General features: G+C 43.0%; 1 protein-coding gene and 1 non-coding gene across 3 annotated transcripts; one reads left to right on the top strand and one right to left on the bottom strand.

Moving 5' to 3' along the window:
* Nucleotides 1–28070: 28070 nt before the first annotated feature.
* Nucleotides 28071–28142, top strand: TRNAA-UGC. Its single transcript has one exon. It is a non-coding gene; the product is annotated as a tRNA-Ala (tRNA).
* A 15507-nt stretch (nt 28143–43649) lies between these two features.
* On the bottom strand, nt 43650–54610 carry SOWAHB (sosondowah ankyrin repeat domain family member B). Of its 2 annotated transcripts, XR_006341749.1 has the most exons (3): nt 51041–54610; nt 49732–49835; nt 43650–44786 (listed from the first exon to the last, which is right to left on the bottom strand). XR_006341749.1 is itself a non-coding variant. In XM_043906410.1 (1 exon), exon 1 carries the CDS (start codon nt 53975–53977, stop codon nt 51680–51682), a length of 2298 nt encoding a protein of 765 aa, XP_043762345.1. In that variant the 5' UTR covers nt 53978–54610; the 3' UTR covers nt 50421–51679. The 2 variants fall into 2 exon arrangements, 1 of the variants encoding a protein (XP_043762345.1); XM_043906410.1 differs by lacking the exons at nt 43650–44786; nt 49732–49835 and having other exon boundaries at nt 50421–54610.
* Between the last annotated feature and the right edge of the window lie 17479 nt (nt 54611–72089).

Below are 72089 nucleotides of genomic sequence, written 5' to 3'. Positions count from 1 at the left end.
CTTGCCTAGGTCCCAGTACAGACCTCAGCAACCCACACACTGGCTGCAGGGTCCCTACAGCAGAGCAGTAACCAGCTACCCTACCAGGCTAACCCCCCCTAGCAGTCCCCAGAGGCCACCACTGAGGGCCAAGGGAAAGGAAAGCTTCCAGACCAGCCAGGGAAAAGGAGCTGAAGAGACAAAGGTACCAGTGGACTCAGCAGATGAGATGGAGCTGCTCGAGTCATGTGGCCTACTCACAATGTTGTCGCTGTTTAGTTGCTTAGTCGTGTCCAGCTCTTTGGGACCCTATGGACTGTAGCCTGCCATGGAATTCTCCAGGCAAGAATACTAGAGTGGGTAGCCATTTCCTTCTCCAGGGGATCTTCCCAACCCAGGGGTCAAACCTCATCTCCTGCGTTGTCAAGTAGGTTCATTACTGCTGAGCCTTCTTAGCAATTACAGCTTTTTTTTAAGGGTACTATTTCTAATAGGTGGCTCAGATGGTAAAGTGTCTGCTTACAATGCAGGAGACCCGGGTTCAATCCCTGGGTCGGGAAGATCCCCTGGAGAAGGAAATGGCAACCCACTCCAGTATTCTTGCCTGGAAAATCCCATGGATGGAGGAGCCTGGTGGGCTCCAGTCCATGGCGTCGCAAATAGTCGGACACAACTGAGTGACTTCACTTTAAGGGTACAGTTCAGCGGCCTTAATGCAGTCACATACCTGTGCCACCAGCACCACCATCCATCCCCAGAACTTTTCAATCTTCCCAAACTGAAACCACATGCCTGTTAAGCATTAGTTCCCCGTTCTCTCTCCCCCAGCCCCTAGCAACCAATTCTACTCTGTCTCTATGAATCTGAATACTCATAGAAGTGGAGTACATCATAGAAGTGGAATCCTGTGTGTCCTCTTCTTTTGACCTCATTTCACCAAGAATAATGCCTTCCAGATTCATCCATGTATCAGAATGTCCTCCCTTTTTAAGGTTGAACAGTATTTCATTGTATTTATATACCACATTTTATTTGTTTTTATTTATTTGGCTGCTTGGGGTCTTAGTTGCGGCATATGGCATCTTTCCTTGCAGTGCATGGGCTCTAGTTGCAGAGTTCGGGCTTAGTTGTTCCTTGGCTTGTGGGACTTAGCTCCCCAACCGGGGATGGAACCTGTGCGCCCTGCATTGCAAGGTGGATTCTTAACAACCGGATGACCAGGAAAGTCCCTGTATATACCACATTTTGTCTATCCATTCATCCATCAGTGGACACTTGGGTTGTTTATACACTTTGGCTATTGTGAGTAATGCTGCTATGAATGTGGGTGTACAGATTACCTGTTCAAGTCTGTGCTTTCAACTCTTTGGGGTATATACTCAGAAATACAATTGTTGACTCACGCGGTTTAATTGTCTTTTAACTTATCTCCCCACAAAGACTGTCAACTCTTAAGAGACAAAGACTGGTTCTTGATACAAATATTTGTTGAATAACTGATCATTAACCCAAGTGAAAAGGATTTTGTAAGAGACCAAAGTTACAAAGGATGGGAAGGGCAGGAGGGGTTGGGACCTTCAAAAGGTTCAGATCCTGGTGAAATTGACAAACCTTTGACCAAGATCTTAAACAGATTAGAAGAGGGGTGGGAGCTGCCTGGGAGGCCTTATCACTTGTGGCTAAGCTCCATAAGCAGATCTTGGAGCCAGACCACCAGCCCCTTGCTCTACACCCAGAGGGAGAAAAGAGCATAGACGCAGTTTCCAAAAGTGTTTCTTGGCCTGGTGTATCTTTCATCATTTTCTTTTAGACATAGGTTGGAAGCCACAGGACTAACAACATTATTAGTCTGTATACTAGCAGAAAAATAAATAAATAAAAATTAAAAAACATTGTTTCCCAGGCACCTATTAGGAAAGAAGCTAACTATATAAACTGAATCATTCTAGCTCCGTTGAGTAAACAGTGATATGAATAAAATATTATTCCTAAAACTCAAAAGAAATGTTAATAAATGAGTGCAATTCTTTTAGCTTTCCTCCATACCTGATTTTCCCCTGGGAAAATAAATGTAATTTTTTTTTTGTGAGCCTATTGTTAAAGGCCACCCTGTAACTATTTGTTTGTTAATGTATTCACTATTTATTCAGAATATATAGTTACTCATGCTTTCATTCAACAACTCTTGTCAGTATTTCAGTAGTCATTCATTCTTTCAACAACCCTTGTTAATATTTCAATAGTCATTCTTTCATTCAACAACTCTTGTTAGTATTAAGAAAAAGTTAAAAAAAGAAAACCAAAAACACTTACATAAGACTCCTTTGTGCATCATGCTAGACACTTGAGGAATAAAAATGCAGCAAGCTCAGCCCCTGACAGTCCAGAGAAATGTTTGTTGAGAAGGGAAAAATAAGACAACAAGAAGGAACCAGAGCTTATCAAAAGCGGCTGAGACTTTCCTGCCAAGAACTGCTCAAATACGGGGCAGAGTTTACATATGTAAATGTAAAGTCTCCATTAAAATACATTAAGTAGCTGCAAATGGGGAGAAAAAAAGGAGGGCCAGTGGGCTGGGCTAGAGGAACAGGCCTCCTCAAACTCACCTTCAAAATGCCCATCTCATTTGTGAAAATTCTCCGCATTTTAACATCTCTGTCTTCAAGGGTCTCCCCTCCAGGACGCCTGCTCCTACCTCCTCCTCCACAATACTAAACCACTTAGTATTTTGATCCTATAGCATAAAGTTAGGTGTGCAGGGGAAGGGTTGATTAAATAACTTCGAAAATCCCCAAAAGTTTAATGATCTAAAATTCACAAGAGGGAATTCCCTGGCAGTCCAGTGGCTGGGCCCCTGTGCTTTTGATGCGGGGGCCCAGGTTCAACCCCTGATCAAAAAACTAAGTTCTGGCAGCATAGCCGAAAGTAAATAAATAAATAAAATTCACAAGAATAATTATCATTTATCTGAGCACTTACTAATATGCCAGGTATTTTACACTCATTGTCTCGTTTGACTCTTACAATGACTGTAAGAAATACATACTTTTTTAACGTCCATTATATAAAGAAATGGAGCCGTGGGAACTTTCCTGGTGGTCCAGTGGCTAAGACTCTGAGCTCCCAGTGCAATGGGCCTGAGTTCAATCCCTGGTCAGGGAACTAGATCCTACATGCCACAGGTAAGACCCAGCACAGCCAAATAAATCAATACATTAAAAAAAAAAAAAATGGACCCATGGAGAGTTCAATGTCATGGCCAAGTTTACACAGAAATGGCAAAACCCAGGACGGTCAGACTATAAAGCCCATATTCTAGGTCCTTAAAAGTTAAGTAAGATCTCCAGTGGCCTTGACCTCCAAAGGCTTGGAACGGGGCTTTCACTCCCAGCCAGAGGTTGAGGCCAAGTCACAGCGGTGAGAGCACCAGATCCTAGCCCCTACACCAGTGGTCAGTGGTCCTTTGGTTTTGCAGAAGAGAATTCCCACAAAGACGGAAAGAAGTGAAGCTAGTGAAGTATTTATTAGAAGGGAAAAGAGTACAGTCCATGTGGGCAGACTCAGGGAGAGAGAGGGCCACTGAGTCACGCCCTCATGGCTGTTTGAATCACTTTTATGGGGTATTTCTTCCGGGTTTCCTTTGGCCAATCACTGTGATTTGCCTGGTTCACAGTCCATAGTTGGTAGATCTCAAGATGCTCCTGCATGTGCGCACTCATCTCTTAGCCAAGATGGATTTTACTGAAAAGGCATCTGGGTAGAACATCCCTTGCCAATACTCCCCTTTGGCCTGCAAGGAGCCTTTTCTGGTTATGTGTGAGAGAGAAGTATCCTGACTTCAGGGAGAATATGTGGTCTGGGCAGGGCCCAGTCTCCTCCCTTAATTGTCCTATATTGTCTTGACGGTTCATGAATCTGTAATTGCTTTACCCTCTGGGGGGTGGCATCTGCCTCCTGCCTCAAGTACAGATGGGACTCCCTCTCTCTCTCTTCCACCTCTGTCTCATAGCATTGGCAGCCCCTATACCACATTTATCTGTCCTCCTTGTTGTATAACCATTTATATAAATATCTTTTCAAATTATGAGTTCCTTAGGAGTGGGAACATGACCATCTTTGTAACACTCTCTTCTCAGAACACGGGAACTGGCACACAGGTGCTCAGATGATATCAGTCACCAGAAACTTTACAACGGTAAGAACACTTCATTCTTACCAAGTATTCATGAAGATCTTGTAGCTTTCTCCTGCCCTGTTGTGTTGTTATTGGAGACTATGTCTCTGAACATAGCATTAGCTCTTTTCCATATTTACTGAGCATTTCTTGAAAGCCAAATACTCTGCTACATCCTTTAAAGGATACTGTCCTTCTGGAGCCTATAGGTTATAAGACAAGACAGACACATAAGTAACTGTTAGTTAGTCACTCAGTTGTGTCTGACTATGCGACCCCATGGACTATAGTCCACCAGTCTCCTCTGTCCATGGACCTCTCCAGGTAAGAATACTGGAGTGGGTTGCCATTCCCTTCTTCGGGGGATCTTCCTGACCCAGGGATTGAAACTGGGTCTCCTGCATTACAGGCAGATTCTTTACCATCTGAGCCCCCAGGGAAGCTCATAAACAAGTGAAATCACTGTAAAGCAGATTGTGATAGGTAGTAAGCCAGAGATGTAAAACATTTCATTGAATTTGATGCCCTTGATTAGAAGGTGCATCCTTATTTTAGATATTACTAGGAGAGAAAGACTGCTGCTAATTACCCTACACACAGCCTTGATGTGAAGACGAACCCTTATTTCAGAGATGTTAGAATGTCTTTGAAATATGCCTCTTGGGTGAAGTAGTGCTCATACAAGTGACAACGTGGATGAACCTTGAAAACACTATTCTAATTAAAAGAAGTCAGTTCCAAAACACCACATGCAATATGATTCTATTTATATTAAATGTCCTGATAGGCAACTCTATGGAGACAGAAAGTAGACCATGGTTGCTTAGGGCTGGAGAAGATTTGGGAAAGGTTTAGGGGAGTGGATTGGTGAGTGACAGTTAAAGTGTGAAATGGAGGTGGGTGATGAAAATACTCAAGAATTGATGATGGAGTTGGTGGCACAATTCTGTGGCTATGCTAAAAACCATTGAACTGTATGCTTTAAGTGGATGGTATGTGAATTATATCTCAATAGCTGTATCGAGAAAGCTATAACTCAAAATAACACAATAGAAGGGCAGAGGTTTTGGGGAGAGAATAAGTCAGATGGGAAGGGATCAAGGAAAACTTTTAGGCATGGGCATTAATACTTACAATATAGTCAAGGAACTTTCCTGGTGGTCCAGTGGCTAAGAGTCCAAACTCCAAACGCAGGGGACCAGGGTTCGATCCCTGGGCAGGGAACTAAATCCCCCATGCTCCAACTAAAACCTGGTACAACTACATAAATAGATATTTTTTAAAAAGAAAAGAAAATAGTAGAAATTGTGCCATGCAGAAATAGAAGATGGAGTGGGGGAAGGTGATCCAGGCAGAGGTAAGAGCTTAAGCAAAGTCCAGGAAGCCAGGGTCCTGGATAAAAGTTCAAGTATTAGCTGAAGGAAGGGAGGGTGGACTGGAGGAAAGGCTTGCAGACAGACTGGCCCTCATGTGGGAAGGCATCGAACGTTGGGCTACAGGCTGTGGTTTTTTGTTCAGTTTGTAAGGAGACGTCTTAAAATTTTCCCAAGTGCCAGCCTTTAAGATTTTGGCAACCCCGTATCCAAGGAAGATGTACTTAAGGCTTTTCTTCCAGCCACAGGGCATGGTTTCTGACCTGACAGGCAGTAAAATCCCCTTTGGAATTTGGAGCCAGATGACAAAAAGGTTAGAAAGGCAAAGGGCATTGCCACCGGAAGCGTGGTGTTTAAACAGATGCTGGGAAGAAGGGAGGTCTGTGGCAGGGAGCCATGAAATTCCAAAGGTCACTGCTGCAGAGCCAGGAAGCTGAAAGCAAGAAGCCATCCGTGTACTAGGCGTCGCACAAGAGGAATTAGAATCGCACTTCTCTTCCAAAGAGAGTGAAACTGAGAACTGAATGAAATGGGGAGGAGGAAGTGTGCAGAGTTACGGGAAAGAAAACAGTGAGCATCTCAAGCCCAGGAGAGTCAGTGCATTGAAGCAGGAGCTCCTGGGCTCAAATATTGTTGTCGGGGAGCCAAAGCCTGAATTTGCCTTCCCTGAGCTAAGTGGCAAGAACCTGGGGCCGGGGAGGACACCGGGATATAGAGGAAGCCCAGGTCAGAGTTTGAAAGGCACTCTCGTTGGGTGATTCCCCTGCAGGTAGGAAGCAGTCCTGGGTGCCCCCTTCCTGCCCCTGTTCCTGGGAAGGGGACTCCAGGCAGCTCTCCTAATTTAGCCCAACTCTGAAGAGGGAGGAAAAGGAGTGAGGAGAGGAGTGTGCAGAGGTGGGAGGACTGCAGAAGGTGGAGCAGCAGGGAAACCACGTGGGAAAGCATTGCACTAATAGGCAGAGAAAAAAATGGAGAGGCTCACGGGGGTTTGTCTGCCCTTTAGCTCCATCTCTTCCGCTTCCGGGAGAGCTTTTGGAAGGGAGCTAGTCACTCAATTTAAATAATATAAACAGCACAGTCCACTGTTTTTTTTTTTTTTTGGCCACACTGGGCAGCTTGTGGGATCTTAGTTTGCTGACCAGTGATCCAAACCAGCCAGTGAACATGCCAAATGCTAACCACTGGATTGCCAGGGAATTCCCCACCGTCCACTCTTATTCTAACCCCAAATGCTGACACAGTTCCCAAGATGGACAGAAGGGGAGCGGGAACTCAGAAAAGCTGCTATAGAGGGCCACGGGTGTGCCCAGACCTCCTTCTCCAGGGGAAACAGCCTTTGATTTAGAACAATCATGCTCAAGCTAACCAGTGCAGAGTGGGGTGGCAGGCAAAAATAATAGCTAAGGGCAAAGTGTGCTAAATAGAAGTGTGTTTTTTACCTGGAATGTAAACCTACCTACTAGTAGGAGGCCGTGGAATTGCAGTTTGTGCCTGTCAGGACTCCCTGCCCGCAGAGATTAAGTGCTGACAGAGGTCACGCAGTCCGGGTTTTTTCAAGAAAAATCTGAAATCCTTTCCTCTTGGGCTGTACCCACACCCCCAGGAAGAACCACTTGGCCAGTCCTGTAGATCAGATAAGGCTCTTGTTTTCTTCCTTAAGGTCGAGAGAGGCCTGTACCCTGCCCTCTTCCTGGATCCAACTCAGCTGCCCTCTTCAGCCCAGAGGTTGTGACACCCGAGCTCTGGTTCCAGCCAAAGCCATAAATGTAGGGCAGGGCAGGGCAGGGCAGAGAAATCAGTCTGGAAGGGCTATAGACTTTTTGTTTGTTTGTTTTGGCTTTACCCGGTCTTGGTTGCAGCACAAAGGCTTTCTCTAGTTGTGGTGCTTGGGCTTAGTTGCACTAAGGCATGTGGGATCTTAGTTCCCCAACCAGGCACAGAACCCAAGTCCCCTGCGTCAGAGCTGGATTCTTAATGACTGGATCATCAGGGAAGTCCCAGGGTTACGGGTTTTAAAGTGTAACTTGAAGTGGGTATTTCTGTCAAAACTGTGTTAATCACTCAGTCCGGTCCGACTCTTTGCGACCCTATGGACTGTGGCCCGCCAGGCTCCTCTGTCCATGGAATTCTCTAGGAAAGAAAACTGGAGTGGGTTGCCATTTCCTTCTCCAGGGGATCTTCCCGATTCAGGGATCAAAATGAACTGGCTGAACGTGGGCTTGGAGGATGTCCTGAAATTCACATGAGCTCAGCCCCAGATATAAAACATTCCAACCTGCTCCCTCAGAGACTTCAAGTACTTCCGGCAGATCTACACCTGTTGTGGATGAGGCAATCACAGCCTCTAGTTCAAATTGCAATATTCAACAAGTAACTTTGGGATGATAACTTCCCTCTGAAATAGTGCCCAGGGGGAAAATGCATTTATCCCAACAAAATTAAAGCTGCACAATGATTTGAGATCTCACCGTAAGCAAATACATTACCTTTCTGGTTTTATACATCAGGCTCCCTAAGCATGATTAATTTGAGCTTTCCTCTTGTGCTTCGAGGACAAAAATTTCTGGCTCAGGAAACTGATGGTCAGTTCTCAAAGGATGTTGAGATCATCCTATGAGTCCTCTTTGCCCCAGGTGTTCTAGCGTCCGTAATTTATTCTAAAGCATTTAAGTGTTTACAGGGCTTCCCAAGTGGCCCTAGTGGTTAAAACCAAAAAAAACAAAAACCCACCTGCCAATGCAGGAGATGTGGATTTGATCCCTGGGTCAGGAAGATCACCTGGAGGAGGGCATGCCAACCCACTCCAGTGTTCTTGCCTGGGAAATCCCAAGGACAGAGGGGCCTCTTGAGCTACAGTCCATAAGTCTGCAGAGTCGGACACAATGAAAGTGACTTAGCACCCGTGCAAGCATTTACAACGTGATATTACATGTGTGTTTCTTAAGCCAAAATCCTTGGACTAACCAAGAAAGTGCAGTGAAGCGGCAGGCAGCTGGCATTTCATCCAAGTGCCCTTCTCTAGAGCCAGTCTCTGCGTTATCATACTTCAATCAACAACCAATTATTTTCCAAAAGTTATACTCAGGGTCAGAAATGGATTTTTATTAGGAAGGTAGTGACTTTCTTTTTTTTTTTTTGGCCATGCCATGTGGCATGCAGGATCTTAGTTCCCCAATCAGGGATGGAACGTGTGTCCCCTGCAGTGGAAGCACGGAGTCTTAACCACTGGGCCACCAGGAAAGTCCTAGTAATGATATTTTAATGCACATAACTGATGTTAGAAATGGTCTTTCAGTGGTGAAATTAAAGGAATTCTAAGTAGATAGAGTGGCTAGAAAATAATAAAAGTAATCCCTATCCTTCCACGAATAAAGTGTAGAAATCTGGCGAGGCCTGTGCCCAGATCTTTACTGAGGGTATCTGAGGCTAACCAGTTCCATGATAAGCCACTGATTTGTGAGAATTTCTGATTGTCTGATGCCCATTAGAAGCCATGGATGCCTTCCTGGAACAAACCTTTCACGTGCAACCAGTGGAAACACCAAGGGCTGAGATCTTGGACTTAAACTCCCGAGAACGTTTAGATGAACTGTTGTGTGTGTTGACTAGCAAATATTTATCTAATTATGTCAGTATATGTGGCACGACTTAGTCTGAAACTTGCTTTCATTATAACCTTGTAGTGAAATAGAGTTAAGTAGCCAATCTTTAAAAAAAAAATATTTTTTTTTATTTGGTTGTACCTCGTCTTAGTTGCGGCATACAGGATCTTTAGTTATAGCAGGAGAACTCTTAGTTGCAGCATATGAGATCTAGCTCCCTAATCAAGGATGGAACCTGGGCCCCAGGAATTAGGAGTGTGGCATCCTAACCACTGGATTGCCAGGGAAGTCCCAGAAGTAGCCAGCTTTTACCCTCCTCAAAACTTATTTGGGGGCTACCACTCTCTCTCAACAAGAACAAGTTTGCTGACCAAAGTGTCTCATTTCAGATCTCACCACCATGCTCTAATTCCCATTCCATACCCTGACAGCAACACCCCAGGCCTTTCATATTGCAAGTTAATGGCTGTTGCCTAGAAAATCCCTTAGCAAACACTGGTTAACACATTTGATGGGTAAATAAATGACTAGATGATTTAAGTGAACGAATGGATGGAATTGGAAAGCTGTAGAATGGTCATTTCGGTTACTGAGGCCCTACTCTCCAGTTTCCTTCCTAAAACTTTCCCCTCCTAATCGACTTCCCACCGTTATAAACTAGTGAATATGACCCTTTGTGTTAGATCATCTTAAATCTCCTAGGATATAAATTCTTTCAAGGCAGAATTACATACTTCTTTTTTTTAAACATTTATTTTTATTCATTTGGCTGCATAGAGTCTTAGTTGTGGCATGTGGGATCTAGTTCCCTGACCAGGGATCGAACCCAGCCCCCCTGTACAGGAGCGCAGAGTCTTAGCCACTGGACCACCAGGGAATTCCCAGAATTACATATTTCTATGTTATGTAGAAAACCCAACATGCATTTTAATATTCTATTGGAGAATATTTCTGTAATATTATATACAGTTGTCCCTGATATGGATAATTGCTTCCAGGGCCTCCTTAGATACCAAAATCTACAGATGCTTAAGTTTCTGATATAAAATAGTATAGTATTTGCATGTAACACATATCCTTCTGTGTACTTTAGATCATCCCTAGATTATTTATAATACCTAATACAATGTGAATGTTATGTAAATAGTTGTAAATACAATGTAAATGTTATGTGAATAGTTGCCAACTAACAGACATTTAAGTTTCGGTTTTTGGAACTTTCTGGAATTTTTTTTCAAGTTGTTCTCCCGCCCCAACTCCCCAAACCATGTGGCATGCAGGATTTTAGCTCCCTGACCAGAAATTAAATTTGTGTCTCCTGCAGTAGAAGCACAGAGTCTTAACCACTGGACCTCCAGGGAGGTCCCTTTTCCAAGTATTTTTGATCTGCCATGAGTTTTGCAGAAGACTGACTATATCAGTATATTTCTATAGTATTCTGTAAAAATGGAGAAACAGTGGTAACAGTGTCAAATTTTATTTTTGGGGGCTCCAAAATCACTGCAGATGGCGACTGAAGCCATGAAATTAAAAGACGCTTACTCCTTGGAAGGAAAGTTATGACCAACCTAGACAGCATATTAAAAAGCAGAGACATTATTTCGTCAACAAAGGTCCGTCTAGTCAAGGGTATGATTTTCCCAGTGGTCATGTATGGATGTGAGAGTTGGACTGTGAAGAAAGCTGAGTGCCGAAGAATTGATGCTTTTGAACTATGGTGTTGGAGAAGACTCTTGAGAGTCCCTTGGACAACAAGGAGATCCAACCAGACCATCCTAAAGGAGATCAGTTCTGGGTGTTCATTGGAAGGACTGATGTTGAAGCTGAAACTCCGATACTTTGGCCACCTCATGCGAAGAGTTGACTCATTGGAAAAGACCCTGATGCTGGGAAAGATTGAGGGCAGAAGGAGAAGAGGACGACAGAGGATGAGATGGTTGGATGGCATCACCGACTCAATGGACATGGGTTTGGGGGGACTCCGGGAGTTGGTGATGGACAGGGAGGCCTGGCGTGCAGTGGTTCATGGGGTCGCAAAGAGTTGGACACGACTGAGCAACTGAAGTTTTAAGTTTAGTCACTCAGTTGTGTCCGACTCTTTGTGACCCCATGGACTATAGCCTACCAAGATCCTCCATTCACGGGATTTTCCAGGCAAGAATACTGGAGCGGGTTGCCATTTCCTTCTCCAGAGGATCTTCCTGACCCAGGGATCGAACCCGGATCTCCCACATTGTAGGCAGACGCTTTACTGTCTGAGCCACCAGGAAAGTCCTAAACTGAACTGTAAAAATGAAGGTGCCAAACAGGATGTGTTTCATGAGGATTAACTGTTGATGATGTAAACCTAATAATGATAATAATAAAAATAGCTGATAATACTAAGCATCTACTCAACACCAGGCTATCTAAATGCTTTGTTAAGTGCTAGGTCGTTATTTCACACAATATCCCCATAAATTAGCATTATTATTTCCGTTTGACCATTAAAAATTCCTTAAAGTTATATTACTTGCCCAAGGTCACATGGCTCGTAAATTCCAGGGCCTGTGTAACCCCACGCCAGTGCCCTGGTCATTATGACTGTGGAATCTCTGGCCATGGGATGTTCACCAGGTCAGCAGGTCCAGACTCTAGACTGACTGCTATACTCTGCCTTAAGGAGTTAGTCCCTGCCCCAGCTCTCTGAGGATTTAAAGTGCCTGCCTATTTCTCTCCCTTCCCTGGAAAAGTTCAGCAGGCTTCTCATGAAGAGTGACATTCACAGACCCTGCCAGGACAACTGTCTGCGTGATCCCCTTTTTTTTTTGAAGTCGTTCGGTCATGTCCGACTCTGCGACCCCATAGACTGTATAGTCCATGGAATTCTCCAGGCCAGAATACTGGAGTGGGTAGCCTTTCCCTTCTCCAGGGGATCTTCCCAACCCAGGGACTGAACCCAGGTCTCCCACGTTGCCGGTGGATTCTTTACCAGCTGAGCCATCAACAATCTTGGGATCCCTTAGGACCCCAAGGTTCAAAGAGAAGTCCTGTTGTCCTCTCGGAGAAGACCCAGCCTTACTGCAAAGACTAAGGTCTTTTATTTTTCCCCTCCTGGATTGCCGGGAACTGATTTGGAAAGCCAACAATGCCATGCTTTCTGAAGGGCGTTACATAGGAAACAGATGTTCAAATTCAGCTTGGGTTCATGTTCCTTTGCGGCAGATAATTCCTTGGCTCGCCTCTCTGCCTGAGGCGCTGCCACCCACCTGATGGTTGGTGGAGACTGAGTCCCCACAGAGCAAAGGAGGGGGACCACAGCCTGCTGAGCAGGGCAGCGAGGAGACCACCTCTGGCTCCTCAGGCAGCAGGCAGAGGCTCTCAGGAGCAGCCGGCCTCAGCCATCGGCGTGTCGTTGGCTGCCAGTCCTGCTGGCAGAGAGCCCCGGGCCTCTCGCCAGGGCTTTCAGCATGATGGATGGGGGCAGGCTGGCAGGCCCACTGCACAGCCGTGACCTGAGACTGTGCACGGCCTGGCTCAGACTCTGGGGCTCATCGGAAGCAGGAAATTGGATGGGCAAAACGTTTCCAGTATTTCAGAACTAGGATGAGAAGCTCTCTTCCTAATTGATTGGAAACTGTAGAAGATAAGCTGTATTTCCTTCCATCTGCCAGCTGACCCAGGAAGCCCTCCAGTTTCCAACAGCCACTTTTAGCTGCACTTTGACTGCTGAACATACATCTCTCTCCCCACACAGCATGAGGTCAACCCTTTCGCTTTTAAGAATTATGTGGGGAAGGGAGTGATGTCAGGGGCTAGGGGGATCATGGCAAAGGGGACTATGTTACATCAGGATTTGTTTCTTTGCTTTTCTTTTTCTTTTTGAAGTTGATTGATTTCCTATGTTGAGGTTAGACTGCCAATAGACTTTTGAACTCCATATATGAATTTTCTAGCTGTATTCGTTAATAGTCCATTTTATTGACCAAAAAAAGCTCTAGCACTACCCCCAAATCTCCAATTCTCACTCAAACCATCAGAACCAGTTATAAGTCTCAATCCAGAAAAGCCATTTAAGATTTAAGAAACGATCAAAGCTAACACTTACCTAGTGCTATGCACAGAACTTTACAAAATAACTCATTTAACCTTTACAAAAACCCTATTATCCTGATTTTACAGAGGAAGAAACCGAGGCAAAGAAAAATTAAGGGATTTGCCCAAATTCACGTAGCTGATAAGTGGAAGAGTAGAGTTGCAAATCCTCGTAATCAGACTCTAAAACATCCCATTTCTTGTTATGTTTCAGTTTTTTGCATTTTATTTTATTTTTAGTCTCACTGGGGTATAGTTGTTTTACAACATTGTTAGTTTCTGATTTACAATGAACGGAATCAGCTATCTGTATACATATATCCCCTCTTTATTGGATTTCCTTTCCATTTAGGTCACCGCAGAGCATTGAGGAAGGTTCCCTGTGCTACACAGTAGGTTCTCATTATCTGTTTTATACATAGAAATGTGTATATATCAATCCCAATCTTCAAATTCATCCCACTCCACCTCTCCCCCTTGGTGTCCATATGTTTGTTCTCTACGCCTGTGTCTCTATTTCTGCTTTGCGAATAGTTTCATCTGTACCATATTTCTAGATTCCATATATAGGCATTAATATATATGATATTTGTTTTTCTCTTTCTGACTTACTTCCCTCTGTATAGCAGTCTCTATATTTATATTTTAAAGAACTTCTCAATTTCATCTTAATTGTCAAATGTGCTGGCATAAGTGCTCTAAGTCTGAAGTGAAATCCCCTCCTTCATTTTTGATACTGGTAACTTGTGTTCTCTCCTTAGTCCAGCTAGAGGTTTATCAACTGTATTGATCCTTAAAATAAACCAACATTTGTCTCACTTGATTTTTCTATTTTTGCCCAATTTTCATTTCCTTGATCTCTGCTCTTTTTATTTCCTATCTTCTAACTTAACTTTGAGTTTAATTTGATCTTCTTTGTTGCTTTCTTAAGTGGAATTCTTAGATATTGATTTTAGAATTTTTCTTTGGGTCTAATATAAGCATTTAACAGTATGAGTTTTCCTCTAAGCACTGCTTTAAATGAATCCCACAAATTCTAATATTTTGTACTTTCATCATCATTCAACTTGAGATATTTCCTAGCTTCTTTTATAATTTCTTCTTTGACCCATGGGTTGCTTAGAAATGTATTCTTTAATTTCCAAATATTTGGAGATTTTACAAGTATACTTTTCTCATTTAATTACATTATCATTAAAAATATACTCATTTTTAAATTACTGAGACATTTTACAACCTAGCATATGGTCTCAGTGAGTATTCTATGTGTACTTAAAAAGAATATGTATCCTGCCACCATTGGGTATAGCATTTCATCTATGCCAATTAAGTCATCTTGATAGTGTTTTCAAATCAATTATATATGCTTACCCATTGTTTATCTACTTATTTTATCAATTGTATCGAGATGAGTATTAGAATCTCTAAATACAGTTGTGGATTTGTCTGTTTCTTCTTTAAATCCTATCAGTTTTCACCTCATGCATTTTTTTTTTTTTTTTCTTTTTGGCCTGGGCAGTGTGCCATGCAGGATCTTAGTTCCCCTACCAGGAATGGAACCCAGGCCCCTGATTTGGGAGCGTGAAGTCTTACCCACTGGACTACCAGTGCCATGTGCCAAGTCACTTCATTCATGTCCGAATCTTTGCCACCCTACGGTCTATAACCCGCCAGGATCCTCTGTCCATGGGATTGTCCAGGCAAGAAAACTGGAATGGGTTCCTGTGCCCTCCTTCGGGTGATCCTCCCAACCCAGGGATCAAACCCAAGTCTCTTATGTCTCCTGCATTAGCAGGCGGGTTCTTTACCACTAGCACCACCTGGGAAGCCCAGGACTATCAGGTAAGTCCCTAATTCACATATTTTGAAGCTCTTATTGCTAAGTGAATAAACATTTAGAACTGTTATGTCTTTGTAATGAAATTACCATTTTATCATTATAAAATGTCCCTCTGTCATTGATAAGGGTCCCTGTCCTGAAGTTCAAATATAGCCCTTAATATAGCCTTATTTTGATTAATATTTTGCAAGGTATATTTTACTTCATTCTTTTATTTTTAAACTCTGTCCTTATATTTAGAGGGTGTTTCTTTTAGACAACCTATGTGAATCTTGTCCTCTTCCAGTATAACAATTTCTGCTTTTAGTTGATATATTTAGTCCATTTATATATATTTTTTGTTTAAAAAAAATACTCAAAAAAAACCATACTCTTATTTATTTATTTTTGGCTGTATTGGGTCTTTGTTGCTACAAGGGCTTTTCTCTGCCTGTGGTGAGTGGGAGCTACTCCATAGTTGTGGTGTGAGGACTTCTTGTTGTGATGGTTCTCTAGGGCACGTGGGCTTCAGTGGTTGTGGCTCCCAGGCTCTAGAACACAGGCTCAATAGTTGTGGTGCATGGGCTTATTTGCTCCGCAAGATGTGGGATCTTCCCAGGTCAGGGATTGAACCTGTGTCTCCTACATAAGCAGGCAGATTCTTTACCACTGAGCAACCAGAGAAGCCCCTTAGTCCATTTGTATTTAATGCAAATGTTGATGATGTTGCATTTTTTAAAAGAACCATCTTGCTATTTGTTTTCTGATAGTCCCATCTCTTCTTTGTTCTTTTTCATTCATGTTTCCTGCCTTCTTTTAAACTGAGTGTTTTTAATATGTCATTTAATCTTCTCTTTTAGTTTGTACACCTTTTAAAAATTTTATAATGGTTGCTGTAGTGTTTGCAGTCTGCATCTTGACCTTATCACAGTTTACCATCAAAGAAAATTGAACTGCTCCATAAAGTTATTGATCCCAAATATATTGATATTACTTTTGCTTTAAATACTCAATTATTTTTATAGAAAAATTTAATGAAAAAATTTACCCACATATTTACGATTTTCAGTGACCGTCATTCCTTTGTGTAGAGCTGGTATTTTTTCCTTATACACTAAAGAGCTTCCTTTTCTATCTCTTGTATTATAGGTAATAATTATTTTCTAATAATTAGCTTTTTATTTTAATCATTAGCTATTATAATGCAAGCAAGAACTACTATGAATTAGCTTTTATTTGTCTAGAAACATCTTTGTTTCATCTGCATTTTTAAAAGTTATGTTCATTGCATACTAGAGTTCTCAGATAATTTTTTCTCTTTTTCTATGCTACTCTGTGTCTTTTGGCTTACATTATTTTTGATATAAAGTCAGTGGAAAATCTTATCCTTGTTCTCCTGAATGTAATGTGTCTTTCTTTCTCTGGCTGCTTTTAATACAGGTACTTTACCATTGGTTTTCAGAATATTGATTAAAATATATCAAGATGTGGTTCTTTGTACCTATTTATTCTGTTTGGAGTTTGCGGACCTTATTGTGTCTCTTGGCAAGTATATATTTTTACAATCAAATCTGGAATTCCAGTTATTATTCTTTAGATATCTCTTCCATACTCAATTTACATGTGTTAGATTGCTTGATGTTGATCCACAGGTCACTGGAGTTCTGTTTCTGTATGTATGTTAGTATGCACACACGTATTTTCTTTCTCCTTTTCTTTCTGAGCTTTAGTTCCAACTTTTGGGGGGCCTGTATCTTCAAGTCCTTTTTGTTCTTCTGTCCTGTGCAATCATCTGCTAAGCCCATCTAGTGAATTACGCATCTCTGATTTTTAGGTCTAGAAGTTACATTTGTTTCTTTCATTATAATTTTCCATGTTTCTCATTGTGTTTCTCAAGCTTCCTAGGTGGCTCAGCGGTAAAGAATTCACCTGCCAATGCAGGAGATGCAAATTTGATCCCTGGATGGGGAAGATTCCCTGGAGAAGAGAATGGCAACCACTCCAGTATTCTTGACTGGAAAATTCCACGGGGTTGCAAAGAGTCAGACATGACTAAATGCTCACACACACTTGCTCATTGTGTTCGTTGAGCTTTTCTTTAGATCCTTAAACATATTTACAATAGCTCTCTTTAAGTCCTTGTCTGCTAATTTCATCATTTCTGTCATTTATGTATCTGTTTCGACTGACTTGTTTTTCCTGGCTAAGGATCATATTTTCATGTTTTCCCACATATCTGGTAATCTTTTTACCAGATTCTGGATTTTGTGTCGTGTTATTGAGTGTCTGATTTTTGCTGCTTTCCCTTAAAAAGTGCTGAGCTTTATTCTTGGAGGCAGTTAATTTGGTTGGGGATCAGCTTGGTCTTTTTGAGGTTTATCTTCAAACTCTTCTTAGGAGGATCTAAAGTCCCCTTCATTTTAAGACTACTCTAGCCTTGCTCCTAAGGTATGGCATCTCTGGAGTCTACTGAGTTCTAACCAACTGGAACTAGAATGTCTCTCAACGCTCTTCAAGCTTCAGTTATTGCTTATTTTGCAAGTTCTTGGTAATTTTTATTTTTCCAGTAATTATTCTATGTGCCCAGATTATGGAGTCTCAGCTTACACGTGTACAGCCTAATATTTGGGCAAAGGCTTAAGGGGATCCTATGAATACTTATGGGCTTCCCTGGTGGCTCAGCAATAAAAAATCCACCTGCCAATGCAGGAGACTCGAGTTCCATCCCTGAGTCAGGAAGATCCCTTAGAAGAGGGCATAGCAACCCACTCCAGTATTCTTGCCTGGAGAATCCCATGGACAGAGGAGGATGGCAGGCTACAGTCCATGGGGTCACAAAGAGTTGGACATGACTTAGGAACTAAACGACAACAACAAATGAATATACTTAAAAATTCCTTTTTCTCTAAACCTTCTTTTGCTCTGCAAACTTGCCCTCCAAATTCCTGTTGCCTCAACCTGCACAACTCTGATCTGTTTATATATCCATCTCCTCATCTCAGTGAGGCTGCTAAGTTCGGCTTGCAACTTGTTTCTCTGTACTATTGTCCAGATAGCCTGGGAAATCAGAGGGCTCACCAAATGTGTTTTATTTTTCTCAGGAATCAGAGTTCTGAGTGCCTGTTGTTCAATGTCTGAGGACAGTTGTTTTACACATTTTGTCCAGTTTTCTAGTTATTTACTGCAGGGAGGCTAACCAATACCAGTTATACTATCATGACCATAGCAGAAGTCAAACAGGTTTTATTAAAATAACATTTACCAAGCCTCACTTTATTAGATATCACATAAAAGCTTTATCTGCATTGTTTTATATAATCTTCATATAAACCCCATAAAGTAGGCAACTTTTTTCCTTATTACAGACATAAAACTGAGGCTTAGGAAGTCAAAGAAACTTGCCCCAGTTTATGTAGCCAGTAAGTTATGAAACAGTACTCAGAAACCTGTCGGACTCTCTGCTCCTCTTCTTTTAAAAGGCTCTCCTCCCTTTTAATTTTTTTTTTTTGTATAAAAAAGTGTTACATGCTTTTTAAATAGACATTTCAAAATATAAATAAATGTGAGAGAAAAAATCTGCAGGTCCTATATTTGCACCATCCATTGACAGCCACTGTTAACATTTTATATATATATATATATTTACAATATATAAAATGAACAGAAAGATTAATTTGTTTTACAAAACTAAAATCCTATGAATCCTACTATGTCTCAATACATACTGCTTGATAATTTGTCTTTTCCACTCAATAATACCTTATAAGCATTTTCTATTAGATGTAAGGGTTTCCCAGATGGCACTAGTGGTAAAGAATCTGCCTGCCAATGCAGGAGATATAAGAGATGCAGGTTTGATCCCTGGGTTGGGAAGATCCCCTGGAGGAGGAAATTAGATGTAAACATTCTTTGAGAACAAGAATTTTTAGTTTCTATTATCACAAATTTCCATCATACCCCCAAGGAATACAGAATACTATAGTTAATCCTCCTGTACACATAACCCTCACTTAATTTTAAAATGAACATTTTTCAACCTTTGAATATAATTTTTAACAGCTCATATTCTAACACATAGATTAGCATTTTTAATTTAACCGATTCTGTTGTTGAACCTTGTGTTGTTTCTCACTATTGTAAATAACACTGCAAAGATCTTTCTGAGTAAGTCTTGGCACAAATATAAGATTATTTCCTCAGGATAAATTCCTGAAAATAAAATTACTTGATTAAAGAGGATAAATATTTTAAGGCTTTTGAAACATGTTCACAAAATGCATATTAGAAAGTTTGTGTTAATTTACCTTATTTCCTCCCAATAACAGTTTCTGAGTGCTATTTCACCACATTCTCAAGTAACTAAGCATTAATCTTTATACAAGGGGCTTCCCAGGTGGCGCAGTGGTAAAGAACCCACCTTCCAAGGTAGGAGACACGGGTTCGATCCCTGGGTCAGGGAAGACCTCCTGGAGAAGGAAATGGCAACCCACTCCAGTATTCTTGGCTGGAAAATCCCATGGACAGAGGAGCCTGGCGGGCTACAGTCCATGGGGCCACAAAGAGTCAGATACAACTGAGCGACTGAGCATGCACACATGAATCTTTAAACATGCATTTGCCTACTGGAAGGTTGATTGACACACAGTCATTCTCTCTGTACAGTCACCATCCCCCACCCTTCAGTTAGCTACGGAGAGACTGGCTCTCATCAGATTTACTTGGAGCTGAACATCAAATTAAGACTAGAGAACAACACCATTCTTTGTTCTACATATTTCTCCTAAAGAAAATACACCCTACTTATCCCACATCTGTGGTCCTGCTGCCTAGAATTTGTACCCACTTAGAAAGGCAAGAACCCCTTATTTTGGCAGCAATGGAGGACAGCTGATGAGCCACAGATACTGGCAAAAGTGGCACCAGCCGCCTGTCTGATACTAGACCAAAGCTAACGCTGTGCCCAGATTTGCATGTGCCTTCCTGTTCTTTCGGCTTGTATCCAGACTACAAAAAAGGTCTCCACAAGCTGGCTCCAACACAGCTTACAAGCATGTTTCAGTGGGCAAAGAGAAGCTAGGACACAAGGGTGGCTTATGAGAGAGAAACTTTCTGCGTGAACTGAGAGCTCTTCAAATCATTTCACCCTCTCCTCTCTGTCCTTGGCAGTCAAGTAGAAGACCTGAAAGGATGCCAGGATAGTCCCAGCACTAGAAACTGGCTCTGGACAATAAAGAGACATGAAAAGCTACAGAAACTAGTCTACAACCTGCAACTAGGGCACGTGGATTTCAACACAGAAACTTACATTCTCATTAGAGAGTAAGCTTCCCAAGGACTGAATGTTGTCTTTTTGGTTCACAGATTTATCCCAGAGGTAAGAAAAAATGTTTGACACAATGTAGGCACTCAATAATTATTTGTTGAATGGATTCATTAAATGAAAAAGAAAGTATTGGGGAAACTATATTCAACAATCACAATTAAGGACTTAAAATATGTGCTTAATATATATTGACACAGGAAGAAGGCTGGGCATAACCTTTAAAAGAATGACAGCCATTGAGGGCAGGACATAAACTGGTTAGAACTAACTAGGTCCAAGATGGCAGACAAGTCAACTTCCACTAGACCGCGAGCCTCAGTATGAGCTCATCGTAACATATTAGCTAAATCATACCCTCAGGTGCCTTCACAGTTCAGAGGTTGATGATTTAAAGGTCAAAAAAGGGACAGAGACCCAATTCCAGGAAATCTCCGCCCCTTCCCCAAATTCAGGGCTTTCCTGGTGGCTCACAGGGTAAAGTGTCTGCCTGCAATGCGGGAGGCCTGGGTTTGATCCCTGGATCAGGAAGATCCTCTGAGAAGGAAATGGCAACCCACTCCAGTACTCTTGCCTGGAAAATCCCATGGACAGAGGAGCCTGGTAGGCTACAGTCCATGGGGTTGCAAAGAGTCATACAGAACTGAGCAACTTCACTTTCATGCCCCCAAATAGTTGGAATAAACCTCCTACTCATTAGCTTGTGAAATTGCCCAGCCCATAAAAACAAACCAGCCCATATTTCGGGCTTCCCAGCTATGCTGGTGGTGAAGAACCCGCCTGCCACTGCAGGTTAAACATAAGACATGCCGGTTCTTTCCCTGGGTCGGGAAGATCCCCTGGAGAAGGGAATGGCAATCTACTCCAGTATTCTTGCCTGGAGAATCCCATGGACACAGGAGCCTGGAGGGCTACAGTTCACAGGATCTCACAGAGTTGGACACGACTGAGGTGACTTAGCACGACAAGGCCGTATTTCAGGTCCACCCTCACTTTCTGAGACGGTGCACACCTCTGTCTGTGGAGTGTGTATCTTCTCGAATAAACACATGCTTTCACTCTATGTCGGCTCGCTGTGGAATTCCTTCCTGCATGAAGCCAAGGACCCTCACTTGGCAGCCATCCCAGGAACTCGCCTGAGACCTGGGCCATGACCATTCTCTTGCTCTCCACTTTTCCTGCAACAACATCACTGAGTTAGGAGATAACCAGAGACTCAAGGAAGGGTTAAAAACCAAACTTGCCCTCTGAAGAAGCTAACACACACACAACAAAACCCTGAGTCCTCAGGAATGGTGCAGACAGCAAGGATTCTTGGGGTTCGGAGGAGGGAGAAATACTTACATCTTAAATGACGAGGGAAGGCCATAGAAAGGAGGTCAATTTGGGGCCAGGTCTTGAAGGCTAGTATATTAGTTCTTTAGGGCTGCTGTAACAAAGTACCACATGCTGGGAGATGTGAAAGAACAGAAATTTCTCTCACCATTCTGGAGTCCGGAAGTCTGAAGGAGAATCCTTCCATGCCCCTGCCTGCTACTGGTGGCTCCACGGCAGTGGCAGCCAACTCTCATCTCTGTCCCCGTCTTTGCATGTCCGTCTTTTCTTTCCTGTGTTGTGTGCTAAGTAGATTTAGTCATGTCCAACTCTTTTGTGACCCCACGGACCATAGCCCACAAGGCTCTTCAGTCCATGGGATTTTCCAGGCAAGAAGACTGGAGTGGGTGGCCCTGCCCTCCTCCCGGGGATCTTCCCAACCTAGGGATTGAACTGGCATCTCTTACGTCTCCTGCATTGGCAGGCAGGTCCTTTACCACTAGAGCCACTGAGGAAGCTCTCTTCCCTACGTTCAGCTCAGGTCAGTCACTCAGTTGTGTCCAACTCTTTGTATCCCCATGGACTGCAGCACACCAGGCTTCCCTGTCCATCAGCAACTCCTGGAGCTTGCTCAAACTCATGTCCATTGAGTTGGTGATGCCATCCAACCATCTCATCCTCTGTTGTCCCCTTCTCCTCCTGCCTTCAATCTTTCCCAGCATCAGGGTCTTTTCTAATGAGTCAGTTCTTCACATCAGGTGGTGAAATTATTGGAGCTTCAGCATCAGTCCTTCCAAAGAATATTCAGGACTGATTTCTTTTAGGATTGAATGGTTTGATCTCCTCGCTGTCCAAGGAACTCTCAAGAGCTTTTTCCAATATGACAGTTCAAAAGCATCAGTTCTTCAGTGCTCAGCTTTCTTTTTGGTCTAACTCTCACATCCACACATGACTACTGAAAAACCATAGCTTTGACTAGATGGACCTTCCCAACATTACTGTGTCTTTTTACTGTCTTTTCTTTTTTTTTCTGTCTTTTCTAAGGACATTCATTGGATTTAGGGCCCACCCTAATCCAGTATGATGCCATTTTAAGACTTATCTTAATTACATCTGCAAAAGACTCCATTTCCAAATAAGGTCACATCCCAACCTGAGTTTCTGAGTGACACTATCCAACCCACTACAAATGAGTAGAACACTAGTAACAAGGACTTCCCTGGCAGTCCAGTGGTTAAGGCTCTGTGCTTCCAATGCAGGGAGTATGGGTTCAATCCCTGGTCGGGGAACCAGGTTCCTGCAAGCTTCATGGTGAAACCATGTACCTCAGATTGGGACTCAAACCCAGCCAAAACTCTGCTTGGGACTTGAACCCACGTGTCTGGGATGCAAACCCAGTCAAAATGCACGGTACCTGGTTTCAGGACCTAACGAAGCTCAGGTTCTTGATGTCTCATCACAGAAAGAATTCAGTGAGAGACAAAGTCATAGGTAAGATGTAGATTTATTCAGATTCAGAGAGAAGCACATTCCATAGACAGAGTGTGGGTCATCGCGGAGGGCGAGTGTGCCATGAAATGGGGAGCAGTTAGTTTTTATAGGCTGGGTAATTTCATATCATCAGTGATCAATGCAAAGAAATAGAGAAAAACAATAGAATGGGAAAGACTAGAGATTTCTTCAAGAAAATCAGAGATACCAAGGAACATTTCATGTAAAGATGGGCACAATAAAGGACATAAATGGTATGGACCTAACAGAAGCAGAAAATATTAAGAAGAGGTGGCAAGAATACACAGAAGAACTATACAAAAAAGATCTTCATGACCCAGACAACCATGATGATGTGATCGCTCACCTAGAGCCAGACATCCTGGAGTGCAAAGTCAAGTGGGCCTTAGGAAGCATCACTACAAACAAAGCTAGTGGAGGTGATTGAATTCCAGTTGAGCTATTTCAAATCCTAAAAGATGATGCTGAGAAAATATTGCACTCAATATGCCAGAAAATTTGGAAAACTCAGCAGTGGCCACAGAACTGGAAAAGGTCAGTTTTCACTCCAATCCCAAAGAAAGACAATGCCAAGGAATGTTCAAACTACTGCACAATTGCACTTATCTCACACACTAGTAAAGTAATGCTCAAAATTCTCCAAGCCAGGCTTCAACAGTATGTGAACTGTGAACTTCCAGATGTTCAAGCTGGATTTAGAAAAGGTAGAGGAACCAGAGATCAAATTGCCAACATCGGTTGGATCATCAAAAAACAAGAGAGTTCCTGAAAAACATCTATTTCTGCTTTATTGACTATACCAAAGCCTTTGACCGTGTGGATCACAACAAACTGTGGGAAGTTCTTCAAGAGATGGGAATACCAGGCCACCTTTCCTCCTCCTAAGAAACCTGTATGCAGGTCAAGAAGCAACAGTTAGAACCGGACATGGAACCACAGACTGGTTCCAAATCAGGAAAGTAGTACGTCAAGGCCATATATTGTCACCCTACTTATTTAACTTATATGCAGGGTACATTGTGAGAAATGCTGGGCTGGATGAAGCACGAGCTGAAATCAAGATTGCCGGGAGAAATACAAATAACCTCAGATATGCAGATGACACCACCCTTATGGCAGAAAGCAAAGAGGAATTGAAGAGCCTCTTGATGAAAGTGAAAAAGGAGAGTGGAAAAGCTGGCTTGAAACTTAACATTCAAAAAACTAAGATCATGGCATCTGGTCCCATCACTTCACATCAAATAGATGGAGAAACAATGGAAACAGTGAGAGACTTTATTTTTGGGGGGCTCCAAAATCACTGCAGATGGTTGACTGCAGCCATGAAATTTAAAAGATGCTTGCTCCTTGGATGAAAAGCTATGACCAACTTAGACAGCATATTAAAAAGCAGAGATATTACTTTGCCAATAAAGGTTCATCTAGTCAAAGCTATGGTTTTTCTAGTAGACACGTAAGGATGTGAGAATTGCACTATAAAGAAAACTGAACACCGAAGAATTGATGATTTTGAACTGTGGTGTTGGAGAAGATTCTTGAAAGTCCCTTGGACTGCGAGGAGATCCAACCAGTCCATCCTAAAGGAAATCAGTCCTGAATATTCACTTGAAGTACTGATGTTGGAGCTGAAATTCCAATTCTCTGGCCTCCCAATGCAAAGAACTGACTCATTTGAAAAAGACCCTGATGCTGGAAAGAGTGAAAGCGGGAGGAGAAGGAGACGACAGAGGATGAGATGGTTGGATGGCATCGCCAATTCAATGGACATGAGCTTGACTAAGCAAAGAGTCAGACACAACTGAGCAACTGAACTGAACTGAGCTGAATTTCATACGCTAATGAGTGAGAGGATTCGGTTCAGTTCAGTTGCTCAGTCATGTCTGACTCTGTGACCCCATAGACTGCAGCACAACAGGCTTCCCTGTCCATCACCAACTCCTGGTGCTTACTCAAACTCATGTCCATTGAATCGGTGATGCCATCCAACCATCTCATCCTCTGTCATCCCCTTCTCCTCCTGCCTTCAATCTTTCCCAGCATCAGGGTCTTTTCAAATGAGTCAGTTCTTCACATTAGGTGGCCAGAGGATTGTAGTTTCAAGTTCAGGATCTGTGGGAGGATTATTCCAACTATTTTTGGGAAGGGGTGGAGATTTCCAGGTTTTGGGCCACCACCCACTCCTTGAACTTCTGACAGTCCCTTGGAACTGTCATGGCGCCTCTGGTTGTGTCATTTCACTTGCTGATTGAGGATCAAGGTCTAGTCTTGTCTGCCATCTTTGTCCCAGAGGATCAAGGTCTAGTCTTGTCTGCCATCTTTGTCCCACTTGATTCTAACTGGTTTATGCTGTGTCCTTGGGCTATGTCATTCTTTCAAAAGCTGTGCCTTGCCCCTTTCCCTCCTGTTACAATGGTGTGGCCAGAAACAAAAAGTATTGACAAAAATATTCCTCCCAAATGCAAACTGAGTTTAAGAACAGGTTTCCCCAAAAACAATATTTAGCCAAAGACTGAAAACTTTCTGATGTTAGATTATAGAGCAACCCTGATGAGTACACAGGAAAACAGAAAACTTCAAATTGAAGGATTCCTAATAGACATGTGGTCTCCTGAGCTGAACTTCTGAAAACTTAAAACAATTTAAAATGCACATGGAATGCATAAAATTGTAATTGAGCAGGATTCTATGGGGTCTTCCTGGAACAGACTCTCCCAACCTCCTTGTCCTCTGCCTGCCCTATAGAAAAACTGTAGCATTGTAGACCTTCCCTGAGTTCCACAAAGTGAGTTTAATCAGAGGAAAGAGAAAACGCAGCAAGGAAAACAGTCAAGCAAGACAAAATAATAACAGTTCAGCCATTAAACAAAGTCGAGGGCTATACATGATATTCTGAGTCACATCCTTTGAGCTGTTTTGCAAATACTGAAACCCCTACCAGATGGAAGAAGTTAACTGTCTGCTGCCCACAAGGATGAAGACCCCAGACCAGATGGAACCAGAAGGTTGATGATGTTGACTCCCACAATTACCTCACCACCAGTCAGAAGCATGTCCTTGAGCTGACACCACCCCCCTCCCTTATCTTGTTTTTAAAAACATTTCCCTGCAAGCCTTGGGGAGTTCTGAGTCTTTTAAGCACTAACTGTCCTTGACTCCTTGCTTCAAAGTGAAAGTGTTAGTCACTCCACTGTGTCCAACTCTTTGTGACCCCATGAACTGTAGCCTGTAGGCTCCTCTGTCCGTGGAATTTTCTAGGCAAGAATACCAGAGCAGGTTTCCATTTACTGTTCCAGGGGATCTTCCCAACCCAGGGATCAAACCCAGGTCTCCTGCATTGCAGGCAGATTCTTTACCAGCTGAGCCACCAAGGAAGCCAGGACTCCTTGCTTGGTGCCCTGCAATAAATGCTTCACTTTCCTTCACGACAGGGGCTTCCCTGGGTTAGATTCCTGATTTCTTAACTTACTTGATCTGTAATTCAGAGCCTGTTGCTGCCTTTCTCCAGAGCTGTTTTCCGCATCAGTAATTTAGGGATAATAATTATCCCTAGGATAAAACTGTCTTCTGGGATTGTGCAAAAAAAAAAAAAAAAAACCCTCAGTTTTCCTCCTGTGTGTCTTCCTTACTCTCACACTATTGCCACGCTCAGAACATTTTTTTAAAAAATATGTTTTTCCTTTAATTCACAATAATCTATTTTGCTTTTAATTGATTAATTTTTGGTTGCGCTAGGTCTTGCTGTGAGCAGGCCTTCTCTAGTTTTAGTGAGCTATTCTTCGTTGAGGAGCTTGGGCTTCTCATTGCAGTGGCTTCTGTTTTTGTGGAGCGCAGGCTCTAGACTCACGGGCTTCAGGAGTTGTGCACAGATTTCAGTTGCTGCCTCCACCCCCACCCCCACTGGCCCTGGGATGTGGAATCTTCCCGAACCAGGGATTGAACCTGTGTCCCCTGCACTGGAAGGCAGATTCTTATCCACTGTACCAATGGGGAAGTCCCTCAAAACTTCTGATACCAAAAAAAAAAAAAAAAAAAACCTTCTGATACCAGATGAGTGGCTGCTTTTCCCGCACCAAATAATTCTCTGTGACACCAGCTCTGTGTCTTACAACCTAACTCAGTTCTGATACTCTGCCTGGAGATACTATCAGCTCCTAGGTGAAGGGTTCAGTCCTACAAGACTGTCCAACTTCAGATGATAATCACAAGTCCAGGTTGTTTCCTGTGCTTCTGACCAATGAGCTATACACAACTCCCTCCCCACTCAGGATCAGTTCATTTGCTACAGCAGCTCAGAGAACTCAAGAAAACAGTTCACTCCCTGTTGACCAGTGGATTGTAAAAAGATATGATAAAGGCTAAACAGATGAACGTCCAGATGGAAGGAATGTGTAGGGCCAGATATGTGGGGGCTTCCCTGCCCTCTGGGTGTGCCCTCTCCCAGCACCACCATGTATTCACCAACATAGAAGTTTCTCAGAACCCGGTCCTTTGGGGATTTTTATGGCGGTTTCATCACGTAGGCATGATTGATCATCAACCCATTTCCAGCCCTCTTCCTTCTCTAGAGAATGGAGGATGTGGCTGAAAATTCCAAGCTTCTGATCCTGTCTTATCTTTCTGGTGACCAGGCCCCAAGAAGGAGCCCACCCAGGGGCACCTGACTAGAACAAAAGACAGGCTTGTTACCCAGGAAATTCCAAGGGATTTAGGGACCAGGTTTAAACAAAAGATGCTCCTCCCAGTGCTCTTATCACTTAGCAAATGTCAATGGTTTTAGGCGCTCTGTGCCAGGAACCACAGAGACCAAATATATATTTTTTCTAACATCTCACAGGTTGAAATAAAGATGAAAAGAAACAATGAATGTAGAGTGCTTTGTTTAGGACCTGGCATGTAGAGGGTAGGGGATGTAGCTCAGTGGTAGAGCACATGCTTTGCATGTATGAGGCCCCGGGTTCAATCCCCGGCATCTCCACATTTTGGGGCTTCCCTCGTTACTCAGCTGGTAAAGAATCTACCTGCAATGCAGGATACCTACGTTCGATCCCTGGGTTGGGAAGATCCCCTGGAAAAGGGAAAGGCTGCCCACTCCAGTTTTCTGGCCTGGAATATTCCACAGTCCATGGAGTTGCAACGAGTTGGACACTTCTGAGCAACTTTCACTTCAAAGCTTCCTTTGTGGCTTAGTCAGTAAAGCATCTGTCTGCAATGCGGGAGACTTGAGTTCGGTTCCTGGGTCAGGAAGTTCCCCTGGAGAAGGAAATGGCAACCCACTCCAGTATTCTTGGCAGGAGAATTCCATGTACAGAAGAGCCTGGCAGGCTATAGTTCATGGATTCGCAAGAGTTGGACATGACTATCTATCTTTCTTTCTGGCATGTAAAAACTGCTCTATAAATGTCAACTCATTATTTTAAGATGCTGTTAGCAGTGGAGAATGAATTTGGTGAGGGGATGGAAAGAGTTATGAAGCTAAAGGCTAAGGTTAAGAATCAAGGAAGAAACTTTATGTTCAAGAAGGAAAAATAATTAATGCTTTTCCAAGGCCTGGCCTATATTCCTTTTCACTGCAATAGCTACAGCAGCAATTCACAGAATATAGTCGGGACATCTGAGAATTCCCCCAAACCTTTTGAGGGAGTCACTGTGGCCTTTTTTCACTCTCACTTTTCACTCGCATTCCCTGGCATTTCCTAGAGGCTTACACACATATGATGTCACACCTGACGAACACAGAAGCAGATATGAGAAATCCAGCTGTCTTTTATTAAGCCAGACATTAACAATACTCGCCAAAAATGTAAAACAATGACAGTTCTATTGCTTAATTTTTTGAAAAATATTTATGTCAACACTGTTGTTGTTAAGTCGTTAAGTCATGTCCGACTCTTTGAGACCCCATGGACTGTAGCACAAAAGGCTTCCCTGTCCTTCACTAGGTCCAGGAGTTTGCTCAAAGTCATTTCCATTGAGTGGATGATGCTTTCTAATTATCTCGCCCTCTGCCGCCCCTCTCTCTTGTTGCCTTCAATCTTTGCCATTGTCAGGATCTTTTCCAATGAGTCAGCTCTTTGTCAAAGTATTGGAGCTTCAGCTTCAGCATCAGTCCTTGCAATGAATATTCAGGGTTCATTTCCTTTAGGACTGACTGGTTTGGCCTCCTTGCAGTCCAAGGGACTCTCAAGAGTCTTCTCCAGCCCCACAATTTGAAAGCATCAATTCTTCAGCACTCAACATACACATTAATTACTGTTAATTTAAAATGAATAAATAAATTAAAATGTTGAAGATTTCTGCTTTAATTTCAGGTACAGTAAATATCAATAAATATAACCCACAAAAAAGCTCTTAAATTCTCATTTTTTAATAGTGCGAAGGGTCCTACAACCAAAAAGTTGGTCTAGAGGAGCACATGACATGTCATGGGGCCAAATAGTTAGGCATTATAGCAGGTAGTCACTGGATTGAAGTGGCCTCTACTTTTATATTCAGAGCTTATTTCATCATTGGCAAGACTTTTAGGAATTTTATGGGGATAGCTGCGTGGAATCAGAGTTTCCATAATGTATCCATTTCCTTTGCTTCTGAGCAACTCTTCCCATTAGGGCAGAGCTCCATTAGTTGTAAAAGTCATGGATCCACTCGGGACAGTGCAAGCAAAGGGGAACATGAAGTCCACCACTGAGAACTTAGCCTGCGATCTCTACTTGTGCTCTCAGTTTCCAGCGTAAACTCCCCTTATTCCACATCCTTTCTTACTTCATTCATCCTAGAATTGCCAATTTCATTTGCAATAAACTGAAAACCCCTCAAACCTTTACTTAGATTACACCTTTGCTCTTTTCTTTTCTTAAATATTTATATATTTACACGACTCCACTGGGTCTTAGTTGCAACATGAGAGATCTTTAGTTGAGGCATGCGGGATCTAATTCCCTGACCAGGGATTGAACCCCACCCCACTGCATTTGGTGTCTTAGCCACTGGACCACCAGGTAAGTCCTACTTTTGCTCTTTGTTGTCCTTGTTATGTTCCAGAACTCCTGACGTTTCTTTCCAAGGTATAAATGGTCATATTTTATACCGTGTGACCCCATCCTAACTGGCCACAGCAGACTGAACTGGAATTGGATATTTAATCCAAAGATTTAATTCATGGCTTATCTGTGATGTGTGTTCTCTGCTAGTCTGACGATAGCTTCCCTGTCCTTTTTTTTTTAATCATCTAGGAGCTTGCTCAAATTTTTTTATTAAAAAAAAAATACAAGGAGCTGATTTAAAAGACCAATTCCCAAGCCTCTCTGTCTTGGAGATACTGATTCAGATATTTGAATGGGGCTTGTAAATGAGTCTGTATAATAAGTTTGCAGGTGTGTCTTCTCAGTGAAAAGTGAATGTGTTAATCACTCAGTCACATCTGACTCTGTGACCCTATGGACGGTAGCCCACCAGGGTCCTCTGTCCATGCAATTCTCCAGGCAGGAATATGGAGTGGATTGCCATTCCTGTCTCTAGGGGATCTTCCCTACCCAGGGACTGAACCCTGGTGTCCAGTATCGCAGGCATATTCTTTACTGCTGATCCACCAGAGCAGCGTAGAAAGTGGATGCGTGTTTTACAAAGCCGTTGGAACATCCGAGATATGGAAAAGGACAGAGATTTTCCATCTTCATGGCCACACCAGCTCCTTGGATCCACCGCAGAGATTCCAAGTAGATCTGGTCTGGGGCCCAGGAATCACCATTTTATGCCCCCTAGGTGTCTGATGTGAACACTCAACTTTGAGAACAGCCAAGAATGAGATAGTTTTAGCAGATTATCTTGCTTCTGCAATTCCCTACCACGAGAGACCGAATTTTTTAGTTTTATTTAAATTATTTATTTTTGGCTGTGCTAGGTCTTTGTTGCTCCGAGGGCTTCCTCTTACTGCAGCAAGCAGGGGCTACTCTCTGTTTGCGGCGCTTGGGCTTCTCGTGGTGGCGTCTCTTGCTGTGGCTCCCCAGCACGGGTTTAGAAGTTGTGGCGTACATGCTTGGTTGCTCCACCGCAAGTAGGACCTTCCCTGACCGGGAATCAAACCCTGTCCTTCCATTGGTAGGCGGGTTTTTTTTTTTTTTACCACTGAACCACCAGGGAAGCCCTGCATTTTATTTTACTTTATTTTTAATGAAAGGTCATATTGGAGTGGATACAGTATTGGAACAGACCACTGTCTCTGCTATGGGGGAAGGTTGAGCAGGATGAGGGGTCCAGGGAAACCTAAGGATGGCTCTGTGATATTTAGGGCCTGAGGCGGGGCGGGGCGGGGCAGGAGGGGCCCAGACAGAGAAGCTCCATTCCTTCCATTCCTCCTGCCAGTTGCTCTGTCCAGACTCCACCAAACACCAGCCCCGACCCTGACACTGATCATGTGCCTGACAATTAGAACCGGTTGGAACAGTTATGCAATGTTGTAAATGCCTTTGTAAACTGCAGCACAGACTACCTTGGTGAAGACAGCAAATTACACCCTGGATCTTCCCATCCCTGGAATCTGAATACTAGCAGCGCACAGGCCACCCCAGAGGGAAATCAGGAAGTCAGCTCTCAGAGAGGTACTACACTTGATCTCAGCCAAAAGGCTGAGAAGCGATTCAGAGAGGTACTTATCTTTACTATCAGATGATCCTATCACTTATTTTCCAAGAAGGTCCAATTACACTTCTCCTTTCTGGAAAGAACTTAATCACTTGTACCAGCTTGATTTGGGCACAGGTATTCTGTTTCTCCTACTAGAAAAGTGTTCTCTGGTCACCTCTCAAAATTCACAATGAACCTCTCTCTACCTCAGGCTCCTAAAGGCAAGCTTTATTTTTCTCGGTAGGAATCTATCCCCATCTATCAAACTATTGTTGTTGTTTAGTCACTAAGTCATGTCTGACTCTTTGCATAACCCCAGGCTCCTCTCTCCGTGGGATTTCCCAGGCAAGAATACCAGAGTGGGTTGCCATTTCCTTATATATTGGCTTATTTATACTGTTTTCTGCTTTCCTTCACGAGAGTTTAGGTTCTATATGAGGGCATAGTTTTGTTCTGGCCTAAAACAGTGCCTGGTTCTCAGTAGACTTTTAGTAAGTATTTGTTGGGGGGATGAATACAAGGGTTTCGTTCCTCTCCAGGTTGGGGATGGGAGGATAGGTTGGCTGAAGCTTTGCTGAACCAATGGACAGGAGGGAGTGGTGGCTTCTAGGGTCCAGGGTTATGCAAGGAATTTATTTACGAGCTATCTGGCAAAGACACAATCAGAATGGGAGTTTAATGTAGAGGTGATTCAAGGTCCTCAACCTGGGCAAACACAAAGCACTAAGACCAAAGGAGCTGGCGGATAGGAGCTAAGGATGGGACCACGGAGCCCAGAGGTTGGACGTAAGGTCCACAGGTGAGCAGAGGGAAACAGGGAGACAGGTGCCTCAGCAGGGGTACACCTGAACAAATTCTGCTTCCTGCCAATTTCCCCTCGTAAGTGAAAGTTGATCAGTCGTGGTCTGACTCTTTGCGACCCCATGGACTGTGGCCCACCAGGCTCCTCTGTCCATGGGATTTTCCAGGCAAGAATACTGGAGTGGGTTGCCATTTCCTCTCCAGGGGATCTTCCCAACCCAGGGATCAAACCCAGGTCTCCCACATTGCAGGTGGATTCTTTACTGTCTGAGCCACCAAGGAAACTCCTTGTAAGAGTAGGGCTTTAAAAATGGAATTTGGGTTGTTTATTTTTATTGGCTGTGGCGGGTGTTTGACGCTGCACGTGGGCTTTCTCTGGTTGTGGTGAGCGCGGACTACACTCTAGTTGCAGGCTGCGGGCTTCTCACTGCGGGGCCCTGTCTTGTTGCAGAGCACAGGCTCTAGGTGTGAAGTCTCAGTACTTGTGGCACACAGGGCTTACTTACACCAAGGTCTGTGGGATCTTCCCAGACTAGGGATCGAACTGGTGTTCCTTGCATTGCAAAGCAGATTCTAAACCACTGCACCCCCAGGGAAGCCACCGGATTTTTGTTTTTAATTTATGTTGAGGAGTAGCAATTTATTATTGGCATTATATCAATTAGTAGAGAAACTTCTAAGTAAGGGTAAACTGCTAACAGTGTATCATATGTTTCCGCTAACCATCCCCGACAAATTCACAAGTGTTGTGAGACCAAGTCTGAATCTGAGTAATTTTTAAAATATATTTCACTTTTTATTTTGAAACAATTTCAAACTTACAGAGAAGTTGCAAATAAAAGAGAATTTCTGTATATCAGATTCCCCAAATGTTAACATTTACCATGTTTGCTTTACCATTCTTTCCTACACTTGTTCCTTAACCATTTGCGATTGAGTTGTAGGTATAATGTTCCTTTGGCTCTAAAGATTTCTGTATGTACTTCCTAAAAACAAGGACATTTGGGGACTTCCCTGGTGGTCCATGAGTTAAGAATCTATATTCCCATGCAGGGGACTGCGTTCAATCCCTGTCTAGAGAACTAAAGTCCCACAAGCCATGTGGTGCAGCCAGAATATTAAAAATAAAAACAAGAACTTTATAAAAATATATATATAACCACAGGACAATGATTAAAATCAAGTAATTAACTTTGATTCATTGTTGTTGTTGTTCAACCTCATGTCCAACTCCTTGTGACCCCATGGACTGTAGCACATCAGGCTCCCCTGTCCTTCACTATCTCCCAGAGTTTGCTCAGATTCATGTCCATTGAGTGTGTGATGCTATCTAACTGTATCATCCTCTGCCATTCCCTTCTCCTTTTGCCTTCAGTCTTTTCCAGCATCACAGTCTTTTCCAATGAGTCAGTTCTTCGCATCAGGTGGCCAAAGGACATACTATACTGTATTCTAATCTACAGACCTTATTCAATTGTTGCCCATCCCCTAATGTCCTTTTGACAAGCATCTTGCAGAAATGGACCTCACTGTAACCTGCTCAGCACAAACACCACCCAGGAATCCAGAAAGACAGGCTGGCAGTGAACTCTCCTTCCATACCAAGGGGTCTGCATGGTGGACTTCTGTGGCTGCCTAAGGTAGTCTTCCTGTGACCAGACAAGAAAGCAAGAGTGTCCCAGAGGTCCAACCTGAACAAGGCTGGACTGTGGACCACTTTGTCAGTAACCCTACCTCTAGACCTCGTGCTGGGCCAGAAACATAAACCCCTATACATTTAAGCCATCATAAGCCCCATCAAGAGTTTTGTTATTTATAGCCACAACATTCCTAACTGACGTAATCCTCTAAAAGTGGAAATACCAGATTTTTATACCTACGCATGCACACACAGACACACATTCAAACTGCTCTTAAAAGAAATGTAATGAATGAATTATATCATTTGTGAGTGCACCTGTTTCCCCTCGGCATTTCTAATATATTTTATCACTTCAGCTTATTTGGATGACTGTAATAGGCATAACATCTTTCTTTACAACAAATCTCACAGGATCACAGGATTTTAGTTAGAGGAACCCTGATTATCCCATCTAAACCCCTTCACAGTATGTACAATTTTAAGAAATGTGTTTATAAGTAACAGAAGTTGTCACAAAAGGGTGATGTAACAGCAAGGAGAATAAGCAGGTCAACTCAGGTAAAAAGGATTTCAGTTATATTGGGACTTCCCTGACATTCCAGTGGATAAGGCTCCATTCTTCCAAGGCAAGGGTGCAGGTTTGATCCCTCATCTAGAAACTGAAGATCCCACATGCTGTGCAGTGAGGACAAAGATTCTTTTTAAAAAAGTGTTTAAAAATATATTTACATTGATAAAGTTTTATTATACATTATATTAATATAGTGTGATGGAGAGAATCAGATTCTTTGATAGCAGACTCAACCAATTTTATTGCCAGCTCTGCTGCTTGCTAAGGGTATAATTCTGAGCTAACAATTTGTCCTTTCTTTGTCTTAATGTCTTCAACCATAAAGTGGGAATGATATAAGAGCAATTGGCAGCAAGATCCTCTATGACCCACCTCCCAGAATATTGGAAATAAAAGCAAAAATAAACAAATGGGACCTAATGAAACTTAAAAGGTTTTGCACAACAAAGGAAACTATAAGCAAGGTGAAAAGACAGCCTTCAGAATGGGAGAAAATAATAGCAAATGAAGAAACAGACAAAGGATTAATCTCAAAAATATACAAGCAACTCCTGCAGCTCAATTCCAGAAAAATAAATGACCCAATCAAAAAATGGGCCAAAGATCTAAACAGACATTTTTCCAAAGAAGACATACAGATGGCTAACAAACACATGAAAAGATGCTCAACATCACTCATTATCAGAGAAATGCAAATCAAAACCTCAGTGAGGTACCATTTCATGCCAGTCAGAATGGCTGCTATCCAAAAGTCTATAAGCAATAAATGCTGGAGAGGGTGTGGAGAAAAGGGAACCCTCTTACACTGTTGGTGGGAATGCAAACTAGTACAGCCGCTATGGAGAACAGTGTGGAGATTCCTTAAAAAACTAGAAATAGAACTGCCATATGACCCAGCAATCCCACTCCTGGGCATACACACTGAGGAAACCAGATCTGAAAGAGACACGTGCACCCCAATGTTCATCTCAGCACTGTTTACAATAGCCAGGACATGGAAGCAACCTAGATGTCCATCAGCAGACGAGTGGATAAGGAAGCTGTGGTACATGTACACAATGGAATATTACTCAGCCATTAAAAAGAATTCATTTGAATCACTTCTAATGAGATGGATAAAACTGGAGCCCATTATACAGAGTGAAGTAAGCCAGAAAATAAACACCAATACAGTATACTAACGCATATATATGGAATTTAGCAAGATGGTAACGATAACCCTATATGCAAGACAGAAAAAGAGACACAGATGTATAGAACAGACTTCTCCCACGGACTCTGTGGGAGAAGGCGAGGGTGGGATGATCTGAGAGAACAGCATCGAAACATGTATATTACCAAGTGTGAAACAGATCACCAGTCCAGGTTGGATGCATGAGACAAGTGCTCAGGGCTGGTGCACTGGGATGACCCAGAGGGATGGGATGGGGAGGGAGGTGGGAGGGGGGTTCAGGATGGGGAACACATGTAAATCCATGGCTGGTTCATGTCAATGTATGGCAAAAACCACTACAATATTGTAAAGTAATTAGCCTCCAACTAATAAAAATAATTGGGGGGAAAAAAAAAGAGCGATTGGTAGCCTCCTAAAGTTGTCATGAGAATTAAATAAATTTAGATGTGTATACATTTAGAACATGCTAGCTATTATTTTTTATTATTATTAGTGTGATATGCTAAGCCATATGCATTGCTTAGGTCATAGAAATGAATATGAATTGTTATCCTGGCATTTATTGGCCTTGCTTGGAGAATCCACTGCAAGAGTTAATGAACTTTGGGCTCTGTCTTCCACCGGGTCTGAGGAGGCCTCAGCCTCCCTACCTTTCCATTGTTGGGAGGAGACTGGACCTCAGATCTTTGTATATGAGAACCGTTGAACCTACAACTACAACAAAGGCAAGGCAGTTTATTTGGGGATGTTTTACTCCTGTTACCATGGAAGTTGAACACTGTTCCAACCTTCTGTCCACATCCTCCAGTCTGAGTCACTACTGCTTAATAGACTTTTAAAGACATCAATAAATACCCTCAGAAGCATTTAAAGTCTTAAACCAGGGCTTGAGGCTTTCTGCATCATCCCTCTTATAATCTACACAGATTTTTCCTCTAGGACTTGTGAAATGTTGCAGCTCCACATTAATAAACAGAATGTCTATACCTTTATCCACACCTTGAAAGGGAAGGGCCTGTGATCCAAGCATCAGTGTCCAGCTGAGGTGTTCATATCAGAAGCCAACAGAAATGCATTCTCAGTTATTCAAGGGCCCAGAAGATCTACCGCCTTTATATCATTTCTGTAAAAACTACTCTAAGGCACATTCAGCAAACAGAGGAATAAAGTAAACTTAATAATGAAAAAATTGTGGCATAAAAAGCACCAGAGATGAACATTAGGACCAGTGAATTAAGGCCAAACAAGTGTCACACGAGGTCAAAAAGTAACTGTGCAATTATTATCTGGGCTATTTGGGCAATGATGCACACTTTATGGATTGAAAGGAAGAAAGTAATAGTGATCTGTAGCAACTTAGTAGCTATAGACTTCCAGGAAAATATTCTAGTCCACTTTGTAAATCTCATCGGCAATTGACAATAAACTAAGTAGTCAAGAATTGTTTGTTTTTGGTTGTGCCATGTGGTATGTGGGACCTTAGTCTCTGATCAGGGATGGAGCCCACATCACCTTCACTGGAAGTATGGAGTCGTAACAATTGGACCACCAGGGAAGTCCCAGTAATCAAGAATTTAAAGAAGTCAAATCAGTTTCTTACTTATATTTACTAAGCTGAAACTAATAGTCCTTCAATTGTAAATAAAATGTTACTTCTATCTTAATAGCTTTTGGTCAGATTACCCATCTTTCCCCACTGTCTCTAAAAATAACACATATGATGGAGAAAAAATGTATCAAAAGAACTCTGTTGATCCTACTCCCTAACCTTTGGGGATACCAAATGACATAATGGAAATAGCAGGTCTTCAGGCCAGGTAATCAGTACTGAGTCTACAAATTGTTAGCTGTGTGCATGCTAAGTCGTTGCAGTCTTGTCCAACTCTTTTCAACCCTACGGACTGTAACCTGTCAGGCTCCTCTGTCCATGGAATTCTCCAGGCAAGAATACTGGAGTGGGTTGCCATGCCTTCCTCAGACAAATCACTTTACTTCTCTTTGCTTCAGCAATTCTTGACTTATTCTTCATTCTTGCCAGGTGGCACTAGTGGTAAAGAATCTCCCTGCCAATGCAAGGAGACACAAGAGATGCAGGTTCAATCCCTGGATCAGGAAGATCCCCTGAGAAGGAAATGGCAACCCAATCCAATATTCTTGCCTGGGAAATCCTATGGCCAGAGGAGCCTGGCGGGCTACTACACATGCACATACACATTCCGCATTCTGCTGCAAAGGGAGACAAAGGAGCTTTCCTGATTCCTTATAGTCTAGACTCTAGGGTGAGAGAGACAACTCTCAATAATCAATACTATCTAAAGTGATACATTGTTTGAACAATCAAAAACAATGAGAAGACTCCCACACCAGGAAAGGTTGAAGAAGTGGGATTGACATGGGATAAAACGTGGAGAACTTGAATCCTCGCTAACAAGAGACACAGCAATTACACTCATGTGTTTGTGGTTTTCTGTAGCTTCATCAGTGGACTGATGTGTATGTGTGTAATTTGATCTTTATGATATTCTGGGGAATTATTTCCTTCATCTTTTTCCAAATGGAGAAATAGAGGTTCAGAGAAATTAAGTGATTTCCTCAAAAATAAATGGCAAGTTAGAAGTGGAGAGGAAGTGACAATAGGGGGGATGGTGGGGGGAAGGACCTCTGAAAAGTTGCTCTTCCATAAAAAGAGCACCAACACTGGCAATAACTGTCAGAGCCAACTGTTACAGAACTCTGGAAACTGGCCAAAGGGGAGTATTTATTCATAAAAAATGGCTGAATGTCAGTAAACACAGTGAACTTTGTGGAATTTTAACTTGCCTCATTCCTTCCCCTTTTCCCCAGCTCCACAATAGCCTTGAAAACAAATGGCACCACATTCACAGTGAAAACCAGCATCTTGGCAGCCCCTGGAAAGGGAGGAAGGGGGTTGGAACTCCCTAGAAAACCTTTCCCGGGGAATTGTCATTATTTGACATGTCAGGCAGTTCCCCGGAAAACTCTAAGGACTTGTCTTTATTTGATCTGACTCAGAACAGCTTTTTCCACAGGAACACTTGTCAAAAACAGTCAACAGCAGTTATTTAACATCACAGCTGCCTCAGGTGGTGACAACAGTTGAGACAAACAAGAAATTGACCCCCAAAATTAGAAAGAAAAGCTAGGGAATAAGATGTCCACGGGGAGCTTTGAAAAGGTCCAACATATTTCTAGAAACCTAGAAGGATTCAAATGATAGGGTTGGGCTTGTGCTTCAGGAAAGACCTAAATAAATTGAAAGACATCTTATGTTCATAGATTGGAAATTTTAATATTGTTAAGATGGCAAGATTCTCCAAATTGATCAATAGATAATGCAATCCTATTGAAATCCCATGTGCCTTTTTTTTTTTTTTAAGGTTTTATTTGTTTGCTTTTATTTTATTTTTGGCTTTGAAGAGTCTTTAATGTTGTGAGTGGGCTTTCTCGCAGTTTTGGTGCTTAGGCTTCTCATTACGGGGGCTTCTCTTTGTTGTGGAGCACTAGGTGGCAAGTTGCGCGGGCTTCAGTAGTTGCAGCTCATGGACTCTGGAGCACTGGATCTGTAGTTGTCCACAGGCTTGGTTGCCTTGTTGATTGTAGGATCTTCCCGGAGCACGGATTGAACCCTTGTCTCCTGCACTGGCAGGTGGATTCTTAACCACTGGACCACCAGGGAAGTCCCCCCATCCCACGTGCATTTTGTTTTCTTTGCAGAAATTTACAAACTTCCTAAAATTCATATGGAAACTCCAGGGACCCAGAATAGCCAAAACATTCTTGCAAAAGAACAAAGTTAGAATCACACTGTCTAATTTTGGAAGTTACTGTAACGCTCTAGTAATCTATTCAGTGCGGTATTAGTGTAAAGATAGATGTATAGATCAGTGGAATGGAAGCTCGAATCTAGAAATCAATTATTACATTTCTGGTCAGCTGATTTCCACAAGGGTGCCAACACAATTTAGTGGAGGAAAGAATAGTCTTTTACATAAATGGTACTGGGACAACTGAATATTCATGTGCAAAAGAATGAAGTTGGAACCCTATTTATGTTAGTCAGGATTCTCCAGAGAAGAAGAACCAATAGGATATACGCAGATGTATAGAAAGAGATTCATTATGAAGGACTGGTTCACAAGATTATGGAGGCCAAGCTGGAGGATAGCTGGAGGCCTAGGGAAGCCAGTGCTGCAGTTCTAGTCCAAACCTAAAGGACTAAAACCCAGGAAAGCTAATGTTGTAAGAATCCAAAGATCTGAGAGCTGCAGTGGCTGATAGTATAAGTCCAATCTGACTTCAAAGGTCCAAGAACTAGGAGTGCCAATGTCCAAGGGCATGAAAATACGGACATGCCTGCTTGAACAGAAGAGTAAATTTGCCCTTCCCTTTTTTTGTGGTTCTATTCAGGGTCTCGGTGGATTGAAAGATGCTCATCTGCTTTGGTGAGGGAGATCTTCTTTCCTCAGTGTATCGATTGAAATACTAATCTCTTTTGGATAAACCCTGATATTTCCACCCAGATAGGTTGTACTAGCCATCTAGGCATCCCTTAGCCCAGTCGAGTTGACACATAAAATTCACCATCATGTCATATACAAAAGTTAACTCAATATCAGTCAAAGACCTAAATGTAAGATCTCAACTATAAAACTCTTAGAAGAAAACATAGGAGTAAACCTTCATGAGCAATGGCTTCTTCTTTTTTCTCTTGGCCATGCCATGCGGCTTGTGGGACATTAATTCCCTGACAAGGGATTGAACCCAGGTCCCCAGTAATGGAAGCGTGGAGTCCTAATCACTGGACTGCCAAAGAATTCCTAGCAATGGTTTCTTAAACACAATATTAAAAGTTTAGCAACCAAAGAAAAAACAAGTTGCACTTTGTCTAAACTTAGAACATTTTTGTTTCAAATGATATTATTAAGAAGTGAAAGATAACAACAGAATGGGAAAAAATATTTGGAACTTATATATCTGATAAGAAACTACTACCTAGAATATACCCTATAGACTGTAGCCCGCCAGGCTCCTCTGTCCATGGGATTCTTCAGGCAAGAATACTGGTGTGGGTTGCCATGTTCTCCTTCAAGATATCTTTCCAGCCAGGGATCGAACCCAAGTCTTTTGTGTCTCCTGCATTAGCAGGCAGGTTCTTTACCACTATAATTCTCCACACTTCTAATTATCATACAGTGCCTGAGGAACGTAAAGCAAAGTTCTTCAAACTTTAGAGCGCATAGTAATCACCAGAGCTTTTGGGTTGAGAGAGATTTCCCAGACCAGGCCCCAAAGACTGGCCGTTGTTAAATCTGGTGTGGAGTTCAGGCATCCATCATTTTTGTCTAACAAGCAAAGTAATGATGCAGATGAGCCACAGACCACGTGTGAGAAGACCTGCTTTCCATCATCTTTCAAGGTCTTGACCTACTTCTAATTCAGAAGCGGCCAGCTGTAATGAGCTCTGCTATGAAAGATGAATTCTGCAAAATTCACCCAACTGTAATTTGGGGACATCAATGACCCCAAACTGGAAGGTTATTTTTTTTTAAAATTTATTTTTTTAATTTTTGACTGCGTTGGGTCTTCATTCAGCACTGGGCATTCTGGATCTTCGTTATGTCATGCAGGACACTTCATTCTGGCCAAGGGGCCTTCTCTCTAACTGTGGCACAAGGGGTTCCGGAGGGAGTGCATGGTCTCAGTAGTTGCAATGGGCAGACTTTGTTGCCCTGTGGCATGTGGAATCTTAGTTGATCAAGGTTAATCAATGATATAACCCTCATCCCCTGCATTGGAAGCACGAAGTTTTAATCACTGGACCACCAGGAACGTGCCCAAATTGGAAGTTTTACAGAGCATGTCACCTTAGTCTGCTGTCCTTTGGACTGCAAGGAGATCCAACCAGTCCATCCTAAAGGAAATCAGTCCTGAATATTCAATGGAAGGACTGATGGTGAAGCTGAAACTCCAATACTTTTTGGCCACCTGATGTGAAGAACTGACTCACTGGAAAAGACCCTGATGCTGCAAAAGGTTGAAGGCAGGAGGAGATGGGGATGACAGCGGATGAGATGGTTGCACGGCATCACTGACTCAATGGATGTGAGTTTGAGTGGCCTGCGGGAGTTGGTGATGGACAGGGAGGCCTGGCGTGCTGCAGTCCATGGGGTCGCAAAGAGTCGGACACGACTGAGCTACTGAACTGAACTTAATTGATGGAAAAATAGAGAAAATGCCTATGTTTTCAATTCAGACAAATGTCTTATATCTTGTCATCTTGTGACAATGATACAATGGGTGAGTAGTCACTTATCATTTCTAAACTGGCTCCTTTGATAAATTTAACATTAAAAAAAAAACCAAGCTAAAGAACTACTTTAAACCCTCTTTCCTAATTCTGAGAAATTTTGCTATTCAGTCACTGTTTAGACTTTGGATAAACAATGATAACATCTCATCCCCACTTCAGTGTAATTTTATCATCTTAAAACTTGGACAGTGCAGTGAGAATCTGGCTGTCTGGCAGGGACTCTTCTCTCCCAGAGATGCCCTAGAGGTGAGAAAGAGGGACATCCAAATATTCCATGTGATCACAATCCCAGCCCTGGCCGAGTACATGTCCGACTGCTTGGAGTCGGTGATGAAAGGAAAAGGAAATCAGTGCTGGAAGCTCTCACCTAATTCTAAAGGGAATTTCACTGCATTTGTAGCCAGCCCGGAGTTCTACTTCCCCAGCAGACCTGTAATTCATGTGCAATGATTGGTCAAGTGTTAGACCCACAAAGAAGAGCTTGTAAGGGAAAAAAAAAAGGCTTCAGCAAAATCTGTTTACTGCAGTTAACTATTAAATCTCTTAACTGCTCTTTGTTGCTTTTTTTTTTGGCTGCACTGGGTCTTAATTGTGGGATCTTTTTAAAACTTTTATTTGAGGTATGTCGGATCTTTAGTTGCAGCATGTGGGATCTAGTTCCTTGACAAGGATGGAACCTAGGCCCCCTGCATTGGGGACATGGAGTCTTAGCTACTGGACCACTGGTGAAAGTCTTGTCTTTTTTGCTGTTCTTGATACTTTTTTTTTTTAACCACAAGCTAAAGTATTGGTCCATGCATGCAGGTCCACCTCTTCCCAGCCCCAGACAGTACCTCTGCAAAGTTGGTAGGGTGGGGGGGTTGTTAGGGAGGAGATGGTGGGCAACAAACTACAGGGAGTGCCAGGTCCTTTGAAAACTGACACCAGAGGGTCAGAGGCTCAAGATACATTTTTAAAACTCAAATGGTTTCTGGGATATACCTGTTGGATGGCACTTCACCTTTATTTACCTGGCCAGGAGACAATCAGCCTCTGGCTATCCTTGGTCAGATCTGTCCCCTTCCCAGTTGTGGAGAACCCAGATTCTGCCTAGTAACAGGCCATTTGAGATTCCCATTGGTGGGGACCAATTTTATTTAATAATAATAATAACAACCCCCTCTATTACATTGCAAGATTAACTATTGGTGAGCATCTAGGATAGATATGGTTCCAAAAAAGGGATAACCAGTTATATTTTTACATCCATGGCTGATTCATGTCGATGTATGACAAAAACCACTACAATATTGTAAAGTAATTAGCCTCCAACTAATAAAAATAAATGGAAAAAAAATAAATTTATGGTTTGAAATAAATTTAACAGAGAAAAGCTGCAAGAGCTGTATAACATGGAACTCCTGTTCCATGTTAAGGTTTTACCATCTTTGCTTTGTACTTTCTTTTTTTTTTTTTTTTTATTAATAAGCTTTTTAAGAATAGCTTTAGATTTATAGGAAAATTCAACAGATAGCACATAGAGTTAAAATATCCCCCAACATAGTTTTCCATATTACATAGGTATAGTACATGTATTACAGTTAATGAACCAACATTGATTTATTATCTGCAGTCTATAGTTTATTCAGATTTCCTTAGTTTTTACTTCCTTGCTCATGTCACTTTAATTTGACTCAATCCCTTTGAAGTACAAAGTGGTAAATGTAAATGTAAGCTATTAAATTGCACCTGGGAAAATAGCCAAGAAATGAAAGGACCTCACAATTATTTTCAAAAAGATATATCAGTACTATTATAGTGAGAAATGATCCGCATGTCAAAAAGTAGAGAAATAGCTAAGCAAACTATTATATATTAACGTAGTGATATACCTCCTGGCCATTAAAAATGTAAGCTAGGAAAATTGCTTTAATACATGGAGTCTGCTGTTAATGAGAACAGTGGAAGATAAAATATGCATGCTAGTCAGGTAAAAGTAAATTAAAAGTAATTGATGGGATTGAAAATGATTAGAATTTACTACTCCCTAAAGTATATCTTTTGTAACTATGTTTGAATGTTTTTTTTATTATTATTATTAATAGAAAATAAAACTAGGAGCAAATTTCATCTTCAGGAAATTCTTTAAGTAAAAGATGCATACAATCAGGAAAAAAAAGCTTTCTGGATAACTATATTCCCTTCCCCATTCTTATGTTGAATGATAAAGTCATTCTAAAATATTCTCCCTAGCTATCAAAACAAACAAAAAAACCCAGACCAGTGATACTGGTAGATCTAGCCCACTTTAAGTAACAATCAAGCATAGTATTGATAAATGTTCTTCAGTCATATCTGGCTCACACCTGTCTTATGTCTCCACCACCCCACAAGCAAACAGAACAATCACAGGTTTCAGATGGGTGGTAACAGGAGTACCCTCTTGTTTTCCTGCCATGAACAGAAGCAGGCAACCAGTTTCCTGGAGAGGGGACCTCCTGCCTGAAAAACAAAACCATTGCTTCAAGTCAAATGAATGCAAAGAATGATTTTTAAAATAATTTAAAACTTAATACCTTGAGGATCTAGCCCTATATGGAAAAGGAAATGACATTGAAGCAAAATCTGTTCTACAGATGAATTCTGAACTGCCCCAGTTTCAGCCATTTAAAGAGCTAAACTTTGACCTTGAACTCAGTATAAAATACCCAATTCAAATGGAAAAATAATAACATATTAAGCAATAAAATAGGCTGGAAGTTGCTATGCACAGTATAGCTTCATTTTTGTTATATATTCTGGAAGAATACACACCAAAATATCACCAGTGATTACCCTAAGGTAGTAAAATTAGGTAAGTTTTGGTTTTCTTGTTCTCTTTTATCTGTGTTATCCGATTTTTTTTTTACAATAAACATGTATCGTTTATATGATTTTAAAATTCTTTAAAGTATGAAATAGATGTAAAATTTATCAAACTCAACCTTTCATCAACTGACTTTAGTTCTGTGTATTTAACTGCAAAGATAATTGATATTTATAGTAATAATCACAAAGCATTATGGATCTTGTATGGCTTTTTGAAACCATAAATTACTTTGTATTCGGTTTTAGTGTTGAGTGTATTTAATTGTAGTTCAATTTTCTTAAACTATTAATTATGTGAAGTACATGTGAGAAATTCTTATGAAATAGAATAATTTATTATTCAAAGCAATCCATTTCCCATACCTACCAGATAATGGGAGCATTGTGGTACCTTGCCACATCACAAAATGTAACAATGTTTATGTAAACTTCCTATTGTGGTTTTCTTTTGTTTTTTAAGGAACACCAAACAGTTCATTACTGCAAATCCAATTTCCATCATAAGCCAGTATCTGGATGCTGTGGCTTTATATTTATAAAGGATAAGGATTTTCTCTTCTTAACTCATAGAAAATAAAGACATAACGAATTTTGAACCTGAGGAAGTATCTCCAAAGTGGAATTTGAGTCAGATGCTTACCACAATAAAGAGAAAACGTTAACTCTGGTAGAATAAAAACAGTCCTGTGCCCATGATCCAAGATTGCCAGGTGATACTAGCCCACCTGTCCTTTCACTCTGCTTTCCCAGGTGGTCTTAAAGAAGCTTTTAGCAGGAAAACACCTGGACCCAAGAGACCACAGAACATGTGAGGTGACACACACATAAGGGACACAGAGCTATGGTGAGGTGGCACCTGATACAATGTCGGTCTGTGTCCTGTGTTTAGAGAACTAATCCTTTTCTCAAACGGTCACAGGTCGCTCCTAGGATTAGTTTTCATGGTCACTTGGTCAGCTGCTTCATGCAGATGTCTTCCTTTATTAAGAATCTTGGATACATCTCAAACAAAAACAATAAATCTTATGGTGTGAGAATATAAACTGAATTGGTTTTATTTAAATAAATAAAGTTCTGTAAGAGTAACAGTTATGGTTTCAGAAAGTGTGATGGCAATAAAATACCTATTAATAGCTGTAAGATTTGGGAATATTCACTCTTCCCTGGTAGCTCAGTTGGTAAAGAATCCACCTGCAGTGCAGGAGATCCCGGTTCGATTCCTGGGTTGGGAAGATCTGCTGGAAAAGGGATAGGCTACCCACTCCAGTATTCTGGCCTAGAGAATTTCATGGACTGTATGGAGTGTTGCAAAGAGTGAGACACTGAGTGACTTTCATTGTCTCTTCATTCTTTTCAAAAGGAGAAATAGAATACATGGAAGAATTAGACCCTCTAAAAACAGAATTCTGGCTTTGATGCCAACATGTAACTTCAAAAATATCTTTTTCCTTATTTGTCCTATCATTTTCTTGTTTGAGGCATAATTTACATACAGTAATGCCTTTAAAAAAAGTCTTAAAAGTAGAAAAGAGGAGGCCAACTTGGGAGCTAGGAATCAAGAAGTGCTAGAGTAAAGAGGAAGAATATTTCAATACGTCAATAATTTTTAATTCAAATCAGTGAGACTTCATCTTGACCAAGTTAGTGGAATTTTGGTAAAGTTTACTGCATGGTTGAATTTAGATATTTCAGATTTCCTGAGTGATGGTAGCTTTACATAGACACACACTTGACTCCCTATAAGCCTCACCCCTTCAGACCTCTGCCTGGGTTTCTATTCCAGACTAAACCAGAGCTGCTAATTTGACTGGTGCTAATAATAGTTTACATGACTTCAATTAAAACCTAATTTTGTTTAATGACATACCATAATAGCTCATGATTGTTACACACAAGAGATAGTTGGACGGTCTTTTTCATTTGAAATGAGACATAAAAGCTCTTTTTATATCTGAAACAAGGAAAAGTGTTTGATTTTATCAGTAAATCTTATTCTTGTAGCACCTTTTTAATCAACTAGAGAATTGTCTTTAGCATAGATGGAAAATTTAAGTGAACTGTATATTTTGAATGGTGTTTAAAATAATAATAGCTAACATTTATTGAGGATTTACTATGTACCAGACATTTTCTAAAGACTTTGTGTTCATTCACTTGATCTTTAAATAATTTAAAAAAAAACCTCAAAAATGAGAAAACCAAGAAGTTGAAGGTTGTCCAAGCCAGAACAGGAACCCAGGCACCCTAGCTCATTGCCACGACCCCAAATACTACACAATCTACCCTTCCATCACACATTTTTAATTGTTTGTTTGATGTCAGCAAACACAAGCACACACACTAATACTGCGGTGCTATAACAGCCTATACCGAGACTGAATTTATACTCTTCTTCGTCAGTGCCAGCTTGAACCTAGACCATCATCACGGTAATGGAGAGGTCTAACCACTGAACTAGGGCATTGAGATGAGAGGAAATGGAGAGATCCTTTTGGAGCCTACCTAATTTTTTCTGATTTTAATCAACTAAGGCAACCCCTCCAACTAAAATTTTCTTTCCTCATCTTAGACATTCAAACGCATTCACCTCATCCAGCTGATGGAGTCAACAATCCTATTTCCAATATGGAACTAAGACACTATAATAGCTTAACTGATCTCTGCTTCTAGTTTGTCTCCCTGGCTGCAGCAAGAGGAATCTTTTTTTTCTTTTTTTTTACCCCAGTCTATACGTGTCTGCATTAAACTGTCAGTGACTCCTCATTCCCTGGGTCAGTAGTTCTGAAACATAGACAGGAATTTATTGTGGTAATTGTACAACTCTGTGAACATACTCAAAACCACTGAACTGTGTACTTTAATTAGGTGAATTGTATGGTATGTGAACTATTAAATATAGATCAAAGTTGTTACTTTAAAAATGTATTAAGAAAATCAAATCCTCTGGAAGTCATGGCATGCTGTGTGGAACATCCTGAAATGTTGAACCAAAAGCAGTTTTGCTAGCAGAAGATAACAGTAGAGTAGATATAACATATAAAACTCACCACTTTACAATTTTATCTACAAAAGAGCAAGTGGTTGAGCTAAGATTATCACCAGTTTCTAATGTTTGCCTCTAATAATAAATTATTTGCTAAATTATTTTATTGCCTACCCCTATTTGCCAGCAAAGCAGCGTTAACATCAAAGGCAAGGAAAATCTGAAAGGGAAACTTCAAAATTGAGTACATCCTATACAGTACTTCAATTTCTGTCTCTACTTGTTTGCTTTCAGATTAAGACATTAGGAAAGTTTCCATACTTGGAATTACACTAAGGTTTTCTGGAGGAGATTGGACAATCCTTGGCTTTCTGGGAAATGCCTATTTTTCTTTTTCTCTTTAATAGGCTTTTTTTTTTTTTAAAGAGTTATTTATTTACTAATTTGACTGCTCCAGATCTTAGTTGTGGCATGTGGGATCTCTAGTAGTGGCATGTGGAGTCTAGTTCCCAACCAGGGATCTAACCTGGGCCCCCTGCATTGGGAACATGGAGTCTCAGCCGCTGAACTATCAGGGAATTCTCTAAAACGACTATTTGTCTTGACATATAAAATCAGGGAAGCCTGATGGCTCAGTGAATAAAGAATCTGCCTGCAATGCAGGAGACCTGGGTTCAATCCCTAGGTTGGGAAGATCCCCTTGAGGAGGAAATAGCAACCCACCCTAGTATTCATGCCTGAAAAATTCCACGGACAGAGATGAGTCTGGTGGGCTGCAGTCCAAGGGGTCACAGGCTGGGACACGACTGAGCGATTAAGCGCACATACACACACATCATAAAATATCTTTTCCATCTTGACCTTAAATTCCCTTTCCATCCTCACCTCAGTCCACAGCACCTCAGGCTGCCACACAGCAGATGCCCCCATACCCCCCACAGTCATGAGTGGCTAAGTGTCCCCCAAATACATCCCTAAGCATTGCCTTCATGGAGGCGTCGACCTCCGAGTTATCCTCTGAAACACAATATCTCCAGGAAAGGAGCAAAAGGAATTCTAAGCTGAACGAATTCGGCACCAGGACAGAAACTTTGAGGGTAAGGGCATTTGCACTCTGATAGTTGTGGTGAGGCGTCAGTGTGGGGTGGTGGCAGGGAGAGGCTGAGAGGAGATTGGCTCGGGCAGTCCTCCTAGTCTATGCTTTAAGACATGAGCAAAACAGTGACCCCATCAGGCCTGTGCTTTCCTCTGCTCTCAAAACCCTCTCTGCCCCACTCTCTCCCCAAATACATGTTAACCACTTCAGAAAGTTGATCAGAGTCAGAGGTGTGATGTGTGGACAGAGGGACCTGATGGATCCTCATAAGCATGAACCTGGGACTGTGTTCTAACCATTGAGCAATCAGTCAGTGCTGTGCTATGAAATCACACGTGGCAGCCAGTCAAGAATGTGGTAGAACCAACACAGCTGGTTTCTGTGGAAAGCCAAGATCATTCACCTAAAGATGCCCGGCCTTCCAGCAGCCCGCCCTGATTTTCTTAGCCCAAAGGACTCTCTCCTCAGAAATTCTCTGGAGCACTTAATTTTGTACTTACGAAACGTTGAAAAAAAAAATTTCTTCTTGCATTGCAGTGGTTTTGTCCTCATTGCTGGTAGCATCTTTTCGTTTTTCCCTTTGTCTCATTTCAAAAGCTTATACCTAATATAATGGAAATTTAAAAGATACTTTGGGAGAAAGGTATGGTATAAATCAATCAGCAAATATTCTTGTTAGATTTTTAAGTTCAACAGGGGAGAAGTCCTGTCCCACTCATCTTTATAAATCCCACACTAAGGAAAACATACTCGCTGAATAAATTGACATTGTAATAACAACATGGTAAAATAAAAACATTTCCTTGACTTTTAAAAGAAGTTGACATTTTTGTGATTTTTCCGCCCTTGGAGATCACCGGGTTTACTAGAGTATTCACATAAATGTTTATCTTTTATTTTTTAAAATTTCATTTCCCCTAACCATACACCTATCATCTGTGCCTATAGCTTTCTTGATTTGATTTGCTAAAGTTTCATCCCTAGTATAGACCTTTTTGGAGAAAAGCAATCCTTAGGTTTATTTATTCTGCCTGTTTTTGTTTGTTTTCTAATAGAGCAGAAAGATATTTATTTCAGCAAAATTATAAAGTAAAACTACAAATAAACAAAAATATTTGACATTCACTGAGACACAATTTCGTAAAGAAGAAAGTTAATAGTAATCAGCATAAGAACAATAAACTACAAATATCTGTTGACATTTTAATGGGGGGGAAGCCAGAAGAAACACAAAATACGTTAAAAATACAACAACATTGCCACAGCACATAAAAATATCTCCATAAAAAATTAACTATTTTGATTTGGACACTTAATCTTGCAGCACTCTTTGAATTGACATTCTGAAATCTTGATGTCCTACTGCAGTTTATTAACTAGCCATTCTCTTATTCCATGGATTCACAGAGATCAGTCTCATCACAAATAAAAAGAGCACTTCCCATTAGAGACACAGCACTAACTCAAGGCTAATATTTAATCTTAATTGGCAATGAGTTTAGTACAAATAAAATTATATTTAGCAGCTTAGAGAATTCCTGGTGGGGATGCATTCACCTCACAACCCTTATTGCATCCCCAGAACAAAATCATTTCTCTTTTCATGAGTATGAATATTGGCCACTCAGACCCACTAAAAACTGATGCTAATTCTGCCATTTGTCACAGAAGGAATTTCCATAAAAGATGGTTTCAGTCACTATGCAAATGAGCCATACAGTTTTTACATTTGGAAAGTTCCCCTTAGTTTTTATTTATTTATTTATTTTTTAAAGCAGGGCCTGAATGTTAGTCACAAATGGATCTTACCCAACTGCTTCTCTGAAAAGATTAATGAATCTTTTCTTGCACTGGCCACCAAAGGTTGCATTCAAAGGAAAACCTGAGGATGGGGTAGATGAATCTCTTAGCACAACTTCTACTTTCCAGTAGTAATTTTATTGCACCAATCTGAATGCAAAAAAAAAAAAAGAGAGAGAGAGGAAAAAAGAGAAGCCATCTGATTTCAAACCTGGTGCTTTTCCTCAGCCAAGATTTATTCTCCAAATGAATGGAAGCCAGAGAGCTCCTAGCCAGAGAGAGGATTTTGTTTGAACCTTCTCAGTTCCTTGAATTGCCTCTCTTCTTGTTAGATAATCTGTTCCCTCTCTAGTCAAGGCCTGGGGTAGCTGCTTGGGAGAATAGCGTGGCCACCTGTGCCCAGGTGGCAAAGGAAGGGAAAGAACACCCAGGTTTAGGCACCTGACTCTTGTCTACATTCACCGTTAGAAAGCTTGGATGACCTTGAAGGCCCAGGATGCGCTGACACAGAATCCATGGAGGTAAATAAGCAGGCCATCTCACTTGACCTCTCAACCAACTCCTTGGCAATTTCCCCTCTCTCCCTGGATTCTCTCACTGACTAGTTCAAGGATGGGGGTGTGGAGGCCATGTTGGAGACAGGCCCCCTCAGTCACTGTCCTCTTCTCTTTCCCTCAGATTGGGGCATTTCTCATACTGGTTGGCCAGCTTCCATTTGGCGTGCTGACTTTTGAGGAGTGCAGCTAAGGAAGTCTTTCGAGTGACATGTCGAGATACTTCTCGGCTCTTGGCCTTCCTGGTGGGGGAAGAGCTACGAACCAACGAATAGGCGGGGAAAATGGGCTTGTCCCGTGGGGCTTCCAGTAGCTGCCATATTTCCCCAGAGGTATTACGGGTCAGATACTGCCAAGGCTTCTTCCCACTGCTGTCTCGGATGTTTACACGAGATGCCAGCCTTTGCACAAGCAATTTGATGATCCCCTGGTGGCCGTGAATGGCTGCAAGGTGCAGCGGGGTGTACCCACAGCTGGACTTCACATTCACATCAAGAGCAACCCCTGCTTTCTGTGCACTTGAGACCAAGTCCTGAAGGGCCCTGAGGGCACCGTGTTTGGCTATCCAGTGCAGGGCAGTGTACCCAGTCAAGAAGTCTTTGTGCAAAGCCAGCTGGGGGTCCTCCCAGAACAAACTCAACACCCGAATCCAAGAGCCACTGGCCAGCTTCACGATCCATTCATGCTCCCTGGCCTCGAGGGGGACGAGGGATGACTTGTGCTCGGAAGATCGGTGGGGGACCAAGGCTGTGGGCCTGTCCCCTCCAGGGGCCCACCAGCTGCATGGATGATCCCGCTCGGAGGTGGCAGCCTTAACGTCTACATGTGCTAGTGTCAATGCAGCATCCACCCTTGGGCTGGACATGGCTCCCACTCTGGAGGGTTTCCTGGCCCGGGGAGGGCGTCGGCTCCTTTTCAGCAAGTCCTCCTCAAGGCACTCTTCATCAGAGGAGGACAATTTGGCTCTCCCCGCCCTAGAGCTTCTCCTTAGGGATCTCCTTAGTTTGGGAGCTGGCCAGGATAATGGTTGGGGGTCGCCTGCAGGACCATCAGCTCCTGTGGAGATCGGCTGAGAGGTGTGAGCATCTCCTACATTCCTGAGGCCCTGGGGGCTCCTGGTGGGCCTGGCCTCCTTTGGAGAAGGGGCCCCAGCTGGATTCCTGAGCCTTCTCCCAGCTGGGGCTCCCAGGGCCAGACGCAGCCCATCTTCGGAACCTCCAGGGGACTCTCTGGGGCCGCTGCTGCTCTCCTCACTGCCGTGACTCTCCTGTTCCACGAAGTCCTCCAAATCCTGGAGGGACAGCTGACATCGAATGCTACGAAAGACTGCCAGCGGAGAATCCCCGGACCAGGCTTCCGAAACAGTGGGAGCGACGAGAGACTGAGAGGGAGGAAGGGGGCCCAGGGGCGCTGACTCAGATTCCTGGACCCAGGAGCCCTGCTCCGAGGGCAGCCGAGCGAAGTCGTCCGGCAGCACCGACCAGGCTCGGACGGGGCCGTGGTCCCGGGCCTCGGGTACCTGGGGGTGTCCGGCTACCCACTCGCGAGTGCGCTGCTGCTGCTGCTGCAGAGTGGAGTAGAGCACGGGGCCCGGGGTCACCGGCGCGGGCGGACCTCCTGGGGGACTGGGGCTGGACAAGACAGCGGGCGCTGCAGCAGCCTCGACGGTGGCAGGAGGCGAGCGGGGCGCGGCAGGCCTTGGCGGGGGCTCGGCGGGCGCACCTTCCCGCTGCGGCCTGGGAGCCCCGCGGTCGTCCTGGGCTGGCTTCTCCGCGGCGCTGGCGCTGGCGGGGTCCGGGAGCCCCCCCAGGCCGTTCTGGAGGCATTCCCAGCAGCAGCGGCCCTGCGTCTCCGCCGCCGCCACCGCGGCCGCGGACACCGGCGCCCGATGTCCGGAGCGGCCCCTCGGCCTGCCGCCTCCCCGCGCCGCCTCCCGGGCGCCGCCCGCGGGGAGTCCATTGCAACCTGCGTCGGCGACCCGGGCTGCGGCACCTGCTGGCGCCTCCTCGCGCCGGATCCGCCTCCCCGGCTGCGGTTGCGGCGGCTGCTCCCCTCGGCGCGCGGGGAGCGGGGAGCGGGGTGCAGCTCCCCCTGCAGGGGCGGCGGCCGCGGGCGGGTCGCGGGGTCGCCGCAGCCCCTCCTCCTCCCCCACAAGGTCCCGGTACCTCCTCTTGAGCACCACGAACTTGGTGCCGTCGGGGTCCTGGCGCACTGCGGCGACCGAGTTGACGAAACCCTTGAAAAGCTCGCGGCGGCGCTGCTGCTGGCCGGGGGGCGCGTCGGGGTCGCGGAGGAAGCTCTTGAAGTGGCTCAGCAAGGCGGCGTTGGTCACCCGGCCCCCGGCCTGGCACAGGAAGTCCAGGAGCGCTTCCTGGCTCAGCTCCCGGGCCATCGCGGCCCCGTCGTCCCCCGGCCCCGAGGTGTCTGCGTCTCGCCCTCCCGGCGCTCTCCCGCGCCGGCGGAAACCCCGGCCTGGCGTGTGTCACCTGCGCCCAGGGTGGCGCCACCCGCCTCCATCAGCCGCGGCCTGCGGGCAGACCCAGAACGTGCCCGAGGCTGACGGGCTCCCCCCGGCCACAGGCCCCGCGCGCCGCCCAGGTGGGAGAAGGCGGCTCCCTGGGTCGGCCCTGCGCGCCGCGCGCCGCGAGTCCCCGCGGCGAAAGTTCCCGGGATCGGCCGGAGCCGGCTTCACCTGCGCCCCGGCAACGCCTCCTCCCCGGCTCTGGGGGAAGGGCCCGGCCCGCCTCCTCCTGTCCCTCCGCCCTGTGAGGTCTCCCCCACCCCTGCCACCCATCCCCGATGAGTCAGGCGGGTCCGAACCGGGAAGAAAGCGCCATAGGTGAGGTGGCCGGCGAGCCAGCGCCGGCCACGAACCGCGCGGCCGGTCGCGCAGCCGCTCCCGGCCCGGGGCATGGAAGGCAGGTAGGCAACCCGCCACTCCTCTGGGTTTCGGCCACGTAGGAAACGAAAACAATAGGAGAGCTGTTTTCGCCCGCTCCTTTCTCAGCGTAAGTCCCGGCTGAAGTCGCTGGGTGGGGGAAAAGGTGCAAATTAACCAGCGTCTTGCGGTCTCTCCAAACACACCTTACTTAATGCTGTAGGCTAGTAATTTCAGATACCCGGAGGCAGCATCATCGAGGTGCGGGGGGTGGGGTGGGGGACAAATTTCGCATCCAAAGCAAGCCCATCTGGATCTCGGGATAACCCCCGGGGCGACTCCTCCGGACTCTGGCTCCTAGGGGTCCCAATACGCCCAAGTCTGTAGTGAAAAGAGAAATCACTCTGAAGGTTACAGGTTGGTTACAGGAAGAAGGCCTTTTTCCTTCTTAGTAATCTCACGCAAAGCTGCTGAAAAAATCAAATTTGATGTGTGAATTTGCTCTTATTTACTCCAAAATTTATGAACAGAAGAGATTTGTACAGTCTCTTTTGTGTTGGCTTAAGTGGTGAAGTTGGTTCCCTCCAAATGTCACATTTCCTCCAGGCATTCAGAATGTGAAGGCAGTACAGGCTGGCTGGATTCGACCAAGTTGTTCCCAGCTTTCAGCTTGACTGTCATTCTCCACTGAGGGGCTGTAAACTGCCTAATTCCACGTGCACTTGTAGACTGCCTGTGTGCCTTTGTGGTGGTTAAATCGTGTCCAACTCTTTGCGACCCATGGACTGTAGCCCACAAGGCTCCTCTGTCCATGGGGATTCTCCAGGCAAGAATACTGGAGTGGGTTGCCATTTCCTTCTTGAGGGGATCTTCCTGACCCAGGGATAGAATCTGCATTTCCTGCATTGGCAGATTCTTTACCGGTGAGCCACCAGGGAAGTCCCATTTGTAGATTAGAGTTTGACAATCTCTAGTATGAAAATCTTGGCCTCTTCAAGACAGTAGAATTACAGCATGTTTCCTAACAGTTGCTTCTTCTGCATTTTACCTGTCCACATGTTCATCCGGAAATAATCCTTCTGGTCCTATTCTGTTTCTTTATTAGTCTATACACAGGCCCCAAATACTTTTCTTGTTTTATCTACTTACCTATCTGATTCCCCGCCCTCTCCCATTCTTTTCTTTAGCTGCCTTCTTATTTCCTTCTGTTGTGACTGTTTATCCTCACCCCAACTGTAACAGCAAAGATGCTTATTTTTTATATCCTCTGTTGGCCATATTTCCTATTTTCTCCTCCACGTCAGTGTCAGTCTTCCTTCTTGTACTCCCCTCATCTTTCCACTTTTTCTTCTTTTGTTCCACTATTTTTAATTGTTTCATGAGCCCCTGTCCTTTTTGCTGAGGGAAGGTATTGAAAGTATCTTGGCCTCACAATTGTCAACTTGTGTTAGCGTGGGCCAGTTTTACTGACTGACACATAGGTCACATTAGCTGAGCTTGGTTTAAGTTGCCAACATATCCTGGTACTTTTCCATGAATGAATTGGAATCCTTGGCTTTAAATTATTTAGGTCAGAAAGAAGAACGGGGAAACATTTTTGTCTATTTTTGGCATTTTCTTGAATCTGAACCCAAAACAGGGTTAAGAGGGGGTAAGTGTTTCCCACTGAGGTCTCCACATTAATATCAAGCTTTTGAAAGTGAAAGTTACTCAGTTGTGTCCGACTCTTTGCGACCCCATGGACTGCAGCCCGCCAGGCTCCTCTGTCCATGGGGATTCTCCAGGCCAGAATACTGGAGTGGGTAGCCATTCCCTTCTCCAGGGGATCTTCCCAACCCAGGGATCAAACCCAGGTCTACCACATTGCAGGCAGACTCTTTAGCAGCTGAGCCACAAGGGAATCCCAAGTATACTGGAGGGGGTAGCCTATCCCTCTCCAGAGGATCTTCCCAACCCAGGAATCGAATTGAGGTCTCCTGCATTGCAGGCAGATTCTTTACCAACTGAGCTATCAGGGAAGCCCAGATATTCAAGCCTTTAAAATAGTTATTAAAATAAAGGTTTTGTTTTAAACTTTAGCTTCTTTTCATTTTTTTTTTTCCTGGTGGAGTCTTGATGGACCTGCCAGGTGTATCCACACCTGGGACAGGAGAGAAGCAAAACAGAAAACTCAGATGGGCACTGAAGAGTGGCAGGTGGAAAGAATCCCCCTTTAGTACTTTTCGAAACTGGTTAGGGTACTTGTGGCAAGAGAGGGTGATGACATAGAGATCTGAACTTGAAGCACTTAGACTAGAAAGAAAGGAAGGGGTCATCAAAGTCATGGTTGTTGAAATCAAATTATCTTTAGTTGAGGGTGGAATTAGGTCTGGAGGAGTAGAAAATGGGGGAAAGGAAGAAAAACCCCATTATTTAGCTTTTTGGGTGCCCAGGTGGTTTAGTGTCCAGACTTTCTCTCCTCACTCTTTTCTTTTTTTCTTAATATTTACTTATTTATTTGGCTGTGCCAGTTCGTAGTCGTGGCATGCAAACTCTTAGTTGAGGCATGTGGGATCGCTCTGCATTGGGAGCACGGAGTCCTAGCCCCTGGACCACCAGGGAAGTCCCCCTTCTCTCCTTTTTCTCTCTTGTCCCACCTTAAGGTGATAGTCTATAAGAATGCTCTTTACCATATCTCAGGGAACATTTTTATGCTTCCCTCATATACAGTTCATTATTTCCAGAAATATTTTGGGGGCATTATGTTGGGCTTCCCTAGTGGCTCAGAGGCCTTCTCTGGAGGCTCACACTGTAAAGAATCTGCCTGCAAAGCAGAAGACCCACATTCGATCTCTGGGTCAGGAAGATCCCCTGGCGAAGGGCATGGCAACCCACTCCAGTATTCTTGCCTGGAGAATCCCTTAGACAGAGGAGCCTGGCGTGGTCAGTCCATGGGGTCGCACAGACTGGACACAACCAAGCAACTAACACTTTATGTTGCCCTGGCACTGCTGGAAATGAGTATAAAGAAGAACACATACGTGAGAGCTAATGATTTATGGAAGCAACAGTAAGAGAAGAGGCTTAAACCTGTGTGTTAAGTAACTTAACAAAGACATGCATCTGATGCTGGAGAAACTGAGAGTACGTAAAGAAAGAACCCAGGCTTAGTTTGCAGGGGATTGGGGACAGTTTTCCAATAAGAGGCAACTTGGAGTAGAAGAGGTGAGGAAGAGGCAGAGGAAACACAGGCGCAAAAGCACCAAGATCTGGCTCAGCAGAGTCTATTTGGGGAACTAACTGCAAATAGATATACTTTTAAGGAAGAGGATGTGTGAAGATGTGCTGGAAACAAAACTTGCAAAAGTAGGAGAGAGTCAGATGATGAGGGGCCTAGGAAGTGGAGGTGGGGTGAGGAGGGGAAACTTTGAAGAATTTGGGGGAGGGTAGTGACCCAACCAGATTTGATGTTTAGAAAGATCGTCCTGGAGATAAGTGCTGGTTTGGAATCCTGACCCATATTAATGAGTAAAAATAGCACATTGCAGAGCAATAATGTATTTAATCAAATCTCAGACACCATTGACTATATGGTACAGTTTGATTTCAGAGATGTTAAAATATAAGGGGAAAAAATGTGCCTCTTAAAGTAGAAGAGAGACTTCCCTGGTGGCCCACTGGTTAAGAATCTGCACTTCCACTGCAGGGGACGTGGATGTGATCCCTGCTTGGGGAACTAAGATCCCACATGCTGCACAGTATAGCCAAAAATAGAAAGAAAAACCTATAAAAGCTTTAGATAAAAAAGAAAAAAGTTGAAGTAGAAGAAATGCAAGTGTATTTGATTTGAGGACTAGATTTGAGGACTAGATCAGGGTAACTTTAACCTTTTCTTTACAGCCTTATAAGCGATTGGCTATTTTACAATAAGAGTATACTCCTTTTTAGTTTGAAAAAGACACTGAAGGGAAAAAAGACATAAATGAATAACAATGACAAAGGGGGAAAAAAGCAGTATCAAATCTCTAGGCTGGAGGAGGGAGATGGAGGCCAGCAGGAAGAACAGTCTGAAAATGACTGAGATAATCCAGAAAAGGGAGCCAAAAGGTCTACGTTCAACAGTGTCAGAGAAAGAGACAAATGGATGGATTGGAGAGATGGGACCAAGTCAATAGGATCTGGAGCCAGAAGAGTCAGAGGTGAGGAACAAGCTGGCTTCTTTCATGTATCTGGCCAACTTGATGGATGGATATGTTAACCATATACACAAACAGTAAATGTAGAACAAAAAGTCAGTTTTGGAAACAAGAAAGATGCTCAGTTCCACTTGAAACTTACTAAGTTTGAAATGGCTACGGGCCTTAAAAACAGGAATGTCTAAAAGGCAGTTGGCCATATAGATTGAAGGCTCCAAGAATGTATGCCATTAGTGTATATAAGCCGTCATTTAAGCCACAGGTGATGATAAAATTGCTTAGAAAGAGATATGCCAGCAATGGGAAGGGAAGGGGGTGAGGGTGAAAAAGGGAAATAAACCTGTTGGGGGACTTAGAAGGAGCAGTTAGAGGGGGTGGGGAACACCACTGAGTGGTATCAAGGAAGCACAGAACTAGAAGGAGGAGCAGCCTTTTAGAGTTGATGCCAAGTTAGATAAGAGGTGAAATGTGACCATAGCCTGTTAGATCACTGGGGCCAGGTCTGGAGCAGTTTCAGGAGAATGGTGAGGACAGACCTCAGGTTATGGAGGGGTGTGGAGTGATTAGGGGGGAGAAAGATTTGACCCTGAAAAAAGGAGGAGAAAGAGAATTCTAGATATGGAGACTATCAGATCTTGTAACCTAAGATTTGGTTTTGGTAGTTGTTAGAAGAGATATGATCATGTCTCCGTGCTAAGGGAAAAAAGCCAAGAAAGGATAAGTTGAAAGACCTAGAGGAGAGGGTAAATAATTGATAAAACAGGGTGTGGGGGTGGGGCTGGAGTCCAGAGTTCACATGGTGAGATTCTCTGGGAGAGGATAGAGAGCCACTCTTCTCTACTGAGAACAGAAAGGAGAAAAATGGCTATTGCATTAATTAGGGGGCTAAGAGATTGGGAGGAGGTATTTGAGGACGTCTTGCTGGGGGTGAAAAGTAGGTACAAGGCAGTAAGTGTATATGGAGCTAGAAGTTTAGGTTACTGTAAGTAGGACATCAAATATTCTTAGGTCTTGAGGCTTAAGGCTTTCAAGTTAAAATGATTTAGACGTGATGACAAGATTAAGAGCCTGACCATATGTAGTGGAAGTGAGAGGCTTTGGAGGAGATCCATCACAGAACTGTGACTTGGGGTGTTGAATGAGGATAGTGAAGTCATCTAGGAGCGAGAGGATACCATGGAATCACTTACGTAAATCTTTAGTACTACGGTATGAGTAACACAAATGGCATTTTGCCAGGAGCAATCGCTCTGCTAACAGTGTAGTATAGTGACTCAGGAACACGTGTCACATTCCAGATTATTCTCCTTTATTTGATCCTCAGAACAAGTATGGGAAGTGTGTAGGACAGAGATCATTGTCTTGCAGGAAGTAGCTCTCCTTGCTATTAATATATATGTATGTTTTGCAGGATGTATACTGATGGGCTTGTTCTTTGCCTTCTGTCCAAAGTTCTACTGTGGCTATAGAGTGGAAATCTCCACCCAAGAGGGTGGAGCTGCCCAGTGTCAACTCTCCAGGTAGGCGGACAGCTCACCAGGTAAAGCTGGAGCTAAGGTGCACCACAAAAGGCAGGAGAGACAACCAGGGTGCTAGCCCACCCTCCCCCTTTCTCTCTCTCCTCCTTCTCCCACTCCTGCTTCTCCTCTCTCTTCTCCTCCCCACCGCCCCCACCCTTTCTCCTCCTTCTCCTCTGTCTCGCTCAGATTTGGACTTCCACAAAGCCTGGGTATTCCCTAGGGTGCTCTGAAATAGCCAGGGGAAAGCATTTTTATGCTGGACGACAAGCTGAGGTCGAAGGCACTAACTTACAAGTCAGATGATCTGATGATACAGGGCTCACTGCATTTGTTTCCCTTCTCCTGTCCTGAGCCTTTAGTCATTAATTTATTCGTCAATATTTATCGAGGGCCCACCATGTGTGCACTTTTCTGGGGCTGGAATGCAATGATAAACCAGACAGACAGGTTCTCTTTCAGGAAACCTAGATCCAGTAGGAAAAAGACAGAAAATAAACGTAAAAATAAGTAAGAAAATGTCAGTGATCAGGTACAAGAGCCAAGTGATAAGATATTGACTGGAGAGCTATTCTAGCCAGGATGGACAAGGAAGGTCTCTCTTTGAAAATATCAATCAATGGAGACCTCAGTGATGAGGAGACAGTCAGGTGAAGGTGGAGGAGAGGGGAGCATGATGGGAAAGCATTTCAGACAGAGGGACTAACTAATACTATGTCAGAAATGAGTGTAATGTAGGACTTTCCAGATGGCCCAGTGGTTAAGAGTTCGCTTCCAAAGCAGAGGGTGTGGGTTCGATCTCTAATCAGAGGCCTAAGATCCCACATGCTGCTGGGTGTGACTAAAAGATTTTAAAAATCAAACAAGAACTGAATGTGATATTATAGAAAGCTAGCAAAATGCCATGAATTCCATATAAATTAGCATGATGTATTTATAAATTAATTGCCCAATAAACTTCTATGACAACTTTTTCTATTTAGTATACACTCTTGATTGGTCCTGGGTGTTCATTGGAGGGACTGATGTTGAAGCTGAAACTCCAATACTTTGGCCACCTGATGTGGAGAGCTGACTCATTTGAAAAGACCCTGATGCTGGGAAAGATTGAGGGCAGGAGGAGAAGGGGACGACAGAGGATGAGATGGTTAGATGGCATCACCAACTCAATGGACATGGGTTTGGGTGGACTCTGGGAGTTGGTGATGGACAGAGAGGCCTGGCGTGCTGCGGTTCATGGGGTCACAAAGAGTCGGACACGACTGAGCGACTGAACTGAACTGAACTGATACACTCTTGATCATCTTATCAGAATTTTCAGAATGAAAAGATAATTATTTTTCTTTTATTATTTACTCTTTATGATTGATAGTTTGGATGCTTGAAGCATATCACTTCACACACAAAAATGCTGGTTGTTTGTAGAACTGCTATAAATTTTTGTCATATGAGCACAAGAATTCTGATACATTTATATCACAAAGCTCTTTGAAATTTATTTTATTGATGTATAGTTGATTTATAATGTGTTAATTTCTGCAGTACAGACAAGTGACTTAGTTATATACATATATATATTCTTTTTCATATTCTTTTCCATTATGGTTTATCACAGGATATTGAATATATAGTTTCCTGTGCTGTACAATAGGGCCTTGTTGTTTATCCATTCTATATATAATAGCTTGCATTTGCTAATCCCAAATTCCCCATCCATCCCTTCCCCACCGTCCCCCCAGAAACCACAAGTCTGTTCTCTGTGTCTTATTTCACAAAATTCTTATCAAAAAAGAAAAAAAGTGTGTTTATAATTGTTTATGCTTTATTATCAAGTATATTCCTAACAAGGAAATGTTTTTTTTTTTTTAATTGGGGAGAGTTGCCCAAGCATACACTGTTTTAAAAAATATTTATCTATTGGGCTGTGTTGGGAGCTTCGTTGCATCTTGAAGGATCTTTTGTTGCAGCACGCGGATTCCCTAGTTGTGGTATGCAGGCTCCAGAGTGCTCAGGCTCAGTTGTTCTGTGGCATGTGGGATCTTAGTTCTCAGACCAGGGTTCAAACCCACATCCCCTGCACTGAAGGCAGATTCTTAACCACTGGACCAACAGAAAAATCCCACCAAGCGTTCAGTATATTCCCCAAGCTTTATTGAGGTATAACTGACAAATTAAAAATTACATATATATTTTAAATTAAAAGATGCTTGCTCCTTGGAAGAAAAGCTATGAAAAACCTAGACAGCATATTAAAAAGCAGAGATATTACTTTGCCAACAAAGGTCCAAATAGTCAAAGCTATGGTTTTTCTAGTAATCTTGTATGAATGTGAGAGTTGGACCATAAAGAAGGCTGAGCAAAGAATTGATGCTTTCCAACTGTGGTGCTGGAGAAGACTCTTGAGAGTCCCTTGAACTACAAGGAGATCAAACCAGTCCATCCTAAAGGAAATCGGTCCTAAATATTCATTGGAAGGACTGATGCTGAAGATGAAGCTCCAATACTTTGGCCACCTGATGTGAAGAGCTGACTCACTGGAAAATACCCTGATGCTGGGAAAGATTGAAGGCAGGAGGAGAAGGGGATGACAGAGGATGAAAGGGTTGGACGGCATCACCAACTCAATGGATATGAGTTTGAGCAAGCTCCAGGAGAAGGTAAAGGACAGGAAAGCCTGGTGTACTTCAGTCCATGGAGTCTCAAAGAGTTGGACACGACTGAGCAACTGAACAACAACAAATTTGAGGAACAGAGAGAAAACCTGAGGCTAAGCTAGAGCACAGTGAGAGAGCAAAGTGTGAGATGAGAAGTCTTAGCCATGAGCAGGGTCTGGGTCTTGCAAGGCCTAGTGGGTTTTGGGTTTTAGTTTATGTGTGATGGAAGACTATTGGGGGTTTGTAATCAAGAGAGCTGCATGTAATTTCTGTGTAACAAAACATCTGGCTGCTGTGTTAAGGGTAGATTATCGGGGATGCAAAGTAGAAACAGAAAATTGGGAGACAGTTGCAGAGGGCCAGGCAAGAGATGGTGATAGCTTGGAATGGCAAGGTATTGGGTGCAGAGAAGGATTGAGATATGGAAAATATTCTGGAGATAGAGCCTAGAGAATGTGCTGGTGGGTTGAATATAAATTCACCAAGATTGGGACTATCAGGGTAAGATCTGATTTGGGGACAGGAAGTCAAGCATTCCCTTTTGGAAAGGTTAAGTTTGGGATGAACATTAGCCACCCAAGGGATGATCTACAATAGACAGTTATTCAAGGATGGGGTCAGAGCTGGAGACATAAATTTAAGAGTCTTGGGCATTGAAATGGTGTTTAAAAGTTATGGGATTATTTGAATTTTTCTATGGAGGAAGCCTGGGCTTCCCCAGGTGGCTCAGATGGTAGTGAACCTGTCTGCAAAGCAGGCGGCCTGGCTTCAGTCCCTAGATCGGGAAGATCCCAGGAGAAGGGAATGGCAACCCACTCCAGTATTTTTGCCTGGAGAATCCCATGGGCAGAGGAGCCTGGTGGGCTACAGTCCATGGGGGTCACAAAGAGTTGGACACGATGGAACTACTAACACACACACACACACACACACACACACACACACACACACACACACGGAGGGAGCCTAGAAAGAGAAGAAAAGAGATCTATAACTAGCCCCAGCATTAGAGATCTAATCTTTAGTGTCTTGCTTAAATATCTGACCCATCTCAGCCATACTATGGCAATGAGAGGAACTGTAAAATCCTCGTTTGTCCTGCTAAGGCCAGTCTGCTGTTGTGGCTGTAATTTACCTTGGGGTGAGACACCCCGAGAGTAAGCTTAATTTCAGGGTCTGGAGGAAGGTCCACTGAACCCTCCCTGATTGGAAAGTCTCCCTCCATTGCCAACTTGACAAGATACAGGCTAAAAGTTTGTTAAAGGAGTCAGCAGATTTTCCATGTATATTCTGATTTTCTGGGTACAGGAAAATCAAGTTTTAGAGCTCAGTGTCTTGTGGAACTGGTGCTCACATCAAGTTGACATCAAATCTAGCATTTTGCACCAGAGGCATAATCTTTCCTCAACTCTCTGGAGTACTTGACCCAGTTGACTATTTTCTCCCTTTGAAATCTCTGTCTTGGCTTCTACAATCTTTACTCTTCCCTGGTTCTTCTCTTACCTCCCAGACCCAACTCTGAGTCTTCCTCGTTAACTCTTCTTTCCATTTTTTCTTTCCATGTTCTTTGCTTGTTCTTTGCTCTGGGTTCTACCTGAAGGATGTTGTCTATATTCCCAGACTCACTTACCACCTACTTTCTTAAGATTCCCAAATCTGTCTGTGATGCTCACCTAGAAAAGGCACAGACTTTCAAGTAGCTACTGTAGTCTTGACTCTGCCTTAATTTTTAAATTTTATATATTTATTTATGTATGGCCACACGCAGCAAATGGGATCTTAGTTCCCCAACCAGGGATCAAACCTGTAGCCTCTACAGTGGGAGCAGAGTCTTAACCACCAGACCACCAGGGAAGTCCCACGTAACTCTCTCTAAATTGGCCAATGTACAAACTTTTTGGGTCTCCCTTTCTTCATGAGGAAATTAGAACAGATAATTCTGAAGTTCTTTCCAGTGCTCACAGTCTGACTCTAAATTGGTGTTTCTTCTCATGATCTCAGGAGTAATAACGATATTCATTGCATGCTCTGTGCCAGACGTGAAGCCAAATACTTCACACCTATGGATATATTTATTTCTCCCAACAGATTTCTATGAGGTAGGAGCTAGTAGTATCCTTATTTTATAGTGGAGGGCTTGAAGATCCAAATAATGTAACTTCCTACTATTTTGTCAGCAGTAAGTGGCAGAGCCAGGCTTCAGACCCTGGAAGTTTGAGTAGAGCCAGCATCATTTAGGCCCTGGACTCTTCTTACTGTTTCCCTTCAAAGACCCTGATCCCTGATCTGCTCTCTCATCTTAGCCCCACATCCCCCCTGCCTCCTCGGGACCTTTACTCCTTCTGTTGACCCCCTCCCTTGCATCTTCATCCTCTTCTCTCTTCATCCCCAAGGGCTGCTTTCCTTCCCAAAATAAAGCAAGACATGAGCACCTTGCTCTGAACCACCCACCTTTGGTCACAGTCTTAGCTCACCCTCATCATTCCTACAGATGTCACCTCCTCCCAGAGGTGACCATGACCTCCTTCCTGACCATGTGGATAAATCAGCTTCCACTTCCAGGCACTTCTGTTTTGGGGAAAGTGCGGTTTGAGATGCCCATTAGACGTTTAAGTAGAGATGGCAAGTGGGCAATTGGATATACAGTTCTGGTGCTTGACTCTGCTATTAACAATATCTTCTATATTTGTTCATTTTCATATGGTCCCCTCAACAAGAACACGGGTTCTGTGAGAGCTAGGACTGTGTTCACCACTGATAAAGAATTAGTTGTGGAGAGGACTCAGAATAGCAAGATCTATTCATTTCCTGGGGCTGCTGGAATGCATATCACAAACTGGAGTGTGGGTGTCATGAAATAACAGGTTTATTCTGTCACAGCTCAGGGGCTGAGACATTGGAAATCAAGGTGCTGGCAGGGCCACCCTCCCTCTGGAGACTCTAGGAGAGAATCCTCCTTTTCCTCTTCCAGCTCCTGGTTGTTCAGGCGCTCAGTTGTGTCTGACTCTGAGACCCCATGTACTCCAGCATGCCAGGCTTTCCTGTCCTTCACCATCTCCAAAAGTTTGCTCAAACTCATGTCCATTGAATTGATGATGCCACCCAATCATCTCATCTTCTGTCACTCCTATCTCCCCCTGCCCTCAATCTTTCCCAGCATCAGGGTCTTTTCTAATGAGTCAGCTCTTCACATCAGGTGGCCAAAGTATTGGAGCTTCATCTTCAGCATCAGTCCTTCCAATGAATATTCAGGGTTGATTTCCTTTAGGGTTGACCGGTTTGATCTCCTTGCTGTCCAAGGGACTCTCAAGAGTCTTCTCCAGCACCACAATTGGTAACTGCCTGCATTCCTTGGCCTGTGGCCACCTCACTTCTATCTCTGGTTCCATCTTCACCTGGTCTTTCTTCTCTGTGCCTCTCCTCTTCCATCTCTTACAAGATTTGGATTTAGGATCTAGGGCCCACTCAGATAATCCAGGATGATCGGATCGTAAGAACCTGAATTTACTTACATTTGCAAATCCTTACCTTTTTACAAATAAAGTGACAGTCACAGGCTCCAGAGATTTGGACATATATTTTGGGCAGCCACTATTCAACCCACTACACAAGGAAACAGGAGGATGTTCAGGAAGGTCTTTGCTTATCCTGGTTAGCTTAAATTCCCCTCAAGATTCGGCACAGTGGTTGCACAGTCAAGGGGGCCACACCACCAGCCCTAGTATATGCCTCTCCTATAATAATAATTGTTATTGCATATTTAGCACCATTTTAAGGGCTTTATGTGTATAAACTCACTTAACTCTTGCCACACCCCTATGAGATCATCCCTATTCCTATCCTGATTTTACTGAAAGCTAATGGCCTGTTTTGGGCTTCCCTGGTCTGGCTCAGATGGTAAAGAATCTGCCTGCAGTGTGGGGTTCCTGGGTTCAGTCCCTGGATTGGGAAGATCCCCTGGAGAAGGGAATAGCAACCCACTCCAGTATTCTTGCCTGGAGAATTCCATGCACAGCGGAGCCTGGCAGGCTACAGTCCATGGGGTTATAAAGAGTTGGACACAGCTGAGCAACTAAGTGCCTAATGGTCTGTTTTAGTGTCTCTCTTCCCCAGTAGACCCCTGCCTCCTGCCAAGGCAACAACCAAGACTTATTATCTCTCTGTCCCTAGCACATACCATGGTATATCCAGGCTCTCTATGAAGGCTGGTGGGTTGAACAAATGACTGAGCAAGAGATACGCTGGTACTAGATTGGGCAGGGTTTTGACTATAAGATTGAGACATTTGGATTTGGGAAATTCCCTGGCCCTTCAGTGGTTAGGACTCGACACTTTCATTGCTGTAGCCTGGTTCAGTCCCTGGTCAGGCAATTAAAGATCCCACAAGCCATGCAGCAGGGCCAAAAAAAAAAGACATTTGGATTTCATCTTTTAGATCACAGGTGGCCAACAATTTTAAAGCTAAGAAGTGATAGGATGGATCCCTCTTTCAAATATATCCTCCTCTTGGGAGAAATCTTGTCAAATATTATTTTAATTATCACCTCCAAATCACCAACTCCCCCGGGCTTTCCTCCTGAACTCTCGTCTCTCACTGCCTGCTTCTTGCTGGGTCTCTCCAGGCTCAAATTCAGCATGTCCAGACCAGCCGTCATCATCCTTCCCCCAGACTCACTCCTGCTGTGTTATTGAGCTCACAAGCATCCAAACTAGACAATCTGAATTAATCCCAAACACTTTCCTCATCCCCTGACTCTATTCCAATTAGTCATCAAGTGCTGTCAACCCCATCTCCTGAACTTTATCTCATATCCATTCCCTTGGCCTCTGCCAGAGTTCAGGTTCTTGTATCTTTCACCTGGACCATTGCCTTAGCCTCCTTACCAGTCTCTTGGCCTCTACTCTTCCCTCTCCAACGCCAGCCCATTCTCCACCCTGCTGCTCACTTTATAAGCCTAAAAACCAGATCTGATCATTCACTTCCTTGCTAAAATGATAAATAAATAAACAAAGCTCCAAAACAACTCTGCAATGGTTCTTAATTGCTTCTAAGATCACGATCTTCAAGACCTGACTACAAAGATCTACTCTTTTTTTTCCTTTTGCTTTCACTCAACACATGTGTTTTGAATGTCTACTGTGTGTCTGGTACTGTGTTCATTGCATTCGTGTACTGGGGAGGGAGATGCCCCACAAGCTACAGAAGGACACGGCTGTTTTCGCTTGGCTGACCTCATGTCACGGGCAGTAAGGGAAGTACCCTAAGGAACATTTTACAACTGGGAGATGCTGAGAGTGGCATCCTTGCTGTTTGCTTTCAGATTATACTGTTGCTTTATTGCTATTTTCATGCCTGTGGAGTAGCTTTACAGATGATATTTATCCAGTTTCAAGTTAATCTTAACCAAGAAGGAAAATAATTTTAAATAATTCTCACTGGGCCTTCTCTGGTGGTTCAGTGGCTAAGGCACCACAGTCTCAATGCAGGGGGCCTGGATTTGATCTCTGGTCGGGAAACTAGATCCTGCTTACCACAACTAAAGATCCTGCAAGCCGCAACTAAGATCCAGTGCAGCCAAATAAATAAAAATAGTAGTAATTCTCACAAAGAAACTATGAATTAAAGACAATACTAAACTTTAAGCCAAGAAAATAATACAGTAAGCCCAAGGGACTGGGGCTACATCTAATGTGAGCCTTCAGCAATGTTAGACTTAAGACAATAAACTCCTAGCCACATATGACAAAAATTGGCCCTCAAAATTTAAATTATGGCAAAGAACCTTTGAAATAGAGATTTACAGTCTCCATCTTTAATGACAGGCTCCTGCTTAAGCATATATTGAAGTTTGAAGTTTTAGTTGATAATACCATTATGATTAGCCATATCTTTTTATGTGTGTGGGTGTGCAAAGGATAAATAGAATCTGATGTGACTCTAATTTTTGTGTTTATGGAAGGGATGGCTCATAAAAATTCCCAAGTAGAGTATCATGCTTTTACTAGTTCTCACAACCTTTCCTAGTATATCTCTCTCCTGGAAAAAACAAAGCACCCAGACAAGTACAAATAAATCACTCAGTTTCTTATTTTTAAACATTGCAAAGCTAGAAAACAAATTAATGAGCTTTTAGTTCTCACTCTTTTTAAACTACTTAATTTTACCATGTTCATGATTGTGTGGGTGCTCAGTCATGTCCAACGCTTTGCAACCCAATGGACTGCAGCCTGACAGGCTCCTCTGTCCATGGAATTTTCCTGGCAAGAATATTGGAGTGAGTTGCCAGTGCCTATTCCAGGGTATCTTCCTGACCCAGGGATCAAATGCTTGTCTCTTGCGTCTCCTGCATTGACAGGCAGATTCTTTACCACTTGAGCCACCTAAGAAGCCCATGTTTGTAATTAGCAGTATCTTCATAATTGTTTATTTTTTCCTTAGAAGTTCTATTCATATTTGTTTTCACATGTTCCCTGCTGGCTCAGATGGTAAAGAGTCTGCCTGCAATGCGCGAGACTTGGGTTCAGTCCCTGGGTTGGGAAGATCCCCTGGAGAAGGAAATGGCAACCCACTCTAGTATTCTTGCCTGAAAAATCCCATGGATGGAGAAGCCTGGCAGACTATAGTCCATGGGGTCTCAAAGAGTTGTACATGACTGAGTGACTTCATTTTCTTTCTTTTCTTTACAGTGTCATTAGTATGGTTGAACATGCATAAACTTTAAATAAATACATTGCCCTGAGTTACTTGTCACTCCCTAATCCTGTTCCATTTTTCCCACAGCATTGTGCTTTTTTTGTTTTTAAACTTTTTTTCTCCGTGTGTTTTCTCTCTTCTCCATTTGGCAGAATTCTAAGGATTATTCAAGCCTTCCCCAATATCGAAAGGCACAAATAATCACTTTTCCCTCTCTCCTTTTAGAGCATACTTTCAGGGTCCACCTTCCTTGGTTCCACTTGTCTTGTTTTGTCTCCCCTACCAGATTGTGATTTTCTAGACAGTAAGGATCATTCTCACTCATCATTTTATCCCCAGTGCCCCATGGCTGCAAGTAGGGGGTGTTGCAAGTGTTAACCGAATTTAATCCTCTCACAAAATTCCGTGTCCTAAATTTCAAACTGATCTGAGAGATATAGAAATATATGAGACAATTATGAGATATAAAGAAATAGAGTGCTACAAATTTCAAGCAAGAGGCTTAATTTCGCATACAGCATTTTATAAGAATGATTCTCAAGGTATGGTATGTAAATCCTCTTGACAGACTGTAAATTTAACAAATGCACAATCTTCATTCATTATACGTGAGGGATGTGTAATTCCACAGATTTTCATTTTCACATACAACTAACGGCTGCTTAGTAATCTACTAAATGACTTATTAAAATCTGATATTTATAAACTGCAATTGTCACATATTGAAAGAGTGCTAAAGATTCTAATTTAGCATTCTACTCAAAAGTCTGGCAGTCACAAAAATGCTTGGCAAATGCACACTTGCAGATAGTTGGATTTCCCCCCAAATTCAAAAGGCCTATTTCTTATCATGCATGGTCACTGTTATATTGAATAGCTGAGGTTCTGATTATAGTTTCTCCTGCTTATTAATTATATATTGCTGTTATTTGTGTTTTGTCATCATCAGTGTATTCTGGGAATCGTTCGTTTGTTGGTTTCTCAGTGAGATAGTTTCAGACATAGGCTCTGGAGGTTGTGTCTTCCATGTAAAACGTATGATGAACTTGGGCAAGGTTTAATTTTTCTGAGCCTCAGTTTTTCCATCTCAAAATGTGGCTTGCAGGTTGAAGTGCTTATCTCATTGGTTTGACATGAGGAGACATTAAGTTAATGCTGTAAAGTGTTTTCACAGAATGGTACTTGGTACACAGAGAAAGTGCCTGGCATGTAGAACACAGTTATATTAGATAAGCTTTGGTTCAGCTAAGAATGACAGAAAACAGTGACTTATTAAGATAGAAGTATATTTCTTCCCATATAACCACACTCAGCCCAGAGTGTGTATGACAATCTCTGATCATCCTTTTCTTCTCATCTTGTTCCACAGTTTCCTAAAATGGGATTTCCATTCCATAGTCTGATGGCTGTTCCAGTACCAGCCATCATATCTGCATCCCAGCTTGCAGGAAGGAAGAGTGGCAAAGAGAGGGCATAATTCTTTTTTGTAAGGACTCTTCTTGTCTGCCACACACATCACTTCCATTTCCATGTCATTGACCAGAACTTGATCACATGGCCACATCTAGTTACAAAGGCAGGCTGGCAAATTAAATTTTATTTTGAGTAGGCATGGTCCCAACTAAGAAAAGGACGAGTTTGTTATTACAGAACTGAGGTGATCAACTGGAACATTATTGGCCTTTGGGCAGGACAACTGTTTATTGAGTGAGGCTATTTTGTATGTTTCAGGGGATTTATGCTTCCAGGCCCCAGATGCCACCGAAATGTCAGAGGCATCCTCCCAGTCATTGTATCAACCCAACGCTCCCACACAGTAACAGTTCCCCTTACAGGATAGCACTATTTTTATATCTTAGGTTTCTGTGCAGGCATTAAAAAAAAAAAGTATTTATTTATTTGTTTGTGCTGGGTCTCAATTGCAGCATGTGGGATCCTAATTCCCTGACCAGGGATTGAATGTGGGCCCCCTGCATTGGGAGCAGAGAGTCTTAGTCACTGGACCACTGGGGAAGTCCTTGTGCAGGCCTTCTATATAGCAGTATATCCCTTTCCAGGGAAACACTTCTTCCCATGGCCATAAGCTGGATAACCATACTTTTACATGACCCTTTTCTAACAACAGAGATGAGAAAACAGGTCAGCATCTGACCCAGGCCAGGCCAAATAAAATCTCTTCCCAGGTTTTAAAAAATTGGACCTAGGGCAAGAGTTTTAATTTCTTCATGGGTGGAGGGAGATACAAGATCTAGTGTCCTTCATACACCACTGGTGGGGATGTAAAATGGTGCTTCTGTTACAATCTTGTATCTCTTCAAAAGACTGAATATAGAAATACCATATGACACAGCAACTCTATTCCTGGGTATATATCCAAGAGAAATGAAAACACATTTCACATAAAAGCTTGTATGTGGAGGTTCATAGCAGCATTATTCACAGTAGTCAAAAAGTAGAAACAGCCCATGTCCATCAACTGATCAATGGATAAATAAAAGGTGGTGTATCTATACAATGGAATATTATTTCGCAGTAAAAAGGAATGGATTACTGATAATGTGCTACAACATGGATGAACGTTGAGAG

This window comes from Cervus elaphus, chromosome 6, assembly GCF_910594005.1.
Source record: "Cervus elaphus chromosome 6, mCerEla1.1, whole genome shotgun sequence".
Taxonomy (NCBI): domain Eukaryota; kingdom Metazoa; phylum Chordata; class Mammalia; order Artiodactyla; family Cervidae; genus Cervus; species Cervus elaphus.
The sequence above is the reverse complement of the archived record's forward strand: the minus strand, read 5'-3'. Positions and strand labels throughout refer to the sequence as shown.

Coding starts and splice junctions, on each gene's coding strand:
- SOWAHB (XM_043906410.1), bottom strand. CDS start 53,977: ATGGCCCGGGAGCTGAGCCAGGAAGCGCTCCTGGACTTCCTGTGCCAG.